This window comes from Oncorhynchus clarkii, chromosome 4 (assembly GCF_045791955.1).
Source record: "Oncorhynchus clarkii lewisi isolate Uvic-CL-2024 chromosome 4, UVic_Ocla_1.0, whole genome shotgun sequence".
Lineage (NCBI taxonomy): Eukaryota > Metazoa > Chordata > Actinopteri > Salmoniformes > Salmonidae > Oncorhynchus > Oncorhynchus clarkii.
In genome coordinates, this window is record NC_092150.1 from 42,165,398 (window position 1) to 42,237,486 (window position 72,089).

At 41.6% G+C, this 72,089-nt stretch overlaps 2 protein-coding genes across 2 annotated transcripts in view; one reads left to right on the top strand and one right to left on the bottom strand.

Moving 5' to 3' along the window:
• Nucleotides 1–2,374: 2,374 nt before the first annotated feature.
• LOC139407699 (cytosolic phospholipase A2-like) lies at nt 2,375–59,509 on the bottom strand. The gene is made up of 18 exons (XM_071151548.1): nt 59,109–59,509; nt 32,877–33,012; nt 31,890–31,971; nt 31,432–31,580; nt 31,190–31,306; nt 30,895–30,932; nt 28,799–28,943; nt 27,751–27,887; nt 27,310–27,532; nt 27,055–27,169; nt 24,917–25,054; nt 24,648–24,737; nt 23,804–23,869; nt 16,216–16,458; nt 8,257–8,441; nt 4,937–5,126; nt 3,435–3,592; nt 2,375–2,754 (listed from the first exon to the last, which is right to left on the bottom strand). Exons 2-18 carry the CDS (start codon nt 32,907–32,909, stop codon nt 2,617–2,619), a joined length of 2,247 nt encoding a protein of 748 aa, XP_071007649.1. The 5' UTR covers nt 32,910–33,012; nt 59,109–59,509; the 3' UTR covers nt 2,375–2,616.
• Nucleotides 59,510–67,216: 7,707 nt separating this feature from the next.
• LOC139407700 (prostaglandin G/H synthase 2-like) overlaps nt 67,217–72,089 on the top strand; it is an 8,573-nt gene continuing 3,700 nt past the window's right edge. Inside the window, exons 1-7 of the mRNA XM_071151550.1 lie at nt 67,217–67,298; nt 67,631–67,747; nt 67,849–67,992; nt 68,206–68,349; nt 68,722–68,903; nt 70,922–71,005; nt 71,114–71,360. Coding sequence (XP_071007651.1) covers nt 67,235–67,298; nt 67,631–67,747; nt 67,849–67,992; nt 68,206–68,349; nt 68,722–68,903; nt 70,922–71,005; nt 71,114–71,360 — 982 coding nt within the window. The 5' untranslated portion in view covers nt 67,217–67,234. The remainder of the gene's footprint in view (nt 67,299–67,630; nt 67,748–67,848; nt 67,993–68,205; nt 68,350–68,721; nt 68,904–70,921; nt 71,006–71,113; nt 71,361–72,089) is intronic.

Here is a 72,089-nt window from a genome sequence, read left to right on the forward strand (position 1 = left end):
ATGGGGGTGCCACAGGGTTCAATTCCCGGGCCGACTCTTTTCTCTGTATATATGAATGATGTTGCTCTTGCTGCGGGCAATTCCCTGATCCACCTCAACGCAGACGACACCATTCTGTATACTTCCGGCCCATCCTTGGACACTGTGCTATCTAACCTACAAACGAGCTTCAATGCCATACAACACTCCTTCCGTGACCTCCAACTGCTCTTAAACGCAAGTAAAAACATATGCATGCTTTTCAACCGTTCGCTGCCTGCACCCGCACGCCCGACTAGCATCACCACCCTGGATGGTTCCGACCTAGAATATGTGGACATCTATAAGTACCTAGGTGTCTGGCTAGACTGTAAACTCTCCTTCCAGACTCATATCAAACATCTCCAATCTAAAATCAAATCTAGAGTTGGCTTTCTATTCCGCAACAAAGCCTCCTTCACTCACTCACGCCGCCAAACTTACCCTAGTAAAACTGTCTATCCTACCGATCCTCGACTTCGGCGATGTCATCTACAAAATAGCTTCCAATACTCTACTCAGCAAACTGGATGCAGTTTATCACAGTGCCATCCGTTTTGTTACTAAAGCACCTTATACCACCCACCACTGCGACCTGTATGCTCTAGTCGGCTGGCCCTCGCTACATATTCGTCGCCAGACCCACTGGCTCCAGGTCATCTACAAGTCCATGCTATGCTAGGTAAAGCTCAGCCTTATCTCAGTTCACTGGTCACGATGGCAACACCCACCCGTAGCACGCGCTCCAGCAGGTGTTTCTCACTGATCATCCCTAAAGCCAACACCTCATTTGGCCGCCTTTCGTTCCAGTTCTCTGCTGCCTGTGACTGGAACGAATTGCAAAAATCGCTTAAGTTGGAGACTTTTATCTCCCTCACCAACTTTAAACATCTGCTATCTGAGCAGCTAACCGATCGCTGCAGCTGTACATAGTCTATCGGTAAATAGCCCACCCAATTTTACCTACCTCATCCCCATACTGTTTATATTTATTTACTTTTCTGCTTTTTTGCACACCAATATCTCTACCTGTACATGACCATCTGATCATGTATCACTCCAGTGTTAACCTCTCTGATCTCCCCATCCCGGATCCGGTATCAGGAATACAGACTCAAGCTCATTACCATAACGCAACGTTAACTATTCATGAAAATCGCAAATGAAATTAAATAAATATGCCATCTCTCAAGCTTAGCCTTTTGTAAACAACACTGTCATCTCAGATTTTCAAAATATGCTTCTCAACCATAGGAAAACAATAATTTGTGTAAAAGTAGCTAGCTAGCGTAGCATTTAGCGTTAGCATTAGCGTTAGCATCCAGCACGCAACATTTCAACAAAAACATAAAAGCCTTCAAATAAAATCATTTACCTTTGAAGAACTTCTGATGTTTTCAATGAGGATACTCTCAGTTAGATAGCAGATGCTCAGTTTTTCCAAAAAGATTCTTTGTGTATTAGAAATAGCTCCGTTTTATACATCACATTTGGCTACCAAAAAAAAACGAAAATTCAGTCCTCAAAACGCAAACTTTTTTCCAAATTAACTCCATAATATCGACTGAAAATATGGCAAACGTTGTTTAGAATCAATCCTCAAGGTGTTTTTCACATATCTCTTCATTGATATATCGTTCTTGGAAGCATGGTTTCTCCCCTCAATCAAATGGAAAAGTACAAGCAGCTGGCAATTGCGCACCGAATTCCACGCAGGACACCAGGCGGACACTTGGAAAATGTAGTCTCTTATGGTCAATCTTCCAATGATATGCCTACAAATACGTCACAATGCTGCTAAGACCTTGGGGTAACGACAGAAAGTGTAGGCTCATTCCTTGCGCAATCACAGCCATATAAGGAGACAATGGAAAACAGAGCTTCAGAAATTCTGCTAATTTCCTGGTTGACGCATCATCTTGGTTTCGCCTGTAGAATGAGTTCTGGGGCACTTACAGACAATATCTTTGCAGATTCTGAAACTTCAGTGTTTTCTTTCAAAAACTGTCAAGAATATGCATAGTCGAGCATCTTTTCGTGACAAAATATTGCGCTTAAAACGGGAACGTTTTTTATCCAAAAATGAAATAGCGCCCCTAGAGATCCAACAGGTTAATCTGCAAAATTGTAAATATTTGTCTACCTCCTCATGCCTTTTGCACACAATGTATATAGACTCTTTTTTTCTACTGTGTTATTGACTTGTTAATTGTTTACTCCATGTGTAACTCTGTTGTCTGTTCACACTGCTTTGCTTTATCTTGGCCAGGTCACAGTTGCAAATGAGAACTTGTTCTCAACTAGCCTACCTGGTTAAATAAAGGTTAAATAAAAAAATAAAAACAGTACACTTTAACTTGAAATAAATACTTTATGTCGAGAGCATGTCTGCCAAGCTGTCATCAAGGCAAAGGGTGGCTACTTTGAAGAATCTTAGATATATCTTCATTTGTTTAATACTTTTTATTGGTTGCTACATGATTCCATGTGTTATTTAGTAAAAAAAAAAATGTAGAAATAACTTTTGACTGGTTCTGTATGTCATTTCGCAAAGTCTTGTCTGATAGCTTGATGTTGCTTCTGCCAGCATTCCGGCTCTCACTTCCGGGCTTTCTCCCGCATCTCCCGCTTCAGGAACATTTTGTTCTGGATCTCGTTGAGTGAGAGGGACACAGAGCAGCGTGAGGGATTCTCCTTCCTGTACATAATGCTCTCCTTAATTGCCTCTTTTATCACCTAGAGAGGTGGATAGAGGATGTGGAATGGATTAAACACTGTATTAACCGACACATGTGGTTAGTCAATTGACCGTTAACAAACAATCATAATGAATTCAAATGTGGTTATAGGTTAGATTAAAACAAATAAAAAATCAGCATAGGCCTACACACAGGCGTTTGATGTCCAGGGGACCTATAATTTGTGATGGATAACTGGGCAAACGTTGATGTTGCTGGAATGTTTAACATACATTAAATCTGGCTGGTTGAACTGACATTTACGTTGTTGAAATATTGTTTTACAGACATTAGTTCTGGCTAACCGAACTCACCACTATGTGGAGGGTGGTTTGAACAGGAGTCAGGATGCACATTACCATCTACCACATTCAGTACTAATGTCATATTGGAAAACCACTTCATTCACTGGCATTTTAGTTCTGACCGACTGAACTGACTTTTTGATTCGTGGGATCTTTTTACACACCCACACACAGTGCTTAAGAATCAATTTGACCTGGATGTTAAAAGCACTTCACGATAACGCACCAACCACAGACAAAACTAGTATGGCTCCACATCAACATATTCCTGGCTCTTTAAAGAGCACTTAATTGTTCCAAAAACTGTCTGACCTAACATATTAGAGATGGCTGTACAGTAGGCAGTGGTGATGTTGTTGAAGGCTGAACATACCTCGATGTTGTTGAGCGTATTGAACTCCATGAGGTCGTGGAGTTGTGTGAAGGCCTGGTTTGAGTACTGGAAGTTAAACGTGGAGTACGGCGTCTCGGGGTCATCAAAGATGTCAAAGTCAGCCATCTTCTTCTCCTGTTCTGTTTCACGAGGCACTCCTTCAAACACACAGCAAAGGGATGATATTTATTTCAGGATGATAGGGACTATGACTAACTAATAAATGGTCATATACAGCTAATAATAGCCTATATCAAATGACTATTTCAGAACTACGTTTTTTTCTGCCCCAACTCCAGTGGATTACGCACTGTCAATCCATTTTAACAATGGCGAAGTTACGTGATGGTTAGTCATTTGTGACTCACCACTTGGATTCGGTCTTATGTAGCAAAATTTGAAATCATGTTTTTGACATGGAATACAAGTAGAGACTCAGAGCTACAAAATGGTATATTATACACTGCATTTTTGAGTAACAATGGGAAAGTAATTCTGCTTTGAAAGTTGATAAACTTGTAAACTCACTTTAGCGAAAATGGCCTTTGAATGTTTTGGTATCTAGTGTAGAGCTCTTCTTTGTTTACACCCATTCAGCATCATTCACACCCTCTTAAGCTTTAGCTGTACCCATCTCGTTTCCCTCTCTGAGCGTTCAGAGCACACACTTGACGCTCTGGCCAATGATTTGTTTACCTCTGGATAACATGAAAACAGCCTTACCAGCTATGCAGGCAACAATTTCATTCATGATACCGGCCATATTCAATGGGGGTTGTACACCTTAGCTTAAGGCATGTAGCTCAAGGCACCCTAGGAATGTAGCTTAAGGCACACTTTAGCTTAAAGCATCCTAAATGAGGGTACACTTGTCTTTGACTATACAGGGGATTAACAGACCAGTGATATAACCTACTCTCTCTCCTACACAGACATAAATATATCAGTGTATGACAACATGTGAGTGGCCCTCGTCATGAGGCCCTAAACACTATAATTCAGTGTGTGAGGCAGCGCAGAGGCCAGGCCAGTGTATATATGTGTTCCTATGGCTGATGATGTTTACCCTGTCTACACACATTGCTCTCCCAGCATAGTGAGAGATTCCCCCCATAGCACCTGGTCACAGATCTGCTCCTTATGGGTTCATAAATCACCCCACTAGGCAACTTGTAAAATACCAATCCCACACATAAACACACCACTATAAACCCTCAACATCCGTAGGGGAATATTCCCTATAGATAAACAGTCAGTAAGGGGCCTACTATTATGTATGGAATACATCGGAACAGACCAGACTTGATCGGAATACACTGGAATTGATCTAGGAACCAAAACCAAGATAGGGGAGACCAGTCACTAAAATAACATTAATTATAGCTAAACATAGCTTAATTGAAGAGGAAATCACTTTCAAACAGGGCTCACATATTTCACATGTACACAAACAACATGTACAGACATACATATGGCATACACTGTACATATACAGTACTTACCAGGGGCTTTGAACATCCTGAAGTTGATGTTGACCAGGACAAAATGGATGACAGTGGGGCAGTTCCGTTCCCCCTTTATTGGTTTGAAGATGTAGCACTCTTTCAGGCCCTCGCGGTCAAACACCTTGGGGTCGATCTTAGGGAATGGCAGCTTGTTCATCCGGGCCCACTTCTCAGCCAGCAGCAGCTCCTATATATATATATACCAAAGACAAGTCAAAAAGTTCACATCTCGATTACTACGGAATAGTAAAATGATTGTAACTTTTATCCTAACTCATAACTACTTAATCATCACACAAAATAATCTTCAATGATAAAATGAAATAAACATTTTAAAGCAAAGTACTGACAGGCAGAGCTTAGAAGTACAATGATCTAACCTGAAGGGTGACCACATTTAAAATACCTAATATATTAAAAATGCATCCTCCATTTGCAATGTACTGCCTATGACCACACTTATCGTCTAAAAAAAAAGTATACAAACACCAAGTTAGGCATACCTAATTTCAAAATAGGCCAACATCACTGACAATCGTGAATAATATTACATAAACTGCATCTGCATGCCAACCATTTGATCTCAATCAGTTTCATGGGAATATGCATTTAGATCCTCTTGAACTACTGTTCGTGCGCAAATTAGAACCGATGATGTTAACAAACTACAGTGGCTTGTGAAAGTATTCACCCTCCTTGGCATTTTTCCTATCTTGTTGCCTTACAACCTGGAATTCAAATAGTTTTGGGGGGTTTGTATCATTTGATTTACACAACATGCCTATCGCTTTGAAGATGCAAAATATTTTTTATTTGGAAACAAACAAGTAACAAGACAAAAAAAATGAGAACTTGAGCGTGCATAACTATTCACCCCCCCTAAGTTAATACTTTGTAGAGCCACCTTTTGCAGAAATTCCAGCTGCAAGTCTCTTGGGGTATGTCTCTATAATCTTGGCACATCTAGCCACTGGGATTTTGCCCATCTTCAAGGCAAAACTTGTCATTCAAGTTGGATGGGTTCCGCTGGTGTACAGCAATCTTTAAGTCATACCACAGATTCTCAAATGGATTGAGGTCGGGGCTTTGACTAGGCCATTCCAAGACATTTAAATGTTCCCCTTAAACCACTCGAGTGTCGCTTTAGCAGTGTGCTTAGGGTCATTGTCCTGCTGGAAGGTGAACCTCCATCCCAGCCTCAAATCTCTGGAAGACTGAAACAGATTTCCCTCAAGAATTTCCCTGTATTTAGCACCATCCATCATTCCTTCAATTCTGACCAGTTTCCCAGTCCCTACCGATGAAAAACATCCCCACAGCATGATGCTAGATGGATAGTGTTCTCGGGGTGATGAGAGGTGTTGGGTTTATGCCAGATATAGCGTTTTCCTTGATGGCCAAAAGCTAAATTTTTGTCACATCTGACCAGAGCACCTTCTTCCACATGCCTTTTGGCAAACACCAAATGTCTTTGCTTATTTTTTTCTTAAAGCAATGGCTTTTTTCTGGCCACTCTTCCATAAAGCCCATTTCTGTGGAGTGTACGGCTTAAAGGGGTCCTATGGACAGATGTTCCAATCTCCGCTGTGGAGCTCTGCAGCTCTTTCAGGGTTATCTTTAGTCTCTTTGTTGCCTCTGATTAATGCCCTCCTTGCCTGGTCTGTGAGTTTTGGTGGGCGGCCCTCTCTTGGCAGGTTTGTTGTGGTGCCATATCCTTTCAATTTTTTAATAATGGATTTAATGGTGCTCTGTGGGATGTTCAAAGTTTTTGATATATATTTTTTAACCCAACCCTGATCTGTACTTCACAACTTTGTCTCTGACCTGTTTGGCGAGCTCCTTGGTCTTCATGGTGCCGCGTGCTTGGTGGTGCCCCTTGCTTAGTGGTGTTGCAGACTCTGGGCCCTTTCAGAACACCCGAGATCATGTGACAGATCATTTGACACTTAAATATAGTCCACCTGTGTGCAATCTAACTAATTATGTGACTTTTGAAGGTGATTGGTTGCACCAGATATTATTTAGGGGCTTCATACAAAGGGGGTGAATACATATGCACTTTTCCGTTTTTGTTTTTTAGAATTTTTGGAAACATGTTATATTTTTCATTTCACTTCACTAATTTGGACCATTTTGTGTGTGTCCATTACATGAAATACAAATAAAAATCAATTTAATTTACAGGTTGTAATGCAACAAAACAAGAAAAATGCCAAGGGGGGTGAATACTTTTGCAAGGCACATACTGTAGCCTTCCTGTATCATTCTGCATGCTTTTGAGTTTTGGCCGCATTATTTTTTTTTTTTTTACTATTCAGCTGACCATCCTAAACTCTCATAACAAATTAGGTGGTGTTTTTGGTGTAACAGTAACGTTATTTCATGTGATTATATTTGGTTCTGTTATGTAGAGTACTAATTATTCATTATGTGATTTTCCTAGACATTGATTCAGCTTTTGATCTAACTTCACAATGCTCCGGCCACACCTGCTTCCGCTGCACTGAGCGAGCAAAGGGAATGTAACACAGTTAGGAAGGGAGACTTAAAACAGGATTGAGTGAAGTAGAAGCAAATATGTTGAATGAGAAACTAATGAGCATGGAGAGCCTCACAAGTTTGATGAAATGACCTTATATATCTTTGAGTTTAATACGTCTATTTACTTAAATTTGTAGCTCATCATCAGAAGTACACTTTTTACAAGTTGTTAGGCCTAATGCTTGATTTTTCGGCAGCTTTTCTGAAATTCTGCGATACATTTTGCAATGTTTTTATCACGTTAATTTTTAAATTGTTTTGCATGGTTGTTAGCTGTTATTGGATTGGGCCATTTTCCATGGTAACAGAGCAGTAATTAGTCAAAATTACAAAACCGCTTTTGATTGGACCCTTTAATGCGCCAAAAGTGCGGGAATTGTTCAAAATTGTACATAATATGCGCTGATTGGTTGATTTTGCAATCGCAGAATCCTGGAGGGACAGCCTAACTGTCCTCTCCAATTTTAGCTGGAATTTAACCCGAAAAGATTTGAGAGATATGATTGATTGACAATAGGCATATGCGTTGCGCAGAATATCAGATCTCAACAACGATTGGAGAAGTGTTTAACATCACCAGTACCACATTATTATGATATATATTTTTTCATAAGCACAACGTGACTGGAAGAGACAGGTTGAAATGTCTGACTGAAATATGGAACAAAACAACAATTAGTGATGTTTGAATTTGTTGATAAAATGTGGGACATGATTGGTTTCGGGACTCAGGACAAAGGTCCAAATTGTGGGACTGTCCTGCACAATCTACTGACCTTGAAGGGTGGGCTGGAGTCACTGGGGCGGGCTGAGAAGTCGAAGGAGATAATGAGGTCGACGCCACGCTGCGGGCGCAGGATGAGGGGGTACGGGAGGTTATAGGTCAGACCACTGTCCACTATGTGGATCTTCTTACTCTTCACGTCCAGTGGCTCATAGATACCAGCAAACTCATCTGGGTCTGAGAATGTTATGGAATACAATGCAGAATAAATACAGAAGGTGTTATAGTAGAAATGCGTAAGGGAACGGATGTGTGTGTTGATTGGGTGTGTGTGTGATGGTCATGTTATAACTGTTTCCATATATACACAGTAGATGTCGTCATGGATCCACCTGTACCCAAATACCTGAGATCCAATCTGAGATCCGGTCCGAGGCCCGAGAGGGTCCGGATCCATAATTCTAAATAATGTCAGGGGTCTGGGTCGGATGTCATATGATATGATTGTCAAGGGTCTCGGGTATGTGTAATTTTAACCGACTTGTCTGGAAGGGCCGATACAGATCCGAACGCCACTGTTGCAGTAGAGAGAGAAATTCTATAATTTTTGCCGCTGCTCTTGCTTTTCACTAGAGTGGACGTGGCGTGTGTAGCTTGTTGTTGTTGGCCAATCATAAGTCATCATTGCGGCAATAGGTTACAGTCATAGAGCCTCAGTGTGTGGCAAATGTTAGATGTCTAATCAATGGAAGATGGAATTAAAATTACGGAATTAAAAGTTAAAGGAGAAGGATAGGCTACTACCAAGCGCCAACAGCTTGCTTGACAAGTAACTCTCTGTTTTATGCAGTCGAGATCGATACTACGTAATCATATTTGATAAGTTAACCTAGCTATGGCAGCTATTAGACTACTAAAGCGCAAGTCGGCATGGTTGGTTGGTTGCTGTCTCTTATGTCTCCCTCCCTCCTGCTTGCCTTTTTCCCACGCTCACAGTATTGCCCCTCCCCCGCCTGCTAGAGCGGCACCTCAACCTCTCCCTCCTCTCCCGCTTTATCAGCTATGCTTAATAAAGTAGCTTTAAAAAACGACTTTTCTAGTGCTTCCCTCACCCGGTTTGGACCAAGACTGGATCCAACCAGGTCAATACAGAACAGATCTAGTTGTTCTCGGGTCTGTTCGGAACCGTTCTCTATTTCATGCATATCAGTTCCAACTTTTTGGACAAGTGAAGACCTCTAGTACTGTTGTTCCCAAACTGTGGGGGGAGCAAGGGGTGGGCAGGAGGGGGCGCACCCTACAATTGATTTTTTAAAGGACCCAGTCTGGCTTTATACTTACTCTTTAAAGTAGTAATAGTAGAATGCACAAGCTGACATTTCAAAATTGAGTAGTGCATCATCAGTTCCTCAAGGCATGTTCGTCTTTGCACACCTTAGAGAGCTATTTATAATTTGTCAGAAATGTCCTGATCAACTAGCCCATGTCAGCTAACGTAAAGAATTAGAACCTAACAGTTGGCACTGAGAGCAGGGTTCACCACGATTTGTAGTCAAACCAGAGAGTCCAGATCAGTGGAGCAGGAGCTGGCAATAAACAACGTACGCACAGTTCCCACACCTGTTATCCACTCATTTTGACATCTTGGGGAGATGAGAAAACGTAGACTGAACAATTATAGGATATGGACCTAGAGAGCCTGAGTTTATTCGTAGGCCCATTGTGTAACGACCGGTTGTAAATATCTGGTGGAGGGTAGGTTCCTTAAGGATAGGTCCCGAGTGGAGGTTTTTCTCTGCGAGATCCAGGTAAAAATCAGGTTTAGGATAGGTTCCTTAAGGATAGGTCACGAGTGGAAGTTTTCCTCTGCGAGATCCAGGTAAAAAAAATCAGGTTTAGGGTAGTATCCATAAGGATAGGTCCCGAGGGGAGGTTTTCCTCTGCGAGATCCAGGCTGATGTAACGTGTAGGGTGGGTTCCTTCAAGGATAGGTCCCGAGTAGAGGTTTTCCTCTGCAAGATCTAGGAGTGACAATACAGTGTAGGGTAGGTTCCGTATTAGGATAGGTCCCTAGTGGGGGTATTCCCCTGCGAGATCTGTAAAAGGGACAAAAGTCCCAGCTGCAGTGAGTTCTAGAACATAATGAGTTTTAGGAAGACGAGAGTTCTAGCAACTAGTGAGTTTTAGAAGAAGATGAGAGTTCTAGAAGCTAGTGAGTAATTTTTTTTAACAGGAAATAAGACATTCGGACACTGTTTGAGTTACATGCAGTAGCAATACATAGAGAGGTTGGTTTATGCCCAATGGGGAGGGGGAACCATGAAAGATTATGTGGAAATTAGGAAGACAAGGATGAATAATTTTGGTAACGTGTGTTATCAACAACAGTGATTTTTGTGGTGCAATATTGGAATCTGTATTCTCCAGTAATACATTTGCAGACGCTATAGTATTGGTACTAATAAGGTATTAAGTGCCATGATCAATTAATTAGGGACAAAAACCATAACTATTCTCCGGGGAAGTGGGTAGCGCTACCGTGGAAAATAGTTAATACATGTGTATTATAGATGGGAGTTAAGAAATCTAAAACACCCTAAACACAAATGGGAGAGGTTGGGGAATAATAACTATTGATATGGTGACAGACGGCCCCGATTCTCCAAGCGGAGCTAGAGGAGTTTAATAAAGCCATGGAGGCGCTGAAAGAAGCACACGAGCATTCTACCAATTCGGCTCAAATATGGGGAACTAATAGATGTAGTTAGCTACAAAATGACTGGGTACGTGAGTTCATTCATAGAATTTGTACTTTGGCTTTGATGGCAGGTTTGAAACCTGTGATCAAAACGGCAATTGCGGGGTTTGTGGATGAAATCGAGCAAGATGCTTTGAAAGTGGAATATAACTCTGCTTACTTCTCAGATGTGCGAGGAGTTAATACGGCCACAGTGAAAGTCACTAACAGTGGCTTCAATGGCCAAAGTAAGTCAAAGAAACGTAGCGAAAAAACAAAGCATAAGGAGATAGTCCCACATCTAAAACGGAGTTATCAGACTGGAAGAATTAGTGTAGGAATGGAACCTGCTGCATTCGGAGGGAATGCCGCTATGCAAGTGTTTATTCGGTTCAATCTATAGTGGTTCATGCAGTTTATGTGAAGGAAGACATATGAGATCAAGTCGTACCCAACTTTTTAATAGATGCCAGGATCAAATATCACGGACTCTTTATGAGAAATTGGCTAAATTTGCCACAGGAAAAAGTATTTTGGGTTGAAGAATCTAGGCGGAATGCCAGGGGAATGGATTCTAGAGGTAACAAATGTAAATTATCTGGCCAAATACTCAGAAAGCCTAGTTTTTTTTGATCTCATGAGACATTTTATGTGGTTCTATTATGAAATTGATTTATAGAATGTACAAAAGGGTGGTGGGGTAACGAGGAATTAGCAAAGGGGTTGAATTATTTTTTATTTTTTAGTTAGTTCATGAACATTGTGGTGCGGTGGTTATGGAGAATAGTACATGCTAAATAAAATATAAATAAATGATGGAGTAGGCCATAAACAGAGTTCCAGATAAGTGAGGCCTGTTCATGTGTGTTTTTGACCTATGGTTTACCACACACACACACACCAGCACACACACACAATTTACAGGTTATGAATTTGTGTTAGTGGTGTTGATACTGTGTGATTTATTTTGGATGGGGTCTTTTCAATTCAGTTTTAAATTGGGTATACAGAAGGATGGAAATGTTTGGAAGGTTTTGAAATGGTTTCTGAAGAACAGGGAAAGAAAAGGGAGAGGAAATATTTAATTGTGTCAAATGCACTGTATCCTGACTTTCCGGTGAGCCCTGATCAAACTCACTAGAAATGATAGAAACAGGTGGGCTTTAATTATAAAATGAATAAGAAACACCAGTTTCTACTCTATTTTACCAATACTTTATGAGATACTATTATTTCCTTATGGGGTTATCAAGTGTTGCAATTCTAAGTTGATTAGTTATTCAAATTTGTTTATTTTTGATTTAACTTCTTCGATAGTTTCTTAAATTTTTGGATGAAAAGCGTTCCCGTTTTAAACAAGATATGTCACGAAAAGATGCTCGACTATGCATATAATTGACAGCTTTGGAAAGAAAACACTGACGTTTCCAAAACTGCAAAGATATTGTCTGTGAGTGCCACAGAACTGATGTTACAGGCGAAACCCAGATAAAAATCCAATCAGGAAGTGCCACATTTTTTTAAACCGCCTCATGCCAATGACTCCTTATATGGCTGTGAAGGAGCTAGGAGTCAGCTTACGTTTTCCACAAGGTGTCTACAGCATTGTGACGTATTTGTAGGCATATCATTGGAAGATTGACCATAAGAGACTACATCTACCAGGTGGTCGCTTGGTGTCCTCCGTTGCAATTATTGCGTAATCTCCAGCTGCAGTATTTTTCAGTTTGCTTCTGATTAGAAGCCAACTGCCACCACTGATAGATTATCGAATAGATATGTGAAAAACACCTTGAGGATTGATTCTAAACAACGTTTGCCATGTTTCTGTCGATATTATGGAGCTAATTTGGAAAAAAGTTTGGCGTTGTAAGTGACTGCATTTTCCGGTCTTTTTCTTAGCCAAACGTGATGAACAAAACGGAGCTATTTCGTCTACACAAATAATCTTTTTGGAAAAAATGAACATTTGCTATCTAACTAAGAGTCTCGTCATTGAAAACATCCGAAGTTCTTCAAAGGTAAATTATTTTATTTGAATGCTTTTCTTGTTTTTGTGAAAATGTTGCCTGCTGAATGCTAGGCTTAATGCTATGCTAGGCTATCAATACTCTTACACAAATGCTTGTGTAGCTTTGGTTGAAAAGCATATTTTGAACATCTGAGATGACAGTGTTGTTAACAAAAGGCTAAGCTTGTGTTTGAATATATTTATTTCATTTCATTTGCGATTTTCATGAATAGGAAACATTGCGTTATGGTAATGAGCTTGAGGCTATGATTACGCTCCCGGATACGGGATTGCGCGACGCTAGAGGTTAACATGTTGTTTTTGAATCACGATGTGAATCGTGTTCAAAGGGAAAATTACCAGTTCCCTGGGGTCCCGGTCCTTGGGTAAATATACAAATGTACTTCGTTCAATCTGCATATAGAAGGAAAACTATGTTAAATAGGGATGACAGTTACTCCAAATGGATCGTGACATGTGTATTGCTGATTTCCATTTTGTCTTTGTTTCGATACAAATTTCACCAGATTGGGACTTATGGAGTGTGGGATTCCCCGATAGGTTAGGGTGCTAACTTCCTGATCTGATAACTCTTCCGAGAGGTTGCCAGTAAAATAAGGGAGTATGAACTAAATTGAAAATGGTTTTAACAGTAACAGTATGTTGCTATGCTCTTTGACATTTGTCGTAGAGATAATGTTATTAAAAACTTCTTAGGGCTAGGCGTTCCAGTGAAATTGGAGGGCGAGCAATTCAAATAAATAATCATAAAAATTATGGATATGAATGTTAATGTAATAATTTGTCATATAGTCAATGCTTGTCTGGATTTCCTGAAACAGATATGAATTGAACTAAACTGTTGTTCTGATCTGTCCTTTTTTGAGGTTATCATGGAAGGTGCCGTCAGATCGTGTATTAATGCATGGTAGGAATAATTTGACCACAAACAGTGAACCCGTGTGTGAACCTCAAAACCCCTCCCTAAATGGCTGAAGAAAGAGCGACAAAAACATTCAATGCGACAGTGACTTTTAACACTCCAATCTGAGTCCGAGCCAACCCGGAGTAAGGACAGCAGCAGGGCTGAGAGCCCATGTGGAGTGAGCGTGGAGAGAGATAACGGCTCAGGTGAGAGACTTATGTACATGAGAGAAACAGATGTATATATTAGGATATTGAAATCGGGACATTATCAAGGGCCAATCTAATGTGACAGGCAGGAGTTACATGTGCCGTTGGGAAGATGAACTGTAAATGCTATCTGAAGAAGACACGCTAGAATAATAAGTGCCGGTAGAAAGGGGGGGGGGATTGGTCTACACACTGCGAACAATTTAGACTAAGTATGCATTGAGATACATGGAACATAAGAGTGATATTTGTTCTAGAGGAGGGAATGATTTATAAGTAATTTCCAAGTTTATGTAATGTTGAACAGTATGGAGTTAAATGTTCAAAATGGGGGTCTGTTAGATTCTGGTTAAACTTGGTACGTTGTTACTCTAGAGACATGATACATTAGGAGTAATACTATAGTATCTGAGGAGTGATAGACACTGATTTTTACATCAGAAGTTAAATGGTTATCTGTAGGAGCCAGATGGCTTTGTGATGTGCTGGGTAGAGGGGAGGCAATTAAGGGAGGGCTATAGGTGATAAGGGTGGACCTTTGGATTAGGCATCATGGGGGTTGAGGTCAGGTCACCTTAACTTCTTGGTGACGGAGCAGTATTTTCACGTCCGGATGAAATGCATGCCCAAATTCAACTGCCTGCTACTCAACCCCAGAAGATAATATATGCATAGTATTAGTAGATTTGGATAGAAAACACTCTGAAGTTTCTAAAACTTTCTGAATCCTGTTTTTGAGTATAACAGAACTTATTTAGCAGGCGAAACCACGAGGACAAACCATTCAGATTTTATTTTTTTGAGGTCACTCTCTTTTCAATGGGTTTTCATTGGGAATCCAGATTTCTAAGGGACCTTCTTGCAGTTCCTACCGCTTCCACTGGATGTCACCAGTCTTTATAAATTGGTTGAGGTTTTTCCTTTGTGTAATGAAGTAGCCCTGTTCAAAACGAGGGTCACTTCAAGTGTACTGTTAGATAGAGGCGCGTGACCAGAAAGCTAGCTATAGTTTGTTATCATCCTGTATTGAACACAGATCATCCCGTCTTCAATTTTATTGATTATTTACGATAAAAAATACCTACAATACCTTGAAATGTTTTGGCAAAGTTTACAAAAGAAGGTCGTCAAAGGTAAGGCATGATTTATATTTTTTAATTCTACGTTTTGTGTCGCGCCTGCAGGGTTGAAAAATGCTTTCTCTTTTTGTTTACAGAGGTGCTACCCTCAGATAATAGCATTGTTTGCTTTCGCCGAAAAGCCTTTTTGAAATCTGACATGTTGGCTGGATTCACAACAAGTGAAACGAAAGTTAGATTTTTGGATTTGGCGCTCTGCATTTTCACTGGCTTTTGGCCAGGTGGGACGCTAGCGTCCCACATATCCCAGAGAGGTTAAGGGAGGAGGAACAGTTTATTACCCCATCACTTCGTCTTCCTGTCGAACCATAACATATGTCATGGTTGGAGATAAGGAGGAGTGCATCTAAATTGGAGTATATATATATATATACACTTGTGTTGGTGGAAACATGTTTTGTCTAATACAGCTGTATTGATCCTCTGGGAAGAATAAACTTGGTTTAAACTTCCATAGTGTCTGTTGAGTTTTTTACTCTGAGAATTAGAACCTAACAACCCCATGACAAAATGTGCAGAATTGCATGAAATAAGCTTTAAACCTGCTAAATTCTCTCCACCAACAAGAGGGGTGTGAACAGTTTTGTTATGAACAGTGCTTGTGCCCATAGAAATAGATGTGGCACGTGCACACGGGCACGGGATGTTCCCCAATACTGGAAGGGGGGCCCCCGAGTGAAAAAGTCTGAAAACCTTTGCTGCAGTGGAGAGGGTCAAAAGCTTCAAGTTCCTCGGCGTGCACATCACAGAGGATCTGACTTTTTATTACTACTTGTTATTTTTTTACTTTTGCTTTTGGCATTTGATTCTTGATGGATTGATCATTGTTGAGGAGAGTTAGCAAGTAAGCATTTCACTGTACTGTGCACCTGACAAATAACCTTTGATTTGATTTGCTTTAACTAGAATCTAACACCTGTCATATATCTGGATCTCGAATCTAGAATGTGTACATCTAGAACTCCTTGATCTCCAGATTTGACATCTGACCTGTGACAGCGTCAACCTCATCCTCGAAGGAGGCGCAGGAGTTCTGGTACATAAAGTCTCCGAAGGTAGAGGGCATGTTGGTGTTGAGGTTGAGGCCTAGCATGAAGTTATGAACCTTCCCCGCCCGCCCCTCTCGCGTGTTGAGCAAGGAGTCGCCGCTGAAGAGGGAGGTGATCATTCGCTGGACCCAGCTGTTCTGTGCGGTTCCGTACTCATCTTCCGCCCCTGGGTTCTCCTTGCCTCCTAGAGAGGGGAGAGATAGAGAAAAAGAAGGGAGGCAAGGGAGAGAGAAGGGGACAATGTTGATAAAGAGAGGCCACATGGGATGTACAGTAGGTTTACAGAATGCATTTGGTGGCTAGAGGTGCTTGATAGGACTTGATCTGAAGTGCACAGTTCCGAGGGTCACAGTTTAATTGATCAATCGTTTAGTCAACACGCCCAGGTATAAAAATATTATATACAGTGCATTCGGGAAGTATCAGACCCCTTGACTTTTTCCAGATTTTGTGAAATTACAGCCGTATTTTATAATGGATTAAATTGTATTTTTTCCTAATCAATCTAATCAACACAATACCCCATAATGACAAAGCAAAAACAGGTATTTCGAAATGTTTGCAAATGCATTAAAAATTAAAAACTGAAATATCACATTTACAAAAGTATTCAGACCCTTTATTCATTACTTTGTTGAAGCACAGCCTCAAGTCTTCTTGGGTATGACGCTACAAGCTTGGCACACCTGGATTTGGGGAGTTTCTCCCATTCTTCTCTGCAGATCCTCTCAAGCTCTGTCAGGTTAGACGGGGAGCGTCGCTGCATAGCTCTTCTCAGGTCTCTCCATAGATGTTCGATCCAGTTCAAGTCTGGCTGGGACACTCAAGGACAATCAGAAACTTGTCCCGAAGCCACTCCTGCATTGTCTTGGCTGTGTGCTTAGGATCGTTGTTCTGTTGGAAGGTGAACCTTCTCCCAAGTCTCAGGTCCTGAGCACTCTGGAGCAGGTTTTCATCAAGGATCTCTCTGTACTTTACGCAGTTAAACTTTCCCTCGATCCTGACTAAACTCCCAGTCCCTGCCTCTGAAGAATATCCCCACAGCATGATGCTGCTACCACCATGCTTCACTGTAGGGATGGTGCCATGTTTTCCCCAGCCGTGATGCTTGGCATTCAGGCCAAAGAGTTTCATCAGACCAGAGAATCTTGTTTCTCATGGTCTGAGAGTCCTTTAGATGCCTTTTGGCAAACTGTCATGTGTCTTTTACTGAAGAGTGGCTTCGGTCTGGCCATTCTACCACAAAGGCCTGATTAGTCAAGTGAGTTAATAGCACCGGAGGGGAGTTAATGGCATGTTGTTTGTAACACATTTGTTCACTTATTTGGTACATAATGTTGCTGCTGTTGTCTCTTATGACCAAAAATAACTTCTGTACATCAGAACAGCGATTATTCACCTCAAACTGGACAAAGATTATTATTTTTTTAACGAGTCTGACGTGAAGGATATACTGCTTTCTCGGGAATGGGCCCAAATCCCTGCCATTGTCAGGAAGAATGGACAGAGAAAAAGGGGGCGGCGGTCAGGCTTCATTCTGAGAATTCGTAGGCGCGTGAGTAAACTTCCACTACCATCCGTTCTATTGGCCATTGTGCAATCATTGGAAAACTAAATGGATGATATATGGTCAAGACTATCCTACAACGGGACATTAACAACGGTAATATCTTGGTCATTTGATAAGGAAATGTACTTTAGAATGGTGGCTGACTAAATACTTTTTTGCCCACTGTAGTTATGTTGTTTGACTGTCCTTAGTTACATTGCAATTATTAACAAATTCAACAGGATTGTTCTTTAAGTGCCCATGGACCCTTCCAACGGGTTGGAATACAGAAATATTGTTTCATTATTGAACCTTTTTATGTTAAAGTTTGGCCAAGTCTCTCTCTGTATTCCACAGTCACACATTCCACTCTAAATATGGCAGAGCCCAAAAGCAGAGTGTTTACGACCGGTCATCAAACTGGTGCGGGAGAGAGAGAGAGAGAGAGAGAGAGAGGGGTGGGAAGGGGAACCTGGCACCTATAATCCTCACCCAACAGGGCAAGTCATGATACTGTCTTCCCCACAGTGACCGTACGTACATATTCCAACCAGAAACCATGGATAACAGGCAACATCCGCATCGAGCTAAAGACTTGAGCTGCTGCTTTCAAGGAGTGGGACACTAATCCAGACATTTATAAGAAATTCTGCTACACCCTCAGTCGAACTATCAAACAGGCAAAGCATCAATAAAGAATTAAGATTGAATCCTACTACACCGGCTCTGACGGTCGTCAGATGTGGCAGGGCTTGAAAACTATTACGGACTACATAAGGGAAACCCAGCAGTTAGCTGCCCAGTGACGCAAGCCCACCAGACAAGCTAAATAACTTTTATGCTCGCTTCGTGGCAAGCAACACTGAAGCACGCATGAGAGCACCAGCTGTTTCGGATGACTGTGTGATAACGCTCTCGGTAGTCGATGTAAGCAAGACCTTTAAAAAAAGTTAACTTTCACCAAGCCGTGGGACCAGACGGATTACCAGAACGAGTATTCGAAGCATAAGTGGACCAACTGGCATGTGTCTTCACTGACATTTTCAACCTCCCCCTGACATAGTGTGTAATACCTACATGTTTCAAGCAGAACAAATCGCACTCCACACTGCCCTTTCCCACGTGGACAAATGGAACACCTATTGGAGAATGCTGTTCATTGACTACATTTTAGAATAAGGCCGTAAAGTAACAAAATGTGGAAAACGGGAAGGGGTCTGATAAATTTCCGAATGAACTGTACTGTACTGTATAGTAGGTATATTGTCTGATACTACAAGGAGAGAGCCGGGATTAAAGTAAAACACCAATTTTCTCAGATAAGACAGAAGCTTGAATGATGTAGAGGAGTCAGCATGTTCCTAATGCGGAGGACGAGCTCCCAACAACAACAAAAAAACAGCCCAGTTCGAACATGCTTCACCGAGTTGTAAGCAATGTAAGTAAAAAAAATGTCCCCAGAAGTGTTTTTCGGTTGTACAGTTATGTTGTTTAAGATTGCAAACATATGTAATTTTCTTAACCCATCTAATGAGACCGGATATGTTTCAAGTATCATGCTAGCTAGTCTTGGGTGCTCGCCTGGGAGAAGTTACAGGAGAGATGGGTGGGACAAATGTTAACTGATAACATGAAAAAAAAAAAAATAATGTTTAAGCACAGGCCATTTGGTCTCCTCTAGTTCATATTGATTTTATAATGTTAGCAAAATATCAACAAGTGACTGAATGTTTGAAAATGATATGACATCATTAGAATTATGTCTTAATTAATTGACTTGAAGCTTCTCACATAGTCATTTAGTGACAGGTTAGTGGTTAGAAATATACTGAACAAAAATATAAACGCAACATGCAACAATTTTTACAATTTTACTGAGTTACCGTTCATTTAAGGAATTCAGTCAATTGAAATAAATTCATTAGGCCCCGATCTATGGATTTCACATGACTGGGAAGGTGCGCAGCCATGGGTGGGCCTGGCTCCCCAGTGGTTGGGCCTATGCCCTTCCAGGCCCAGTCAATCAGAATGAGTTTTTCCCCACAAAAGGACTTTATTACAGACAGAAATACTCCTCAGTTTTATCAGCTGTCCAGGTGGCTGGTCTCAGACTTTCCCGCAGGTGAAGAAGCTGAATGTGGAGGTCGTGGGCTAGCGTGATTACATGTGGTTTGTAGTTGTGAGGCCGGTTGGACGTACTGCCAAATTCCTAAAACGACGTTGGAGGTGGCTTATGGTAGAGAAATTAATATAAAATTCTCTGGCAACAGCGCTGGTGGACATTGCTGCAGTCAGCATGCCAATTGCACGCTCCCTCAATTGCATGCTCTGTGGCATTGTGTTGTGGAAAAATGTCACATTTTAGAGTGGACTTTAATTGTGCCCAGCACAAGGTGCAGCTGTGTAATGACCATGCTGTTTAATCCGCTTCTTGATACGCCACACCTGTCAGGTGGATGTATTATCTTGGCAAAGGAGAAATGCTCAGTAACAGGGATGGAAACAAATTTGTGCACAAAATCTGAGAAAAATACGCTTTTGCTGCGGATGGAAAATTACAGGGATCTTTTATTTCAGCTCATGTCACATGTTGCGTTTATATTTTTGTTCAGTATATACAGTACCAGTCAAAAGTTTGGACACACCTACTCAGTCAAGGGTTCTTTATTTTAAAACATTTCTACATTGTGGAAAACTGAAGACATAAAAACTATGAAATAACACATATGGAATCATGTAGTAACCAAAAAAAAGTGTTAAATAAATATATATATTTATATTCTTCAAAGTAGCCACCCTTTGCCTTGATGACAGCTTTGCACACTCTTGGCATTCTCTCAACCATGAGATAGTCAACTGGAATGCATTTCAATTAACAGGTGTGCCTTGTTAAAAGTTTATTTGTGGAAAATCTTTTTTTTTTTTTTTCCGTTTCAGCCAATCAGTTGTGACAAGGTAGGGTTGGTATACAGAAGATAGCACTATTTGGTAACAGACCAAGTCCATATTATGGCAAGAACAGCTCAAATAAGCAAGGAGAAATGACAGTCCATCATTACTTTAAGACATGAAGGTCAGTCAATACAGAACATTTCAAGAAATTTGAACGTTTTGTGCAGTCGCAAACATCATTAAGAGTTATGATGAATGGCTCTCATGAGGACTGCCACAGGAAAGTAAGACCAAGAGTTACCTCTCCTGCAGAGGATAAGTTCATTAGAGTTAACTGCACCCTCAGATTGTGAAGCATTTATTTGGACTGCAGAGTTCAAATAAACACATCTCAACATTAACAGTTCAGAGGAGACTGCGTGAATCAGGCCTCCATGGTCGAATCACTGCAAAGTAACAACTACTAAAAGACACTAATAATAAGAAGAGAGTTGCTTGGGGAAAGAAACCCGAGCAATGGACATTAGACCGGTGGAAATCTGTCCTCTGGTCTGATGAGTCCAAATTAGCGATTTTTGGTTCTAACCGCCGTGTCTTTGTGAGATGCAGAGTAGGTGAATGGATGATTTCCGCATGTGTGGTTCCCACCTTGAAGCATGGAGGAGGAGGTGTGATGGTGTGGGGGTGTTTTGCTGGTGACACCGTCTGTGACTTATTTAGAATTCAAGGCACACTTAACCAGCATGGCTACCACAGCATTCTGCAGCAATATGCCATACCATCTGGTTTGCGCTTAGTGGGACTATCATTTGTTTTTCAACAGGACCATTATCCAAAACACACCTCCAGTCTGTGCAAGGGCTATTTGACCAAGAAGGAGAGTGACAGTGCTGCAACAGATGACCTGGCCTCCACAATCACCCAACCTGATTTAGGATGAGTTGGACCGCAGAGTAAAGGAAAAGAAGCCAACAAGTGCTCAGCATATGTGGGAACTCCTTCAAGACTGTCGGATGATCATTCCAGGTGAGCTGGTAGAGAATAACAAGGGTTTGCAAAGCTGTCATCAAGGCAAAGGGTGGCTACTTTGAAGAATTTTAAATATAAAATAGATTTTGATTTGTTTAACCATTTTGTTTGGTTACTACATGATTCCATATGTGTTATTTCATAGTTGTGATGTCTTCACTATTATTTTACGATATTGAAAATAAAGAAAAACCCTTGAATGAGTAGGTGTGTCCAAACCTTTGACTGTGTTAGGTTGAAAATTATCAGAGTAAGAATTCGACGGACACTACGAAAGCTTAAACCAAGTTTATTCTTCCCAAAGAATCGAACAGCTGAACCGACAAAAACATATTTACAATAGTGGTGGTATATGTATCCCACTTTGTTGGAGCCTCCTCCTTCTTGCTAAACATTGTATCTTTATTGCTAGGCAGGAAACTAAGTGATACGGCAATAAAGTTTTCCTTCTCCCTTAACGTGACCTGACCCTGGCCCCCTTCATCACTAATACATGACTCTCTCCCCTTATCAATGCCTAACACATATGATCGTTTTCCCAACACTCACTACATTCTAAGCTTAATTGCACCCACCATATACCTTCCTCCTACAGATAACCATTAAATCCACTTCAATCAGTGTAGATGAAGGGGAGGAAACAGATTAAATAAGGATTTTTAAGCCATAAAACAATTGAGACATGGATTGGGTATGTTTACCATTGAGAGGGTGAATTGGTAATACAAAATATTTAAGTGCCTTTGAATGGGGTATGGTAGTAGGTGCAAGGCACACCGGTTTGTGTCAAGAACTGCAATGCTACTGGGTTTTTCACACTCAACAGTTTCCCATGTGTATCAAGAATATGCCACCACCCAAAGGACACCCAGACAAATTTACACAACTGTGGGAAGCATTGGGCCAGCATCCCTGTGGAACGCTTTTGAGATCTTGCTTTGACGAATTGAGGCTGTTCTGAGGGCACAAAGGCAGAGGGGGGATGCAACTCGATATTAGGAAGATATCCTTAATGTTTTTAACACTCAGTGTATATAAGTTGTTTGTCATGAAAGATGGTCTCCCTAGTTCTATCGATCTTTGAGCGATTAGGAAAAATAAAAAATAAAAAAATAAATAAATTCCCCTACTTGCACATGGAAAAAAACAAAGTGTTACTTTTGTCTCAGTTCTTCCCTACATGCATGACTAGGGTTGGGCGATATTACCATAGCATCGTCTATCGACGATAATTGACTGCCGTCGCTGATGGTGACAACATTGTGATGTGACAGACAATGGTTTAGCCTATTTTAACTATATAGCCAACTATACAGAACCAGAGGAATAAAGAAAGAGAGGAATGCAAGAGAGGACTATAGGCCAGACAGAGCAGAGAATTCCACCAAAGCAGCACAATGTCCAGTCAGAAAATAGCCTATTGTTTCCCTCTTTGTCGGATGCATGGGCATTAGGCAAGAGCCTAAACCTAATTTTGTTTTATAATGGACACTCCTTTAACTATCTAGTGTCAAGCTGTTTAAAGTAATGTAGCCTATATTCCCTTCGATGGGCTATGAATATGACTGAAGGCTACACTTCATTGTTTTATGCATGGCTTTCTCCCAATCAAACAATAAATGGAACAGAGTTCCATCTCCAAAGGTTATTTGAATAGCCTAAAAACGTAAGGTATTCTAGCATGTCGTGATATTCAAAAATAACAAGAATGAAACTCTAGAGCCTAAGCCTAGGCATATGCTTTTCTCAAACACAGCTTTATGAGAGATAGAACAAACAATATGATTTATTTTATGAGGCAAATAAAGCAGTTATTATCCAGTTCTGAAGATGGTATACTGCTTCTATCCAGCCCATGATGTAGGCCTATAACCTAACTCACTATGTCGAGAGAGCCTGTTCCTCAGACAGTCACTGCTCCATCAATGCAGCATCAAGGCTGTGACTTCCCCTGAACAGTTTGATGTGTATGTGTTAAAATAATGTAGACCACACAATTATTCAGGTTTCTGTGTATTTCGTATGAATCATTATGCATCATGGATATTGTAGTTCTCACCTTTCCAAGGCCTCTCGTCATTATCTAGTCTGTCCTCCCCCACAATGTGTTGAGGCTTTAACTGTTCTGCAGGAAAAGACAAGGACATCTTCTTTAAATCACACTTTCACTCATATCCAAGTCTTCACTCCATCTCAAACACGTATCGCTTACATTAGGCTGTCCAATTAACTTTCAATTGTTTAGGCCCTACCTTTTTATAAACTCATTTGCAACAACGGCTTACATAGCAAACACAATAAAACAATTGGCATTTAACATAAACCAGTAAATTATTGGAATGGGTGTAGGTGTACCTGCTTGCAGCTGCAGTGAGTGCACATGTGCAACACACGCAAAAAGGTCAAATCAAACACCAACAGCCCATAAAACAAACTTAAAAAGCAGTTATAAATAATGACAGGAGGCTGAACATTATCTTTGTTTTGACCGAAAGGGAATCACACTCACATCTGTGAGCTGGCATCAGGTACTATGTCACATTCATCTGCGTTCACAAAGAGTCAGTACGTAATAAAAATAAACAGACTACAATGGGAGGTGCAGTTGGCTTGTGTCATGCAGAGCAGATCCAACACATTGGATTGGGACTATGGGCTAACACAACACATAGGAACTAAGCCTTTGGGCTAAGCACAGTCATTGTCTTCAGGTCTATATGCTGCAATGTATGAGCTTCACTGTGAGTAGATATAAGACAAGTGTGTGTGTGTTGTACTAACTGTAGAGGAGACCATGATGTGGTACTTTCTGTACAAGGTGCATGACTTCATTTGAGTCAGAGATCAGACCAGAGGTCAGGGTTAGGATTGGGGTTATAAGACAAGTGTGTGTGGTTTCTTACCGAGCTCTTCCTCCATGGTGCTCCCCCCGACAGTGTCTTTGACACCCAGCACTCTGTTGAAGAGGATGGAGAAGGCACTCCCCCAAACCCCTGGAGAGCGATAAACCCACTAGATCAACATCAATATCATGTGATGACTTATGAATATCATGTTTGATGATAGCTTATCATGTGAGGAATCTCTTCAGGAAGTCCTATGCAGAAGTGCCAGCAATATTCTGTTGTTTTTGTATGTATGTATGTGTGTGTCTATGTGTGGGGTTTCTTACCCATAAGGAAATGTAGTGGGTTCTCTTCATACTGCTTCACAGTGATTCCCATGAAGAACTTGCTTCCAAAAAGATCAGGGGTCATGAACGTTCCGTACTTTGCCATTCCAATCTCATACGGGCTGAACTCCACCCAGTCTGTCAAAAAAAAAAGGTTAAATAACAAAACATCCATTGATAAAAATCAATCCGTGTATGTAACTAACTAACTCTTTAATTAGGGGAGCACACTGTAAGTGCATTGTAATTGGGAAAATGTGTATATCCTGCAGTAAATATGTGTATGTTTTTGTCATGGAAAAAGGGTAGCCCAGGTTCACAGTAACGGTGCAGGCCAGAAGCAATTGTCATTATGACCTCCATTACTGGAACCAGGTGACAGGGGGTATATGCCCTACCTGACTCTAGTGACACAACAACACCCACACATATAATTGTAAGGCAAACACAACACACTGTTCACACATGATAAGTCTGACAAGAGTTCCTCACAATGACAATACACTATCACCTTTCAGCCTATCATTGGTCCTGGATTAAGGCGTATAATGTTACTACCGTACTGGAAGTTATGTGGTGTTATTTTTTGGCTTTCTCTGGAGTAGTTGTGACAGCGTTACCTTGTCACATCAGAGATAAAAGGTGGGGGATTTGCAGTAAAACAAAAAAGTAAATGACTGATTTAATATTCTATTCCAGCTAATCTGTAAAATACACTGGAACACCAACATTAATTTGCATGAATATTATTACAAATACGTTGGTCACAGTACCAATGACTCAGCATACAGTAATGGACTCAGTCACCCTAACACGGGATTGGTTTCCCCTAAGGACTGTTTTGAGGTCCGTTTTACATGCCATTATGAGTCAAGGTCAAATTTGAGAAAGATCCTAGATCAGGACTAGGGGCGTACCACAACCACATTGACACCTACATAACATTGCCCTTCCACATTGTACTACTTACTACACCTACTAGTGATGGGGGGGGGATCTATATAGTTACATATCGGGATTTTATTTTTGATGATATGTCATTTTGACAATATCACTATTATTTTTGAGCTAGTTGGCTGTACCTGCCCCTATTTCCTTCATAGCTTGTTCTCCATCTCCTTTTTAAATAGGCAGCCAATTTGTTTTTAGCACATTTATTTCCATGACTAATCAAAACATGTTTTCTCATGGCTCTCTCTTTTCCCTCTGCAGCAGACATATGGGGAGCCATATGTTTGGAACATCGAATTGCTAATAAAATCACAGTATCGAATCGCAATACATATAGAATTGTGAGAATCAGTATCTTGATAATATCGTGAGGTCCCTGGCAATTCCCAGCACTAACACTTACACATTGTTGATGTTCCTTCTCACACTACAGCACTATAACGACAAGAATGCCCGGGGTCAATATGTTGATAGCTTCATTCATTGTATTGGAATAACATTGTTTGCATAATCCTTTGTTCGTCAGTTTGCATGCGGGAGAGATTATCTGACCATCTCTGATTACTCATAATGCAAAAGGCATACACATATTCATTGTACTAGAGATCCAAAGACACACACACACACACAAACACACTTCAGAACTTGAATCGTCCATTCCAACTACATGCCCAATACTGCGGACACACTCACACTACGTGCATGACACAGGCGGCAGGTGGTATGTTAATTGGGGAGGACGGGCTCATTGTAATTGCTAGAACAGAATAATTGGAATGGTATCAAATACATCAGAGTTTGAGTTTGATACCTTTCCATTCACTCCATCCCAGCCATTATTATGAGCAGTCTTCCTCTCACCAGCCTCCTGTGGTACATGAACTCCTACTGAAATGATACGCTTCATTGAAAAACTGAGAACGGAGGAGAGCCTCGGAGCCACAAAGACCTTGTGATCTACAGTAATACACACAGACCCACACACACAAACAAATGTTAACACACAATTATGAATGTAAATCAGTAAGGTAAAGGCAATAACAGGGGCTCATCACTCTCTCCTCCCCCTCTTACGCAGGTCTACTCAAACTGACAACAGGGATTGTTGCGTAACCATTGTGTGAACAAACACAGACCACACACACAGACACACACACACACACACACACACACACACGCTCACTGACCTGCGAACATGAGCTCGGACACGTCTGGTTTGACGTGCAGACAGGTGAACAGAGGGAGAGGACACTGGCCCTCGTTCACCTTCTCCTGCAACTCACTCAGCTTTGTGTCCATCCTCTGATGAAAACAGAGAAAGACTGGGTTATAGTCAGTTTAGTTTCATCCTCTTGAAGACAGAGAGAAGACAGAGAGAGAGCGAAAGATGGGTGAAATAATGCAGTAACAACAAAAACAGGTGTGCGCGGTTCTCCTCTCACAGCAGGGATGAGTGTCTCTCCGATGAGCATGCCGAAGATGTCAGTGAAGGTGACGGGCTGTCCGTTGGCCTTCTTGCTCCACAGAGACTGGATGTAGTTGGTGATGTGCTGGGGCAATAGCAGTCTCAGAGGGTTACTGCTCACTCTTTTCATCAGCTCCGCGTTGATCTCCTTAGGACCCTTAGAGGGGAACTCTGGGTGAGAGAACAGGGTCGACATGTACCTGCAGGAGGGACGGAGATAAGGAGGGAGGGAGAGGGAAAGAGATAGTGAGGGAGGAAGGGAGGCATGAGAACACACAGGTAGAGTACATACAGTCCTCAATCTAAAAACGGGTTACATTTTGGTGCAGAGGTAGATGGGTAGATACTGTAGGAGAAAAGAGGAGTGGGAGGGAGGGAGGGAGAGAGCATGGTATAAACAGATGAATAGTTGACTGACCAGGTGGATCCAGAGAGGCCAGCAATGTAGGTGGCACAGTCCAGGACCCCAGACTCATACAGGCCCTTCATAACCCCAGAGAAGCCCACCATGGCCCTGAAGCCTCCCCCTGAACCCACTATGGCGATCACCGGCACCTGCACAGACAGACAATGACAGCCACAGACAGGAAGAGATTGGAAAGGATTCGGATGCCTGTCATAACATGAGATTCATAGCAGCTCAACTGTCAGTAAGCCCTACTTCCTGATGTTACGTTCGTCAGTCAGTCAGTCAGTCTACAGTAGATGACTGTTGTTGCCTCACTCTACTTGCTGATGTTCCTGGGTCTCTTTCCGCCTCTGCACTGACTTCTCTGAACTAGAACCACAGTCATTTCCCCAAAAAATATTATAACCCACTCTGACACAACAACTGCACTTCACGGAGTTGTGAAATGTTCTAGTATTTACTAGCCTCAATGGGAATGCGGTGTGGCAGCTCAGAAGTTCTGCAACAACACTTTTATGTGGTGGATTATTATCTCATTATGGCTGGTAGCTTCCGGATCATCCGAGAACACAGGCAGGCAGTGAGAGGTGCTGGATAGAGGCTACAACCAGGAGGACAGGGCCAAATGTCAGCTGCCTCTGAACCAGCCTTCAGAGCTTTCGGTGTGAGAGGACGTTAGGGCCTATAAAATGATCATGTTTGAATACTAAGAGACCTGTGGATGTGGTGTACGTGTTCTTGCATGTAAAAAGTGGTGCCGTTGGCTAATATTGTCTCGTCTATGAACTTGACCACTATGCTCAGTAATGCTGCAGAGTAAGCCCCTTTTCTATGGCAATAAATGCTTTATTTAGCTCATGTCTATTATATTGCCCGTTCATTTTGAAATGGTTACCATTCTATGACCCATTGACCCTGCAATGCATCCTAATACATGAGGTTTCACACGTAAAATACTGCATTTGACTATAAGTCAGAAACTGATTAAAAAAAGAACACTGCGGTTGGCAGTAGGCCGCTTTGCAAGCCTGGGCCCACAGTACTCAGGTATGCCCACCTCCCGAGGGGTGCTGGGGAGGAAGCGGGGCTTTTCCATGTCCAGCAGCTTCTTGATGCCCAGCATCACCCTCTCTCTGCGGGCCCGTCTGAATAGTTTCTCCTTGTCACACAGGGTCAGGCTGAACCGCAGGTCCAGGTTCGTACTGCATGGGGACACAGAGACAAGATAAGGTTATAACCCTGCATATGGTCATCATAAGCAAGACAAAATGTTTATCAAATAAATAGGTCCCACTTTATTTGGATAGTCCGGATTTTCATACTATGAATAAACTATTTGTTGATAAGCAACTGCTTGCTAAGGTTACGGTTAGGTTAAGAATACCCCTAACCATAACTAGGGTTAGAGTTTGTAGATAGTTGAAATGTTACTGATAGTATGTAGAGCATCTACAGACTATCCAAATAAAGTGTTACCAATAAATATTTGTCATATTGGACCAATGTAATAATTTACTATCAATTTAGATTGTTAGAGTGCTCAGTTGAATGTGTCCCACTAGCAAAAGCCTGTTTGTGGGGTCAGGGAGTTTAGGATGTGTGATGTTGAGTAAAATGAAGTAAGATTAGTTTAGAAGACCTACAATAATAAGCATAAAACGAAAGCAGACAAAACACATTCACACTTATGTCATTACATTTCGACAACTGCTTTAAAACATCACGTTTTCCCATATGGAGACAGACACACACATCTCTGTATTCTCTTTAGTCAGCCATGATGATTGATTTTATGTTCTGTAGGTTAGCCAGCCATGACTGAAGTTAACTTAGGCTCCAGATGTGATTAGATCTGGCTCCAAGTTGGTCTGTTCTGAGATAGACCTACAGAGACAAACACACCCAAGACCTCCCACCTCCGCATTACTGAGACTACAATCATGCCAAGCATGTCCTCCCCTTCACCTAAAATAACAGTCTGGTTAGAGCATTGGGGTTTGAATACCCATGCCGACAAGGTGAAAAATCTGTCTATGGGCCCTTGATCAAGGCATTTAACCCCGATTTGTTCCAGGGGCGATGTACTACTATCACTGACCCAGTAAAACAACACATTCCAGGGTATATGAAAATACAATATATATTTAAAAAATAATAATATTCAACAATCCAGTACATCTTAGCCATGTGTTTACTGAAAACAGTTACAGTTGTTAAAAAAGGAATAGAAAGAAATATGGTGGCTCCCATTGGAAGAAGTGGTGTTCATTGATCTCTCTCTTATTAAACAAACTACACTTAGGCCCAAACAATCTATTTAGCGCAAAATTGACAAACAACTCAACTGGGAAATGAAATGGCACCCCCAGCCTCCAATATGTAACAATAACGCCTTGCGATCTGGAGGATGGCCTTTCACATCGCCTCAATGGTCCAAGTGTGGTATCCGTACCCTTTGCGATATCATGGAGAGTAATGGTTTGAGGATATTCCAAGATCTGAAAGAAGCATTTATTTATACTACCACTTTTTTCTTCTTTATCTCCAACTTAGGTCAGCTGTTCTGGTTTACGGGGTTCCATGGGAAACCCAGCTGTCGATTCATCCAATGGACTAATCTCGGTAATATTTCAACAACTTTTGGAAAGCTCGCCATCAAAAAAAGTACCGCCCATAGATCTAAATGTAACTGAATCGTCCTTTTTACTGGACCAGAATATGGAAAAAATTACAATGAAGATGTGTGAAGAGGGGGGCTAGGAGGGATGGGAAACATGGGTTCCGGTAGGGGAGGGAGAATTCATACAGAATATTACTTAAAAACTGCTGATGCTGTTCTTTGTCTCTGTGTGCACTTCTCAGATTTCTTTGTTTGAGTGGTAGCCCACATGTACAGGAAGGTGGTACCTGTAAAGCCATTCTGAAAATGGACAACCTAAATAAAAAGCTGGTCATCAAAAAAAATTGAAAATAAATGTTAAAGAGTTTTGTACTAAAACACAATGGTGTCGTTCACATAGCTTGAGGTGAATTCCTGTGCTTTGTTAAAGCTGACCACAGTAAGAGTAGCTGCTGCTTCTGCAAAAGCTAAATGGGGATCAAAATAACTAAACAGACAGATGAGGAGGGGAGTGTTAATGGAAGTACACGTACCAGACCTCCAGGGCCATCTCTAAGTACACATTGGTTGCCTGTCAAAACAACACAAAAGACGCTGTGGTTATTGTAGAAGAGAAAAACATTGATTAATCTGTCAAGATAGAGGGTGAGAGAAGAGAAAGGAGAGGGATATTCAGTAAGAGGTAGGAGAAGAGTGGAAAACCTCACTGCCATAGATTAGTCAACATCACTCAACAGACAATTATATTTGTGTGAGCTAATGTCGTTCAGGCACACGCTTTCCTTCAGAATACTCTACAGACAGACAGTGTAAGTATAGAGGTCTTACTTTGCCGATGAGGAAAGGCACCGTCTCTGTGTGGCCAGTTTTCAACATCTTGGAGATGTTGTACGATGCAGACCCAAGCTTCTCGTCCATCACGTAATTGGCGTCCATTAATGTTATCTGATCGAGTACAGCACCAACCAACAAGCTTAAGGCTTCAGCTTCCACATCTTGGGAGTTCAGTTGATTTGACTTAAATTAAACTGTGCTGATCTGAGTTGAACTGACACGGTTCCATCACTCACCTCTAGAACATTGTCCTGGTTTGGGTCCAGTATGAAGTCAAAGGTCTCATTCCATTCTGGGTGGATGTTGTTGTCTATGTGCCTCGTTCGTTTCCTGCTCTCAGGGGTGGTGGGAATGAACAGCTCCACATAGGGGTCAGGAGTGTCCACTGCAGACACAAACACACAAATGCATGCGTTACATACAGTACACACATTTACAGTACACACATTAACATACAAGCTAACATAGAATATATTGTTATTACATAGCTATAAGAGCAAGTTAATATGAAGTGTTTGAATATTCTGCCAGGTCTTGAGTATTTGGAATAATTACATTTCACGACACAATATAAATTATTTGCTTTTACATACATAAATGACAACTCCCTGTGATATGTTTTTATGTTGGAGAATTTGTGAATGTTAACATGTGAACTAGGAGCATGTGGAATAACAGGGGTTGTCAGACTCACACAGGTCACCCAGTGCTCCCTTAGTGACATTCTTAGCTCGCACCACTGTGACTCTGAACTTGTGAGAGAACTGCTGCTCCACCTGCACACAAACATCAACGGAAACATAGCCTGTGAGCAAGGACACATTCACCACACATGCACAGATCTATCACACTTGAACGCCAACAACTGCCTAGAACTACTTAGGGACCGTGTGTACAATATTAACTGTGCTTTTTGTCTGAACCTAGGCTTAGATACAACCATGAGATACAAGGTGAGGTGTGAGTCCTATCCCTTTTCTTTAAGATTATCAGAGCTCCCTTACCCCAACTAAGGGGCAGCCGCTGGTCTTTTTTGTTACCTTGCTATTGTTTTGCAGTCATTTGTAAACATAAGGCATGATGACGTCATTTTGTCTTATCACCATTCCTCTTGTAGTGAATCTGTAGATCTGCTAGTCTTCACTACAGTGTAACAGTGATGAGTGAGGAGTGAACAGCAGGCACAGACTTTCACTGGGAACTAGACTGCCATGGTGGGGCTACAGAAAAGTGGCATATCTCCTAGTCAAGCCAGTTGGGCGCCTTCGTCATATAAAAATTGTTTTTATTTGTGTTCTCTTTATTGAAATAGAAAGGTCACAAATGAGAAGAGCAGACAGCTAGGTAGAGTAATAAATATATGGGTTTGAACCCATGCCCCACAAGGGACAATGTGTGGTCTTGAGTCAGCAGCACTACCACTAGACCAGACTCCAGCACCAGCTGGAGAAGACACTAAGTCTTCTTTATCCTACCATGATATATAGTATGCCTAGAGCTTCAATGACGAGAAATATGCAGTGCTGCCCACTAATGTGCTGACAGAAAACAGATAAGAGGTTTTCAACTGAAGTTATACTGCTGTTTATTTCCTCAACAGGGTCTGAGCTTACACACAAGCCAATGCAGTGGGTTCCCCCTGCCATAGACTTTGAATGCAAGTGGACATGTGTGTACTTACAATAATGTACTGGTAGGGGTCAATGGAAGACATTGTTGGCTGGTTGGTGTTACCCTCTTGTCCAGTCTCTGTCCAGTCTCCAGTGTCCTTGAACTCAGGAAGATCCTCCAGTGATACTGGGTACCATCTACAGACTCTGGGGACACACAGAGCATCATAATGTAAGGCAGGGGTACTCAACTACTATTTGAGAAGGTCCAGTGACACATATATACTACGTGGCAAAGTTCCGGATGGATATCGTCCTTTATTGGTGCTGTGGTACAGGATAGTAACAAACCTGGTCGTCTACGACTTAGGAAACATGTTGCCATCTAAAACGTACATTAAATACATTAAATGAGACTAAGAATTTGAATTCATTAGAACTTATTTCAAATGTAAACATGTGCAACATCCAATTTCTTCTGGAAGGTCCGGACTGCTGCTATGATAATCGCACACTGTTTTGTCCCATCCTTGCAGCTTAACATTCAGTTGATTAAGGTGTGATGCAATGTCTGTCAAAAATGCAACTGTTTCCATCTTCTCCTCATCTTCCAAAAACTCTGAAAATTGAGTTGCCTTGTCACTCTTTTGCTCTGATTAGAAAGCTTTGATTTCCTCCTAAACGGCCCAAAAGCATTCCAAAACCCTGCCTTTGCTGAGCCCTCTGACATTGGTGTGCAGTAGTAAGTCACCAAAACTGGTATTGGCCTTTGTCAGAATGCCTCGTAGCAGGCGGTGTTGTAGGGATAATGTTGCTCAGTTTCATTATTGTTGTCATGACCTCAGAATACTATTGTCCCAGACTGGCACACAGGACAGATTGATGGATTATGCAGTGATATGATGTCAGGTCAGGGTTGTCCTCTGTCAAACGTGCAACCAGTCCCCTCCCTCTTCAAATCATGGCTGGAGCTCCATCTGTGGTGATGGAGAACACTGACTTCAGATCTATCCCCCTTTTTGTCAGCATCTCGTTGATGGCCTCAGGTACAGTACCAGTCAAAGGTTTGGACACTCATTCCTACTCATTCCAGGGATTTTCTTTATTTTTAACTACATTGTAGAATAATAGTGAATACATAAAAACTATGAAATAACACATACGGAATCATGTAGTAACCAAAAAAAGTGTTAAAAAAAAATCTGAATATATTTTATATTTCAGATTTTTCAAATTAGCCATCCTTTGCCTTGATGACAGCTTTGCACACTTAACATTCTCTCATCCAGCTTAATGAGTAAAATACCAAGTCCATATTATGGCAAGAACAGCTCAAATAAGCAAAGAGAAACGACATCATATCATTACTTTTAAGACATGAATGTCAGTCAATGCGGAACATTTCATGAACTTTGAAAGTTTATTCAAGTGCAGTCGCAAAAACCATCAAGCGCTATGATGAAACTGCCTCTCATGAGGACCGCCACAAGAAAGGGAGACCCAGAGTTACCTCTGCTGCAGAGGATAAGTTCATAAGAAGAGACTTGCTTCGGCCAAGAAACCCAAGCAATGGACATTAGACCGGTGGAAATCTGTCCTTTGGTCTGATGAGTCCAAATTTGAGATTTTTGTTTTCCGACTGCCGTGTCTTTGTGAAATGCAGAGTAGGTGAACGGATGATCCCCGCATATGTGGTTCCCACCGTGGAGGAGGAGGTGTGATGGTGTGGGGGTGCTTTGCTGGTGACACAATCAGTGATTTATTTAGAATTCAAGGCACATTTAAACAGCATGGTTATCACAGCATTCTGCAGTGATACGTCATCCCATCTGGTTTGCGCTTAGTGGGGCTATCATTTGTTTTTCAACAGGACAATGACCCAACACACCTCCAGGCTGTGTAAGGACTATTTGACTAAGAAGGAGAGTGATGGAGTGCTGCATCAGATGACCTGGCCTCCACAATCACCCAACCTCAACCCAATTGAAATGGTTTGGGATGAGTTGGACCGCAGAGTAAAGGAAAAGCAGCCAACAAGTGCACAGCATATGTGGGAACTCCTTCAAGACTGTTGGAAAATCATTCCAGGTGAAGCTGGTTGAGAGAATGAAAAGAGTGTGCAAAGCGGTCATCAAGGCAAAGGGTGGCTACTTGAAGCATCTCAAATATAAAATATATTTAATTTGTTTAACACTTTTTTGGTTACTACATGGTTCCATGTGTTATTTTATAGTTGTGACGTCTTCACTATAATTCTCCTATGTAGAAAATAGTACAAAATAAAGAAAAACCCTTGAATGAGTAGGTGTGTCCAAACCTTTGACTGGTACTGCATATCTTCTTCCCGTGTGTGTGCTTCTAAATTTGTTAAGCCCAACAGCTCCTCACAGAATTCCTCTTTGTTTCGTTATCAAATTTGACAAACACAAGAAGCTGGGCATTATCAGTGTTATTTGTTGATTCACCCAGAACTAATGAACTGCAAGGTGCATACTGAATGGCCTCATCAAGTTTTGAAGTTAAATATTCAGCTAATATTTCAGTTCTCCTCATTGCTGTAGAATCATTGCTGACACCAAGCAAGGTGTCAGCAAGTTCACACATTCATTCTTTACCATCTCAGTGTCTGAATTTTGTATTTTCTTCCTCCAAAACCGAAGCTATACTCAGTGAACACTCCATTGCAAGTTCTTGGGCTTTCAGGGATTGACAAGGACTTTGTTGGACCTCTCATATTGAGATTTGAGTTGGTTAACCTTGTTTGTTCTCACTTCCGTGTTCAGGGGATACATCTGATCAAATTTACTATGCCTGGTGTCATAATGGCGCTTAACATTGACACTTTTCATGAGAGCTTTGGACTCACTGCATATCAGGCACATTGGTTTTGTGCTAGTTGCGGCAGAATGAATAAATACTGTTCCGTCCACTCAACTTTGAGTTGAGTGGACGGTTTTCAGAGTCAACTCACTTTTTTTTTAAACAAGCCATTTTAACAAAATACTGGTAACTAAGCTCCTTTAATCTGTGATATTTACAGTTGAACTGCGGTCTAATCTTTCTGTTTCTTTCTGCCTGCTTGTCCCAAGGTTCAACGGAGGATATTTGGATTAATGTGATTGGGTAAGACGCGGCCTCTTGTATTTGCATATAACCACGCGATTGGATTAGACTGGCACTAGTAGCAGTGGGCGTTGCTTCGAGAGAGAGCGAGAACAAGAGGCCGCTGAGCCAGGTAGTTTTTTTTTTAAAGATGTCTAAAAAAATTATGTATTCACTTTTATATAACAAAATGCGACCCGGATTGACCCGTCTCTGAGTCCGGAACCCTGACCGCGGTCCGCAAGTTGAGTTTGGCTGATGTAAGGGATGCTGTGGTAGCATCGAGACTGGTGACGCACAGAGAATCATCATGTAAGGCAGTATTCAAACTTTTTCTGTGGGGACCCATTCTTTTCACAATAATTTATTGCGACCCCACCCCAGTAAATTTATATTTTTACATCAACAAGTAACCAAATAATCTCTTATCAAAATAAAAATAAAACAGTAAATAAATATACTCAATAAAATTGTAAATTTCAAATAATCTTTCTCAAAAATGTTTGCATATTATTCCATACAATAATCTGTACTCATTTATACATTTTTGTAAATATATATATATATATATATATATATATATTTTTTAAATGCTTGTATTTACTTTTACTTTGGTGACCCCACTGCAGTTCCACCAAAACCCCAAATTTGTATAGCACTGATGTAAGGGATGGTGTGGTAGCATCTACAGACTGGCAGTTAGTGAAAAAAGTTATTTGTGCTGGTGTGTGAAACGGTTTATTTTTACTTAACCTTTATTTAACTAGGCAAGTCAGTTAAGAACAAATTCTTATTTACAATGACGGCCTACACTGGCCAAAGCTGGGCCAATTGTGCACCGCCCTATGGGACTCCCAATCACAGCCGGTTGTGGGACCTCACGATACACCTCTAGCACTGAGATGCAGTGCCTTAGACCGCTGCGCTACTCGGGAGCCGGTCAGGTTTACTGCAACAGTGATGATGCAAATACTAAAATAATGCCTTGAAATAACTGTGTAACTGGTTAGCAACTACTGTAGTGAGTGTAGGACCGGGGAGAGAGGAAGTAAAGCTAAAGCCACAGGACTGAGATAGGCGCGTGTGTGTGTGTATGTGTGTGTGTGTGTGAGAGAGGCCTATGTGATGCAGCGAAGTAAAAGATGCTACCACAGTTTAATAATGTTGTGTGTGTGTGTGTGTGTGTGTGCGCGTGCGAGAGAGGCCTATGTGATGCAGCGAAGTACAAGATGCTACCACAGTTTAATAATGTTGTGTGTGTGTGTGTGTGTGTGTGTGTGTTACCTCACGTGTGTGTCTCACAAGCTCAGTGTGGCTAAAAGGCTTTCCTCAGTTCTCACTTGTTCAATAAAGCGTAGCATTTCTGTGAGCAGTTCATGCACGTATTGTGGGTGTGTGTGTTCGCAGTGCTGGTCACGTAGTTGGAATGGATGGTCCAAGTTTTGAATGAGCTTGTTCGGTCTGCGACGTGGTGACCTGCATATGCACCATATTTCTGAATGATACACAAAGCAATAAGAGCTGAGTAGATTGGACAGGAACACAGACACAGCAGGGCCTGACACACTGCCACTAAAGAAAGCAGTGCCAATGTACTTAATAACTACCGCCATCATTATTGGAATGGAATAACAATAATGGTTGACAACATTTAAATGAGAATATCATGACTGCATTTTTATGTTCCTAAGCACAAAGCCATGGTCAGAGAATGTAGACTCTATTTCGCTCTATTTTAACATATTCCAAACTCCTTTCACAGACATACCAGTAACTAACATGCAGTAATATGCCATGTTGGAACACTTGTGTTATGTTAAGGTATCACTCTGCTCATAGAGATTGGCGGGACACAATAGCATTTAACTAACCTAAATGCCCTGACTTTGATCCAAATGAAAGTCAATGACAAAAATGAAGATAAAATAATAACATTTTACATGGCCAGTAGAGCAGAGAATTACCAGGGACATCAAGTTACGATATTATCACAATACTTTGCTGCCGATACGATATGTACTGCGATTCTCACGATTCTATATTTATTGCGATTCGATGTTCCAAACCTATTGCTCACCATATGTCTGCTAGAGGGAAAAGAGAGTTTTGATCAGTCATGGAAATAAGAGCTGAAAACAAATTGCTTCCCTATGTAAAAAGAAGATGGACAACAAGCTAGGAAGGAAAAGTGCTGGAGTTTTGGTGGAGGTACAGCCAACTAGCTCTGAAATAATATTTAGATATTGTAAAAAAAAAAAAAAAATCCTGATATGTAACCGTATCGAGCTTCAACTTTCAAATAATTTCTGAGGAGTTTTCTGGACCTCACTAAAACTCAAACTCTGGTTACGGCCCTGAACTTAACATGCAGTCCACAGAGTTTCTGTCTTCTAGCACTCATTGCTAGGTTAGCCATGTCCCACTGGGCACACCACGTAATTTCAAAGTGGACATTTTGTTTATATTTGGATGAGACGTTGATCAATGAGATTATTCACCCACTGAAAAAGTGGGCTAGCCTTGAGCTAGGCCCATCTGCCGGCTAGCCGAAGAGGTATACCCGCTAATTCGTGGGCTACAATACCTCTTTTGCCAATTGGCCTGGACCCTTTATTGCCGACACGGAGCACTGCCAATCCATCATGACTGGTCTGCTGACGTAATCGTCCGATGTGGTTTCAACAGGCTTTTCCGTTGCGATGTCGCCGAAGATCCATCTTCTAGCCCCGGCTCGCTAGCTTTCTGAACGCTGTGCCTCCCGCTCACCTAGCATAATAGCGACGACCAAACGACACCCTGACTCACCTATTGCTGCTCATTGGACCCTATGTTCACTCGGCTCCACATGCCTCTCTCTAATATCAATATGTCTTGTCTACCTCTGTTTCGGTTATTATTGTTTTATTTCACTGTAGAGCCCCTAGTCCAGGTCAACATGCCTTAGATAACTCTTTTGTCACACACCCCACACATGGGGAGACCTCACCTGGCTTAGCTATTGTCTCCAGAGATGCAAGCTCTCTCATCGACACTCAATGCCTAGGTTTACCCCAGTGTACTCACATCCTACCATACCCTTGTCTGTACATTATTCCCTGAAACTATTCTACCACGCCCAGAAATCTGCTCCTTTTATTCTCTGTTCCCAACACACTAGACGACCAGTTCTTATAGCCTTTAGCCGTACCCTTATTCTACTCTTTCTACGGTGATGTAGATGTTAACCCAGGTCCTGGAGCCCCAGCATTACACCTATTCCCCAGGCACTCTCATTTATTGACTACTGTAACCGTAAAAGCCTTGGCTTCATGCATATTAACATCAGAAGCCTCCTCCCTAAATGTGTTTTATTCACTGCTTTAGCACACTCCACCAACCCTGATGTCCTAGCCGTGTCTGAATCCTGGCTTAGGAAGGCCACCAAAAATTCTGAAATTTCCATCCCAAACTACAACATCTTCCATCAAGATAGAACTGCCAAGGGGGGCGGAGTTGCAATCTACTGCAGAGATAATTTGACAGAACTCTGAAGGCTATCCAAAATCAAATCAAATCAATTTTGTAAATGACATTGCCGAAGTCAAGGATCGGTAGGATAGCTAGTTTTACGAGGGTATGTTTGGCAGCATGAGTGAAGGAGGTTTTGTTGCGAAATAGGAAGCCGATTCTAGATATATAATTTTGGATTTGATTAGTTAGTGAGGGAGCCATCAAAACCTCCTTCACTCATGCTGCCAAACATACCCTCGTAAAACTGGCTATATCTCCCTCACTAACTTTAAGCATCAGCTGTCAGAGCAGCTGTACTTGTACACAGCCCATCTGTAAATAGCACACCCAACTACCTCATCCCCATATTGATATTTATTTTTTGCTCTTTTGCACCCCAGTATCTCCACTTTCACATCATCATCTGCACATCTATCACTCCAGTGTTAATGCTAAATTGTAATTATTTCACCACTATGGCCTATTTATTGCCTTACCTCCCTAATCTTACTACATTTGCACACACTGTACATAGATGTTTCTATTGTGTTATTGACCATATGTTTGTTTATCCCATGTGTAACTCTATGTTGTTGTTTTTGGTCGCACTGTTTGCTTTATTCTGGCCAGGTCGCAGTTGTAAATGATAACTTGTTCTCAACTGGCCTACCTGGTTAAATAAAAATTAAAGAAAGAAATGTTGAAAATTGGTTACAGTGATGACATATTCCTGTGGTTGAAAGTTCACCGTCAAAACAACAGTCTACATTGATTACTTTTTCAAATCCAATGTATTTTCCACGTAGATTCCTTGTCACAATACGTTGACAAATGATGTTCCTCCAAGTTGGGTAAGATGAACCTCTCCCGCTTCACTGCTTTGTTGAGTCGTTTTAGGTCCATGCACTTTGACAATTCTTCTTCATCACCAGCACCATGTGAGCACACCAAGCAGTAGGCTCGGTGACATCCTCAATGATGTAATTTCTTTCTAATCTGTCCAATTCTTCCACCACTTTTGGAACTAGTGTAAAAGGAATTCTGAGTGGCGAAGTCAGAGAATAGGGGACTGCATCCGGTCTAAATCAATCTTAACTGGTTCACAGTTCAGTAACACATCTGCATTGATCTCCTCTTGAGGATCAAACCCATCTGGCATGCAACAGTTCTGCTTGTATATGGTCACAAAGATCCAGCATTTGTACTTTTATTATGTTTTGCTCAGTTGTGGTTTGGATTTTTCCCACTCAATCAATCTGCCACCTGGGCTGCAGAAGCCTTGTTCAGTGTTGACCAGCTGAGGGCACTGTGGCAAGCTCTATTACTTGCTCGAAGACATCACTGTAATATCTGTGTCAACTTTACGTGTGCCATTCACTGGGAGCTCAACATGACTCTTCATCAGAATCAGACGGCCTTGTAATTGACCCTAAAATAATGTCATTTGCTTTTCTTCTTCATTTTCTTCCGTTATTTCATCGACCATTTTTGTTTTGCATGTAATCTCACAGTGCCCCATTTTATTACACTACCAGCATCTTTTATTGCGCGCTGGACAATGTTTACTGTCATCATGGCTGCGTTTACAACGTGAGCAATTTCCCTATTTTGACTCTTTTGCTTGAACTGTTTGCCCTGGCCGCCTGTATTATTTTTAGAATGTTTGTAACGCTGTGGTTTGTGTCTCATCTCGTCAACTTCATTATGGGCTCCGGCGCACATGTCTGTGTGTTGCTTCTTTATTTGCTCTGACTGGCATGCAATTTCAATCGCCTTCTCCAGTGTCAGGCTCCAGTTGTAGCTTTTGTGAAACATCACTGTCCATAATGCCAATCACAATCCTGTCCCTTATTTGTTAGTCCTTTGTAATGCCAAACTCGCAGTGTTCAGGTAGCTCATATAGATTCCTCACAAAACAGCCTCTCCCCCTTTTTTAATCCGCGTAAGGCCCGCATGGACTGTGTGATTTTAGAAGTGATTTTAAAATGTCCACGTTGTTGGCGAATTCTAAAGTTGGAAACAATCTTTGGACGTCTTGGCCAGGGACAGATTGGACCATTTATGTTGGGTGGGCTGGTAAAAATTAACACCCACAAAAACATCTTGTTTAAATAAAGTACCAGTCAAAGGTTTGGACACGCCTACTCATTGAAGTTTAATTATTTAAAAAACTAACTATTTTCTACATTATAGAATAATAGTGAATACATCAAACATATGAAATACCATATATGGAATCATGTAGTAACCAAAAATAAGTGTTAAACAAATAAAAATATATTTTATACTTGAGATTCTTCAAAGCAGCCACCTTTTGCACACTTTTCATTGTCTCAACCAGCTTCACCTGGAATGCTTTTCCAACAGTCTTGAAGAAGTTCCCACATATGCTGAGCACTTGTTGGCTGCTTTTCTTTTGTTCTGCAGTCCAACTCATCCCAACTGGGTTGTGGTCAGGTGATTGTGGCGGCCAGGTCATCTGATGCAGAACTCCATCACTCTCCTTCTTGGTCAAATAGCCCTTGCACAGCCTAGAGGCGTGTTTTGGGTCATTGTCCTATTGAAAAACAAACGATAGTCCTACTAAGCACAAACCTGATGGAATGACGTATCGCTGCAGAATGCTGAGGTAGCCATGCTGGTTAAGTGTACATTGACTTCTAAATAAATTACCCATAGTGTCACCAGCAAAGCACCCACACCATAACACCTCCTCCTCCATGATTCACGGTGGGAGCCACACATGCGGAGATCATCCGTTCACCTACTCAGCATCTCACAAAGACAGTGGTTGGAACAAAAAATCTCATATTTGGACTCATCAGATCAAAAGGACAGATTTCCACCGGTCTAATGTCCATTGCTCATATTTCTTGGCCCAAGCAAGTCTCTTCTTATTATTGGTGTCCTTTAGTAGTGGTTACTCTGCAGCAATTCAACCATGAAGGCCTGATTCACGCAGTCTCCTCTGAACAGTTGATGTTGAGATGTGTCTGTTACTTGAACTCTGCCTGGCTTAGGTGTAGTTAAACTAATGACGGACTGTCGGATCTCTTTGCTTATTTGAGCCGTTCTTGCCATAATATGGATTTGGTATTTTACTAAATAGGGCTATCTTCTGTATACCACCCCTACCTTGTCACAACACAACTGACACATTAAACAACTGACGCATCAAACGCATGAACCTTTTCACATGCGAGTTCCAAATATCTCTAACAGTCGCCCCAGCGAGAGTTGTTTTATGCACTCACTGTTCCAAAATGTGATTATTACACAGCAGGACAGTTAACATGTCAACAAACAGCAAATTCATATTGTAGTTTCTGTCAGCCGAGAGTTATAAACATATGGCCGCTTGTGTTACTTCAATCTTTCTTCAGTTAGTTCTAGGATAAATGTAGCCTACATTTTCCGGTTTGGATGATTGTGTTATGCTGTAGCTACTTCTGTGAATGTCTGAACATTGCATTCAAAAATAAACTGGTCACATTCTGGAAATAACTTTGTAAGGACCATGTTTGTGTAAAATGTTTGTGAAAAAGTGTTGCCGGCTCAAATGCTGATTGTTGCGTCAATCGAAAATGGATGTTCTAAATAAGCGTTCTAATCATACCGGTTTGATCTTACACAACAGGGACCGATATAGAATGACCACACCCATTTGTTGGTATGTGTGAAAAGGTTAAGAAGCAAAGACAATCCCCAAATTAACTGTTAATTGGAAATGCATTCATGAAGTTGGTTGAGAGAATGTCAAGTGTGCAAAGCTGTCATCAAGGCAAAAGGTGGCTTACTTATGCACATCTGTAAGCATAGCAGCAAAGGCTGGACAAAATAATCCATCTCTTTTGTTTTAATATGTTAAAATGCTATATACAGCATCTTATGTACATAAATGGACATTATAAAAAGGGCTATATTTTTTTTCTAATAAAACAATTATTATACAATTAAAACAGTATGGGCCGTTTGGGTATGGGTAGCTAGCTATGCTGAACTTGAATGATTGTTATCCGCACCCTTATTCTACTCCTCCTATGTTCCTCTGGCGATGTAGAGGTGAATCCAGGCCCTGCAGTGCCTAGCTCCACTCCTATTCCCCAGGCGCTCTCTTTTGACGACTTCTGTAACCGTAATAGCCTTGGTTTCATGCATGTTAACATTAGAAGCCTCCTCCCTAAGTTTGTTCTATTCACTGCTTTAGCACACTCTGCCAACCCGGATGTTCTAGCTGTGTCTGAATCCTGGCTTAGGAAGACTACCAAAAATTCAGACATTTTTATTCCAAACTACAACATTTTCAGACAAGATAGAACTGCCACTGGGGGCGGTGTTGCAATCTACTGCAAAGATAGCCTGCAGAGTTCTGTCCTACTATCCAGGTCTGTACCCAAACAATTTGAACTTCTACTTTTAAAAATCCACCTCTCTAAAAACAAGTCTCTCACCGTTGCCGCCTGCTATAGACCACCCTCTGCCCCCAGCTGTGCTCTGGACACCATATGTGAACTGATTGCCCCCCATCTATCTTCAGAGCTCGTGCTGCTAGGCGACCTAAACTGGAACATGCTTAACACCCCAGCCATCCTACAATCTAAACTTGATGCCCTCAATCTCACACAAATTATCAATGACGCTACCAGGTACCTCCCCAAAGCCTTAAACACGGGCACCCTCATAGATATCATCCTAACCAACTTGCCCTCTAAATACACCTCTGCTGTCTTCAACCAAGATCTCAGCGATCACTGCCTCATTGCCTGCATCCGTAATGGGTCAGCGGTCAAACGACCTCCACTCATCACTGTAAAACGCTCCCTGAAACACTTCAGCGAGCAGGCCTTTCTAATCGACCTGGCCGGGGTATCCTGGAAGGATATTGATCTCATCCCGTCAGTAGAGGATGCCTGGATATTTTTTTTTAAATGCCTTCCTAACCATCTTAAATAAACATGCCCCATTCAAGAAATTTAGAACCAGGAACAGATATAGCCCTTGGTTCTCAACAGATTTGACTGCCCTTAACCAACACAAAAACATCCTATAGCGTTCTGCATTAGCATCGAACAGCCCCCGTGATATGCAGCTGTTCAGGGAAGCTAGAAACCATTATACACAGGCAGTTAGAAAAGCCAAGGCTAGCTTTTTCAAGCAGAAATTTGCTTCCTGCAACACTAACTCAAAAAAGTTCTGGGACACTGTAAAGTCCATGGAGAATAAGAACACCTCCTCCCAGCTGCCCACTGCACTGAAGATAGGAAACACTGTCACCACTGATAAATCCACCATAATTGAGAATTTCAATAAGCATTTTTCTACGGCTGGCCATGCTTTCCACCTGGCTACTCCTACCCCGGTCAACAGCACTGCACCCCTCACAGCAACTCGCCCAAGCCTTCCCCATTTCTCCTTCTCCCAAATCCGTTCAGCTGATGTTCTGAAAGAGCTGCAAAATCTGGACCCCTACAAATCAGCCGGGCTAGACAATCTGGACCCTTTCTTTCTAAAATTATCTGCCGAAATTGTTGCCACCCCTATTACTAACCTGTTCAACCTCTCTTTCGTGTCGTCTGAGATTCCCAAGGATTGGAAAGCAGCTGCGGTCATCCCCCTCTTCAAAGGGGGGGACACTCTTGACCCAAACTGCTACAGACCTATATCTATCCTACCATGCCTTTCTAAGGTCTTCGAAAGCCAAGTCAACAAACAGATTACCAACCATTTCGAATCTCACCATACCTTCTCTGGTATGCAATCTGGTTTCAGAGCTGGTCATGGGTGCACCTCAGCCACGCTCAAGGTCCTAAACGATATCTTAACTGCCATTGATAAGAAACATTACTGTGCAGCCGTATTCATTGATCTGGCCAAGGCTTTCGACTCTGTCAATCACCACATCCTCATCGGCAGACTCGACAGCCTTGGTTTCTCAAATGATTGCCTCGCCTGGTTCACCAACTACTTCTCTGATAGAGTTCAGTGTGTCAAATCGGAGGGTCTGCTGTCTTGACCTCTGGCAGTCTCTATGGGGGTGCCACAGGGTTAAATTATTGGACCGACTCTCTTCTCTGTATACATCAATGAGGTCGCTCTTGCTGCTGGTGAGTCTCTGATCCACCTCTACGCAGACGACATCATTCTGTATACTTCTGGCCCTTCTTTGGACACTGTGTTAACAACCCTCCAGGCAAGCTTCAATGCCATACAACTCTCCTTCCATGGCCTCCAATTGCTCTTAAATACAAGTAAAACTAAATGCATGCTCTTCAACCGATATCTACCTGCACCTGCCTGTCCAACATCACTACTCTGGACAGCTCTGACTTAGAGTACGTGGACAACTACAAATACTTAGGTGTCTGGTTAGACTGTAAACTCTCCTTCCAGACCCATATCAAACATCTCCAATCCAAAGTTAAATCTAGAATTGGCTTCCTATTTCGCAACAAAGCATCCTTCACTCATGCTGCCAAACATACCCTTGTAAAACTGACCATCCTACCAATCCTCGACTTTGGCGATGTCATTTACAAAATAGCCTCCAATACCCTACTCAACAAATTGGATGCAGTCTATCACAGTGCAATCCGTTTTGTCACCAAAGCCCCATATATTACCCACCATTGTGATCTGTACGCTGTCGTTGGCTGGCCCTCGCTTCATACTCGTCGCCAAACCCACTGGCTCCATGTCATCTACAAGACCCTGCTAGGTAAAGTCCCCCCTTATCTCAGCTCGCTGGTCACCATAGCATCTCCCACCTGTAGCACACGCTCCAGCAGGTATATCTCTCTAGTCACCCCCAAAACCAATTCTTTCTTTGGCTGCCTCTCCTTCCAGTTCTCTGCTGCCAATGACTGGAACGAACTACAAAAATCTCTGAAACTGGAAACACTTATCTCCCTAGCTTTAAGCACAAACTGTCAGAGCAGCTCACAGATTACTGCACCTGTACATAGCCCACCTATAATTTAGCACAAACAACTACCTCTTTCCCTACTGTATTTAATTTATTTATTTATTTTGCTCCTTTGCACCCCATTATTTTTATTTCTACTTTGCACATTCTTCCATTGCAAATCTACCATTCCAGTGTTTTATTTGCTATATTGTATTTACTTTGCCACCATGGCCTTTTTTGCCTTTACCTCCCTTCTCACCTCATTTGCTCACATCGTATATAGACTTGTTTATACTGTATTATTGACTGTATGTTTGTTTTACTCCATGTGTAACTCTGTCGTTGTATCTGTCGAACTGCTTTGCTTTATCTTGACCAGGTCGCAATTGTAAATGAGAACTTGTTCTCAACTTGCCTACCTGGTTAAATAAAGGTGAAATAAATCAATAAAAAAAATCCAATGTTAGCATTTATTTTTGTTGTCAATCAAATGTATTTGGCAGGCAGACAGGCAAGTTCCCATTCAATTGTCAAAATGTGGGTTGGGACAAGCATGCATGGGAAGGCAAGCCGCATAAGGACGAGCAGGCTTCTATTCTCCATTGTTTATTAATGCAATTTTGAAGGCCAATTGGCTGAAAACATTTGAGAGCGTTTATCTAGTGTTCCCTCATTACATTTTAGCTCATCTCGCTCTGGCTAGCATTAGTTTTTGATCTTGTTGTTGTGGATGTGCATAGGAAACGGAGGGAGAGAGCCTGCCTTTTCATGGTTGTTTGATCAATAGATCTGAATTTCCTAAATGAAAGAGGACTTCAGTGGTATTTACATATTTGCAGAAATCCATTCAGGTGTATTTTGAGGCTTTTGGCGAAAGCGTTCTAATTATCTAAAGTCATGGTGGTGCTACTGCCTGTAAACACAGCCCAGTTCAAAGTGAATGATGGCAGGCCCCTGTGATAAATGTCTTATTTGCATACTGTAGCTCTGATTGGCTATGGCCCACCGGTCTTCGTAGACACCGGTCCTGGACAAGAGATGTTTTTATTAGGTTTTATTTACTTCAGTGTCTATTAATTGTCCAAACACACGGACGTTTTCCCACTCTACAGTATTGTTATAGAATTTCCACAAATGCATTAGCATAAATCTTTCCAAAACATTCTATGAATTTATGGTCATGGGAAAATGACCATATCTAAGTGCTCGCTTGTCAGAAAAACAAGAAAAAAAGGTGTCATATTCTTCCTGGGGGTGTATATGAACAGATTTCAATAATATTTCAGGTTGCTAAAACACTGTCAGTTCCACTTTAAGCAGACAGGCAGCGAACAAGAATAAGCACAGAGTGAAGGCAAACAAAATGGCTAGAGCTATAGTAATAATAATAACAATAATAATTGTAAATGTAACAAGATAAGCTGTCATCTTGAATTGCTTTTTCAATTATTTTTCACTCCAGTATGAACATATGTTCATATATACACTGTACAAAAATATAAAACACAACATGTTAAGTGTTGGTCCCATATTTCATGAGCTGAAATAGAGGATCCCAGAAATTATCCATATGCACAAAAAATATATTTCTCTCAAATGTTATGCACATTACATGCCTGTTAGTGAGCATTTCTCCTTTGCCAAGATAATAAATCCACCTGACAGGTGTGGCTTATCAAGAAGCTGATTAAACAGCATGATCATTACACAGGTGCACCTTGGCTGGGGACAATAAAAGGCCACTAAAATGTGCAGTTTCTTCATAAAACAAAATGCCACAGTTGGCTCAAGTTTTGAGGGAGGGTGCAAATGGCTGACTGCAGGAAACAGCTCTACCAAAGCTGTTGCCAGAGAATTTAATGTTAATGTTAATTTCTCAGCGTCATTTTAGAGAATTTGGGAGTACCTCCAACCAGCCTCACAACCGCAGACCACATGTATGGCGTCGTGTGGGCGAGCAGTTTGCTGATGTCAATGTTGTGAACAGAGTGTTCCATGGTGACGGTAAGCTTATAGTATGGGCAGGCATAAGCTACGGACAACGAACACAATTGCATTGTATCGATGGCAATTTGAATGCACAGAGTCCATTGACGAGATCCTGAGGCCCATTGTCATGCCCTTCATCTGCCGCCATCACCTCATGTTTCAGCATGGTAATGCACGGGCCCGTGTCGCAAGGATCTGTACACAATTCCTGGAAGCTGAAAATGTCCCAGTTTTTCCATGACCTGCATACTCACCAGACATGTCATGCATTGAGAATGTTTGGGATGTTCTTGATCGACGTGTATGACAGCGTGTTCCAGTTCCCACCAATGTCCAGCAACTTTGCACAGCCATTGAAAAGGAGTGGGACAACATTCCACAGGCCACAATCCACAGCCTTATCAACTTTGCGAAGAAGATGTGCCACACTGTATGTGGCAAATGATGGTCACACCAGATACTGACATGTTTTATGACCCATTCCCCTACCTTTTTTAAGGTATCTGTGACCAACAGATGCCCATGTAACTCGTTTCAGGAAGCTAGACGTATGTCGCGTGTCACTTCTTCACAGGAGAGACATTTGAACAAAGTTTTTTTTTAAATCAAAATGCGATTTTGGGCAGAAATGCCTTCTGGAACATGTGAACTTTTATGTGCCTTAATAAAAAACTTGTATGCCATCTGTAAATACGAATACAATTGTTAAATTACCAGCCTAGTTGGTTTTGCCACAGAAAGGCAGCAACCTTCCCTCTAGCCATGATTGGCTGAGATAATGAGGGGGCTGGACATGCTGAGAGATGAAGTCGGATTGGTCTGCCATGTAGCACGCTTCTGTCTATATTATGAGCTGGTCAGTATGTGTAGGTAATCCTTTTTAACACGGCTTTTTGAAAGATATCACCTAGTAGAAGTGCTTAAGTGTTGCTCTCCACTTTCTGGAGGACCGAGTTTTGAAATCAGTGGAATTTGAGTATGATAGCTAAGGAGATGGAGAAAATTCTGCCGTTTGATTGCAAATATGCAGACCGAATCAAAAAGAAAACACACAGAAGGCCATTGTAAAACACCTGCCTCTGGATTACATCTTCAAACTAAGGGCAACCATGGCATCCGTGACAGTAAGGGGGAAGCGTCCATCCATGTAAGAGACTAGCTAGCTACATTTTCAGATATTATACGTTTTTAATTTTGTTAGAAAGTAATTTTAATTTCAAGTTGAAGTGTACTGTTGTTAGCTAGCTAGCTAACTAACGTTAGCTGGCTGGCTTGCTAGCTAACGCCACGTGTATGATCTGTGTAATAATATTATTTGTATCTCAGAAGCATTTGCATTGCTAGTTAGAGCCTAATGTTAGCTAGCTAAAATTGAACATGGTTGGTTAGCTACCTGCAGATACATGCAGGGTAGTAAATGTTATGAGTTGGGATAATGGTTCATTGTTTAGCTAGCTAGCTACATGTCTAAACAAAAGACTCTGCTATGCAAGTCACTATTTCAACACAAGGTTTATGATGTCACTGCGACAACTGCCGATAGACATAGCTGGTAAATTCACTTTGGCTATCTATTCCAATTTCAGAGCACTCTCATCTGAGTGTGCCAGAGCGCAGAATAACTGATGAATTTACAAACTTTCAACACCTTTTGAATATGGCCGGTGTCAGTAAACGTTGGCAAAAAAAATGTAATTAAAACTTCCGGCGCCGACAGAGATGGCCGCCTCGCTTCGCGTTCCTAGGAAACTATGCAGTGTTTTGTTTTTTTACGTGTTATTTCTTACATTAGTACCCCAGGTCATCTTAGGTTTCATTACATACAGTCGAGAAGAACTACTGAATATAAGATCAGCGTCAACTCACCATCAGTACGACCAAGAATATGTTTTTCGCGACGCGGATCCTGTGTTCTGCCTTTCACCCAGGACAACGGAATGGATCCCATGCAGCGACCCAAAAAAACGACTCTGAAAAAGAGGGAAACGAGGCGGTCTTCTGGTCAGACTCCGGAGACGGGCACATCGTGCACCACTCCCTAGCATCCTTCTCGCCAATGTCCAGTCTCTTGACAACAAGGTTGATGAAATCCGAGCAAGGGAAGCATTCCAGAGGGACATCAGAGACTGTAACGTTCTTTGCTTCACGGAAACATGGCTCACTGGAGAGACGCTATCGGGGGCGGTGCAGCCAGCGGGTTTCTCCACGCATTGCGCCGACAGAAACAAATTGTTTCCAGCAGCACAGTTGCAGTCACCAACGCTCTGGATAACCAGCTCTGCTAGGGCGAGTAAAATGGTAGCTAGCAAACGTTAACCAGTTAGCTTGGGCGTTTGACTGCTGTTGTTAGATCAGAACGCTCGGATCAACCTTACTTTTCGGCCAGAGCGCACACTGGACGCTCTGGCCGGAAAGTAAGGTTGTTCCGAGTGTTCTGACCTAACAACGCTCCAAGAGCGAAACACTCTGAATTTACAAATGGACAATCTGACAACGCTCTGAGTTTACAAACATCCAGACAACACTCTGGCACTCCAGATGAAATTTACAAACACACCTGTAGTATAAGCCAACCTTTAGTCTTGAAATCTTTGGTTGTTTAGTACATAGCCTCATGTGAATCCTGAAAGAGATTGGTGGAGCTAAAACTTAAAATGGTGTAAACGATTCTGAATGGGTGTAGACAAAGAAGAGCTCTCCAGTAGGTCAAAATATTCAAGGTCCATTTGCTCAAAAGTGAGGTTAAAAGTTTATCAACTTACTTTCCCATTGTTCCTCAACTGTAGTGTATGATATACACTGCTCAAAAAAATAAAGGGAACACTAAAATAACACATGCTAGATCTGAATGAAAGATTATTATTATATACTTTTTTCTTTACATAGTTGAATGTGCTGACAACAAAATCACACAAAAATTATCAATGGAAATCAAATTTATCAACCCATGGAGGTCTGGATTTGGAGCCACACTCAAAATTAAAGTGGAAAACCACACTACAGGCTGATCCAACTTTGATGCAATGTCCTTAAAACAAGTCAAAATGAGGCTCAGTACTGTGTGTGGCCTCCACGTGCCTGTATGACCTCCCTACAACGCCTGGGCATGCTCCTGATGAGGTGGTGGATGGTCTCCTGAGGGATCTCCTCCCAGACCTGGACTAAAGCATCCGCCAACTCCTGGACAGTCTGTGGTGCAACGTGGCGTTGGTGGATGGAGCGAGACATGACGTTCCAGATGTGCTCAATTGGATTCAGGTCTGGGGAACGGGCGGGCCAGTCCATAGCATCAATGTCTTCCTCTTGCAGGAACTGCTGACACACTCCAGCCAAATGAGGTCTAGTATTGTCTTTCATTAGGAGGAACCCAGGGCCAACCGCACCAGCATATGGTCTCACAAGGGGTCTGAGGATCTCATCTCGGTACCTAATGGCAGTCAGGCTACCTCTGGCGAGCACATGGAGGGCTGTGCGGCCCCCCAAAGAAATGCCACCCCACACCATGACTGACCCACCGCCAAACCGGTCACGCTGGAGGATGTTGCAGGCAGCAGAACGTTCTCCACGGCGTCTCCAGACTCTGTCACGTCTGTCACATGCTCAGTGTGAACCTGCTTTCATCTGTGAAGAGCACAGGGCGCCAGTGGCAAATTTGCCAATCTTGGTATTCTCTGGCAAATGCAAAACGTCCTGCACGGTGTTGGGCTGTAAGCACAACCCCCACCTGTGGACGTCGGGCACTCATACCACCCTCATGGAGTCTGTTTCTGACCATTTGAGCAGGCACATGCACATTTGTGGCCTGCTGGATGTCATTTTGCAGGGCTCTGGCAGTGCTCCTCCTTGCACAAAGGCGGAGGTAGCGGTCCTGCTGCTGGGTTGTTGCCCTCCTACGGCCTCCTCCACGTCTCCTGATGTACTGGCCTGTCTCCTGGTAGCGCCTCCATGCTCTGGACACTACTCTGACAGACACAGCAAACCTTCTTGCCACAGCTCGCAATGATGTGCCATCCTGGGTGAGCTGCACTACCTGAGCCACTTGTGTGGGTTGTAGACTCAGTCTCATGCTACCACTAGAGTGAAAGCACTGCCAGCATTCAAAAGTGACCAAAACATCAGCCAGGAAGCATAGGAACTGAGAAGTGGTCTGTGGTCCCCACCTGAAGAACCACTCCTTTATTGGGGGTGTCTTGCTAAATGCCTATAATTTCCACCTGTTGTCTATTCCATTTGCACAACAGCATGTGCAATTTATTGTCAATCAGTGTTGCTTCCTAAGTGGACAGTTTGATTTCACAGAAGTGTGATTGACTTGGAGTTACATTGTGTTGTTTAAGTGTTCCCTTTATTTTTTTGAGCAGTGTACCATTTTCTAGCTCTGAGTCTCTACTTTTATCCAATGTAAAAAACACAATTTCAACTTTTGCTACATTCGACGGAATCATGTGAAGCCCATAGTGTCACGTTGTATAAATTATTGGCGACAGGCACAGGAATAAGTAAAGGGTGGGGGGGGGGGGGGGGGGGGTTAATACTCCACCCAAAATTACAACATGCCATGAAAGGCTCGGGACGAAGCCCAAAACAAACACAAAAACACAGGGATGTAACCCAAACAAAAGAGGGAGGTTAAATCTCTAATAAATACACGGGACAAGACCCGTAATAACGAGTACACAATACACTCAGCACGGAAGCCAAAACAACAAAGCACAGGTACTCACGAGACCAACGGAAATGGGAACAATAAATGACAAAACAATTGTGAACAGAGGACACATATATACAATTACTTAACAGGGGGAAAGGAAACCTGATGTGTGTAATGAAACAGTTCAGTGACGCCTAGAGGCCAGTGACATAGACCTCCAGAGCTGGTGCACGGAATGAGCAGCAATACCGGGGGAATCCGTGACACAGAGTTGGGCCTAATTAATTTATTTCAATTGACTGATTTCTTTATATGAACTGAACTCAGCAAAATTGTTGCATGTTGAGTTTATATTTTGTTCAGTATATGTATGTGTGCCTATATAGACATGATTATTTGTTGTAGCATCTTATAGGCCATGTGGGATGGCCATCCTAATGATGCATGACACTATAATAATAAAATAAATCAACTCAAATTGTATTTGTTTTAAACATGAGGTGGTTAAAAAATATGAGACGGACCATGTCTCGCCAGTCAGTGGCAGGGTCTACAGACAATTACGGACTACAAAAGGAAAACCAACCACGTCACGGAAACCGACGTCTTGCTTCCGGGCAAGCTAAACACCTTCTTCACCCTCTTTGAGGATAACACAGTGCCAAAGACGAGGGACCGCTACCAAGGACTGTGGGCTCTCCTTCTCTGTGGCCAACGTGAGTAAGACATTTAAGTGTGTTAACCCTCGCAAGGCTGCCGGCCCAGGCGGCATCCCGAGCCGCATCCTCAGAGCATGCGCAGACCAGCTGGCTGGTTGTTCCTTTACCCAAGAAAGCAAAGGTAACTGAACCGTAGCCCCGTAGCACTCACTTCTGTCATCATGAAGTGCTTTGAGAGACTAGTCAAGGATCATATCACCTCTACCTTACCTCACACCGTAGAACCACTTCAATTTGCTTACGGCCCCAATAGATCCACAGACGATGTAATCGTCATAACACTGCCCACTGCCCTATTCCATCTGGACAATAGGAATACCTATGTTAGAATGCTGTTCATTGACTATAGCTCAGCATTTATCACCATAGTACCCTACAAGCTCATAATTAAGCTTGAGGCCCTGGGTCTGAATCCCACCCTATGCAACTGGGTCCTGGATTTTCTGACGGGCCATCCCCAGGTGGTGAAGGTAGGAAAAAACACCTCCACTTTCCTGATACTCAACACAGGGTCCCCACGAAGATGCGTGCTCAGCCCCCTCTTGTACTCCCTGTTCACCCATGACTGCGTGGCCACACACGCCTCCAACTCAATCATCAAGTTTGCAGATGACACAACAGTAGTAGGCCTGATTATCAACAATGATGAAGACAGCCTACAGAAGGAGGTGAGGGCCCTGGGAGTGTGGTGCCAGGAAAATAACCTCTCACCCAAAGTCAACAAAACAAAGGAGCCGATTGTGGACGTCAGGAAACAGCAGAGGGACCACCCCCCTATCCATTGGAACCTAAAACCCTCAAACTTTTACAGATGTACTGGGTGAGATTACTGGGTAAATTAGTACCACGTGCAGTGATGTAGGCTTGTGTGGATAAATAGGAAGGGACGAATTCTTGTCCCAGTCCGGCCCTGGTCTTTGGGTTGTTCAGTGTTCAGTGCCGCTTAAGTACCACTAGGTGTGGTCATAGGCTCCAACAAAGTTCTGTCATTGTCAAAAATGTAGCCTTTATCATGTAGTGTGGCTGGTGTTATGAGCCGATCCCAGTGACTGACCAATAGGAACACGGCCGGCACTGATTATGCAGTCAGATTAATATAATGGTTTGATTTAAACCAGATGATTTCCTAATAATCCTGTTTACATGTCATTTCTGAAATCAGGCTACCTGGTGGGTTTTTGATAAAGGAATAAAAACATCAATCAAAATAAACATTCTACCAATGCGACCATGTTCGTTTTGGGAATCCTATTTGATTCTTAGTTCGGATTCATAAAGTTTGTATGCGACACTATTTCTAAAATGGATACTTTTCCAAATTCACTTCACACCTGCATATTGTAAGAGGGATGCTGGTGTTGGCACATGTGCAGATCAAACATAATGCTGCAGCTGACATAGCCTAGATCGGCTGACGTAGCCTCGCAAGCCAATGTGACGACAAACTGAAGTAAATTGTACAATCAGGCCAGGTTGAAATCAAGATTTTAATTTTGTAAAGCTATACGACTTTCAAAATCCTAACATTGTTGAGCCTCTCACATTAAACAATTCCTCACATTAAACAACTCCTGTAGTTTTTTGTCTTGCCAACGTAGGGGTGCGCACACTAAATTATGTGGCCGCGACGGGGTCACACACTACAAGATTCTTCACTTGGCCGTGAGGATTCTCAATACCACTCAGGTAACCTAATAAAGGATTAATTATGGCTCAAAGCAGGCTCAAAAAACTTTTTCAGTCAGACATTCACGCATGCCATGTACACAGGTGAAATATCTAGCCAATACATTTTGAATTGAATAACACTGTATTAGGGATGACCATGGAGGCAATGAAAAACACTGAGATAGGGTGCAAACAAGTAGGGGTTTTATTCTTAATTTTCAAAAATACAAATAATTACAAGAGGAAATAAACCAAAACGTGCTTTAAAAATAGACAAAAATGGATAACTGAACTGAAATGAAAAACCAGACTGTCCTATAAATTCTTAACTTAAAAATGAACTGACATCTAAGGTACAGGAACAAAACGTACATAAATCATAATTCAACTGACAAGAAAGGGGTTGACACAGAGAATACACTACATTACCAAAAGTATGTGGACATCTGCCGTGACTTGCTTCCATTCAGCCATAAGAGCATTAGTGAGGTCGGGCACTGATTTTGGGCGATTAGGCCTGGCTCGCAGACTGCGTTCCAATTCATCCCAAAGGTGTTCGATGAGATTGAGGTCACGGCTCTGTGCAGGCCAGTCAAGTTCTTCCACATTGATCTTGACAAAACTATTTCTGTATGGACCTCGGTTTGTGCACAGGGGCATTCTCATGCAGAAACAGGAAAGCGCCTACCACAAACTCTTGCCTCATAGTTGGAAGCACAGAATTGTCTAGAATGTCATTGTATGCTGTATTGTTAAGATGTCACTTCATTGGAACTAAAGGGCCTAGCCCGAACAATGAAAAACAGCCTCAGACCATTATTCCTCCTCTATCAAACTTTACAGTTGGCACTATGCATTCGGGCAGATAGCGTTTGCTTGGCATCCGCCAGACCCAGATTTGTCTGTCGGACTGCCAGATGGTGAAGCGTGATTCATCACTCCAGAGAACGCGTTTCCACTGCTCCAGAGTCTAATGGAGGTGAGCTTTACACCACTCCAGCCGACGCTTGGCATTGCGCATGGTGATCTTAGGCTTGTGTGTGGCTGCTCGGCCATGGAAACCCATTTCATGAAGCTCCTGACAAATAGTTTGTGTGCTGACGTTTCAACCGAGGACAGATGATTTTTACGAGCTACACGCTTCTGCGGTCCCGTTCTGTGAGCTTGTGTGACCTACCACTTCGCAGCTCAGCCGTTGTTGCTCCTAGACATTTCCACTTTACAATAACAGCACTTACAGTTGACCGGGGCAGCCCACCATTGCCCCCCCAGCAAAATCATATTTTTTAACCAAACTATGTTGAGGTAAAAATGTATTGGGGTTAACATCTATACAAGCATTATAATCACATGTTCATGTCATCAATCAATTGCATTACAGTTAAAAACTACTTGAACTACCACCACCAATTTCTGTATGCTATCTATGTTACAAGCGTATACGAATGGCAGTTAGCATTTAGCAGTTTTGCTGAAAAGTGTCTTCTAAATGTTACCCAGTGAAAAAAGCCAAATATGTCGAAATCAGATTTTCCACTTTGTGGGCCTGTTATAATGAATCAATCATAATGAATTTGACAAATATCCACTTATTTGGACAGATTTGTTGAAGTGCGCCAATCCATGTGCACCAATCGCATCTATTCCGTTTACCTCCCCGATCTCTTTCCAGGAGTTCAAAAAAAAATGTGTGTCTTTGAAATCCCTACGAGGTATCAAAAATATGCTTTTGATTTGTGAACTTTTGTCAAAGTTCTCCATGTTTGTTGTCAAGGAAGTGTGATCCAGCAATGGTGGTGGCAGCATCATGCGGCAGGGACTGGGAGACTAGTCAGGATCGAGGGAAAGATGAACAGATCTTTGATGAAAACCTGCTCCAAAGCGCTCAGGACCTCAGACTGGGTCGAAGGTTCACCTTCCAAAAGGACAACGACCCTAAGCACACAGCCAAGGCAACACAGGAGTGGCTTCGGGACAAGTCTCTGAATGTCCTTAAGTGACCCAGCTAGAACCTGGATTTGAACCCAATCGAACATCTCTGGAGAGATCTGAAAATAGCTGTGCAGCGACGCTCCCCATCCAACCTGACAGAGCTTGAGAGGATCTGCAGAGAAGAATGGGACAAACCCCAAATACATGTGTGCCAAGCTTGTAGAGTCATACCCAAGAAGACTTGAGGCTGTAATCGATGCCAAATGTGCTGCAATAAAGTATAAAGTAAAGGGTCTGAATACTTACGTAAATGTGAAATTTCTGTCGTTTTTTTTACATTTGCTAACATTTCTAAAAACCTTTTTTTTTTTGCTTTGTCATTATTGGATATTGATTAGGGGAAAAATGCAATTTAATCAATTTTAGAGTAAGGTTGTAACAAAATAAAATGTGAAAAATGTCAAGGGGTCTGAATACTTTCCGTATGAAGTGTGTGTATATATATATATATATATATATATATATATATATATATATATGAGATCAATCTGGTCTTGAATTAAAAAAACAATAGCCCAGGCCAATGAAGCGACACACAGATTGATATAGCCTCCTAATATGGTACAATCTGTGTGTCGCTTCATTGGCCTGGGCTATTTTTTCTTTGAATTCAAGACCAGATTGATCTCAGTTTGTCAAAGTAGTCACTATTTCAGTCATTTGTGTGCTATTGAAAAACATTCAGCTGATGTCTTCTATCATGTATATGACATAACATTTGATGAAATGCGTTTTGAAAGGCAATTAACAAATGTTCCCCATGTGTGGAAATCGTAAAAATGCTTCTGATCAAGTGGAGTCTATGCCACATTGCAAAAGTTATTATGCCTTTATTATCATAGGGATTTTTCTTCAATAGTAAATGTACCACACATCGAATTGCATCGTGGTGCACGGATTTGCATCTTGGTGCACGGATTTGTTTACATGAAATTATAATTTGCACGGAAAACCCCCCCTCACGGCCTATGATTTCTTAACCAGGCCCTGTTCAGAGCGTTCAAGCAATGCATTCCGCCAAGACTTGTTTACAATCTAGTCAGGTTGCGGTTACAACTAGAACTCGTTTCAAATGTATCAAGAAATAGTAGCATTTGTATGCCTAGCAATCAACCAATGTACTGTTTTTACAGCACACACAAGTCTCATTCACACAGACTCTTTAGATAGTTCAGTTCATCGTTCGCGGGTAGAGGTACTGCATGCTCTGGGCATTACAGACACAAATGAACGAAATGAGTCGAAAGATTTGTTATTTTTACTGAACGAGTCGAAAAGATCCGAGACAGTAAAAAGAGCCTAACTTCTCATCACTAATAGCCTACTCATCGCTAGGTAAATCATGTTATCCGAATCTGCTAGATTGGAATCATCCGATTAAGGTTGCTGTGCATAATCAATCCCAGATAGATCAGACATCACTATTTGCCAAATATCTTCAGTGGTTGATCATTTTATGAATCGCATAAAGGTAATTCAAAGGAGTGTATCATTCCTTGCTGATTTGAAGAAAATTAACAAAATGATAAGGAGATAAGGTATTTCAAGTTATGATCGATTTGGCTAACAATGGAATTAAATCGTGGTCTAATAAATATATTATCTTTGACTTGCCAATTCCATAAAGATCATGAAGTCAATACAATTGACACACCACTGCGCACAGCAATATTGCAAAGGGCAACGTGTCAAAATTGTTAAATAGGCTATGTCCTACATAATAGGCCTAATGTGTTTGTATTGTAACAAACATGCAACATAGAGGAATGCCAGTTATTGTTCCACTTACCTTGAGAACAGTATCAGCTCATAAATCCAGGAAAATATGTCATCCTATGCAGAAGTACTGTTCCACTGTATACGAGGAGCAGGAGGTGCTAAAAACGTACTCACCCCTGTAGCGCAACTCAACTTCCAGCTGTAATAATTAAGGAAGTCAGAACTTTTGGGGGGGACAAATCGAAACCTGAAATGTGGCGCATGGGTTGTATTAGAGAAATTGTTATAGGCTAGCCTAACGTTACTTATCTGGCCACAAATGCGTCCCATGGGAGAAAGCGACATAAATTGCAGAGAAACCCCGATAGAGAAGTAACCTGCAGATATTTAAATTCCTTTGGTAAACTTGGTACGCCGCTACATCCGTAGGCTACGCCGCTACATACTTTTTCCAAAAGTGCGCCCCTGCTTCAATCTTGGTTCCACCAGCAGCGCAAACGACGACGTCACTCTGTATGGTAACGAGGAAACCTTTCAAATAAAAGCCTGCATTTAAAAATGTCAATGTCGATAACTAATTCAAAAGATATTACATTTTAATCAATGGCCTTTTTATTGTGCTTATTCCGCAAGAAGGGATTTATGAAAACAACGAGAAATTTTAATTTTAAAAAATCAATTGGGTACTTTTTAAAACTGTTTTAAAGTCACCATTGGCCTCATGGTAAAATCCCTGTAATTGCAGCCAAAGGTGCTTCTACAAAGTATTGACTCAGGGGTGTGAATACTTACGGTATATAAATGAGATATTTCTGAATTTCATGTTCAATACATTTGCAAAGGTTTCTAAAAACATTTTTTCACTTTGTCATTATGGGGTATTGTGTTTAGATGGGTGAGAGAAAAAAAATGTAATCCCTTTTGAATTCAGGCTGTAACACAACAAAATGTGTTATTTGATAACTGGTTGACCCTCCTTTGGCAGCTATAACCTCAACCAAACATTTTCTGTAGTTGCGGATCAGACCTGAACAACGGTCAGAAAGAATTTTGGACCATTCCACTTTACAAAACTGTTTCAGTTCAGCAATGTTTTTGCGATGTCTGAGTTAGACATGGAATAAACAAACATACAGTCAATAATACAGTAGAAAAAAGTCTATATACAGTGTGTGAAAATGAGGTAAGGAAATAAATAGGACATGGTGGCAAAGTAATTCCAATATAGCAATTAAACACTGGAATAGTAGATGTGCAGAAGATGAATGTGCAAGTAGAGATACTGGGGTGCAAAGGAGAAAGATAAATAAATAAATAAATACAGTATGGGGATGAGGTAGTTGGATGGGCTATGTACAGGTGCAGTGATCTGTGAGCTGCTCTGACAGCTGGTGCTTAAAGCTAGTGAGGGAGATATGTGTCTCCAGCTTCAGTGATATTTGCAGTTCGTTCCAGTCATTGGCAGCAGAGAACTGGAAGGAAAGGTGGCCAAAGGAGGAATTGGCTTTGGGGGTGACCAGTGAGCTGAGATAAGGTGGGGCTTTACCTAGCAAAGACTTGTAGATGACCTGGAGCCAGTGGGTTTGGCGACGAGTATGAAGCGAGGGCCAGCCAACGAGAGCGTATAGGTTGCAGTGGTGGGTAGTATATGGGGCTTTGGTGATAAAATGGATGGCAATGTGATATAAGTGAAGGATGCTTTGTTGCGAAATAGGAAGCCGATTCTAGATTTAATTTTGGACTGGAGATGCTAAATGTGAGTCTGGAAGGAGAGTTTACAGTCTAACCAGACACCTAGGTATTTGTAGTTGTCCACATATTCTAAGTCAGAACCATCCAGAGTAGTGATGGTGGACGGGCGGGCAGGTGCGGGCAGCGATCGGTTGAAGAGCATGCATTTAGTTTTACTTGCATTTAAGAGCAGTTGGAGGCCACGGAAGGAGAGTTGTATGGCATTGAAGCTTGTCTGGAAATTTGTTAACACAGTGTCCACGGAAGGGCCAGAAGTATACCGAATGGTGTTGTCTGAGTAGAGGTGTATCAGAGAATCACCAGCAGCAAGAGCGACATCATTGATGTATACAGAGAAGAGAGTCGGCCTGAGAATTGAACCCTGTGGCACCCTCATAGAGACTGCCAGAGGTCCGGACAACAGGCCCTCTGATTTGATACACTGAACTTAATCAGAGAAGTAGTTGGTGAACCAGGCGAGGCAATCATTTGAGAGACCAAGGCTGTTGAGTCTCCCGATAAGAATGTGGTGATTGACAGAGTCGAAAGTCTTGGCCAGGTCGATGAAGACGGCTGCACAGTATTGTCTCTTATCGATGGGGGTTATGATATCGTTTAGGACCTTGAGCGTGGCTGAGGTGCACCCATGACCAGCTCTGAAACCAGATTGCAGAGCGGAGAAGGTACAGTGTGATTCGAAATGGTCTGTGATCTGTTTGTTAACTTGGCTTTCAAAGACTTAGAAAGGCAGGGTATGATAGATATAGGTCTGTAGCAGTTTGGATCTAGAGTGTCTCCCCCTTTGAAGAGGGGAATGACTGCGGAAGCTTTCCAATCTTTGGGAATCTCAGACATTATGAAAGAGAGGTTGATCAGGCTAGTAATAGGTTGTTGCAACAATTTCTGCAGCTAATTTTAGAAAGAGAGGGTCCAGATTGTCTAGCCCGGCTGATTTGTATGGGTCCAGATTTTGCAGCTCTTTCAGATCATCAGCTATCTGGATTTGGGTGAGGGAGAAATGGGGAGGCTTGGTCGGGTAGCCAGGTGGAAAGCATGGCCAGCAGTAGAAAAATGCTTATTGAAATTCTCAATTATATTGGATTTATCGGTGGTGACAGTGTTTCCTAGCCTCAGTGCAGTGGGCAGCTGAGAGGAGGTGCTCTTGTTCTCCATGGACTTTAGTGTCCAAGAACCTTTTTGAGTTTGTGCTACATTATGCAAATTTCTGCTTGATAAAGCTAGCCTTAGATTTCCTAACTTCCTGTGTATATTGGTTCCTAACTTCCCTGAAAAGTTGCATATCACGGGGGCTATTTGATGCTAATACAGAACGCCAGGATGTTTTTGTGCTGGTCAAGGTCTGAAGAGAACCAAGGGCTATATCTGTTCCTGGTTCTACATTTTTTGAATGGGGCATGCTTATTTAAGATGGTGCGGAAAGCACTTTCGAAGAATAACCAGGCATCCCCTCAGTCGTGATGAATTAGTAGGGTTCTGTGTGGTAACGGGGACCAGTCCAATTGCCAGAATAGCTTTAGTGGCCCAAGAAATTGTCCGATGGACCTATTCAGCTAACAGCCGATATGCTCTAGACAGCTAGCGGTCCGTGGTTAGCAGGCTAGCAGATGGGCATTCAGGGCATGTCGCGACGGAGGGGCCAGTTGAATAACTCCCTCAGGCAGATTACATTGGTAGTCTAGTCGTGAAGGACCAGCGGGGATCCGCACCGACAGTAAAATGGGTCCAGGCCAATTGGCAAAATAGGTATAGTAGCCCAGGAGTGGCTGATGGAACTCTTCAGCTAGCCGGGAGATGGGCCTAACATGGGCTAGCTCTATTTTCTTCTGTTGAAGCCATTCTGTTGTTGATTTACTTCTGTGTTTTGGGTCGTTGAGCTTCATTTGGCGGACAGATAGCCTAACGTTCTCATACAAAATGTCTTGATAAACCTGGGAATTCATTTTTCCGTTGATGATAGAATGCTGTCTAGGCCCTGAGGCAGAAAAACAGCCCCAAACCATGATGATACCTCCACCATAGTTTACAGTTGGGATGAGGTTTTGATGTTGGTGTGCTGTGCCTTTTTTTTCTCCACACATAGTGTTGTGTGTTCCTTCCAAATAACTAAACTGTAGTTTCATCTGTCCACAGAATATTTTGCCAGTAGCGCTGTGGAACATCCAGGTGCACTTTTGCAAACTTCAGATGTTTTTTTGGACAGTGGTGACTTCTTCAGTAGTGTCCTCACATGAACAGCATTCTTGTTTAGTGTTTTACAGTGGGGAGAAAAAGTATTTGATACACTGCCGATTTTGCAGGTTTTCCTACTTACAAAGCATGTAGAGGTCTGTCATTTTTTATCATAGGTACACTTCAACTGTGAGAGGCGGAATCTAAAACAGAAATCCAGAAAATCACATTGTATGATTTTTAAGTTATGTATTTGCATTTTACTGCATGACATAAGTATTTGATACATCAGAAAAGCAGAACTTAATATTTGGTACAGAAACCTTTGTTTGCAATTACAGAGATCATACGTTTCCTGTAGTTCTTGACCAGGTTTGCACACACTGCAGCAGGGATTTTGGCCCACTCCTCCATACAGACCTTCTCCAGATCCTTCAGGTTTCTGGGCTGTCACTGGGCAATAAGGACTTTCAGCTCCCTCCAAAGATTTTCTATTGGGTTCAGGTCTGGACCTTGAGATGCTTCTTGTGTATCTGCAGTGTATCAAATACTTGTTCTCCCCACTGCACTGTATTGTAAACTTGTCAACAAAGATGTTAGCATGTTCCAGAGATTCCAGAGATTTCTGTAATTCCTTAGCTGACACTCTAGGATTCTTCTTAACCTCACTGAGCTTTCTGCGCTGTGCTCTTGCAGTCATCTTTGCAGGACGGCCACTACTAAGGATTGTAGCAACAGTGCTGAACTGATGAACATCAAGGCTTTTAGAGATACTTTGTAACCCTTTCCAGCTTTATGCAAGTCAACAAATCTTAATCATAGGTCTTCTGAGATCTCTTTTGTTCAAGGCATTTGGTTCACATCGATCAATTCTTCTTGTGAATAGCAAACTCACATTTTGTGAGTGTCTTTTATAGGGCAAGGCAGTGCTAACCAACATCTCCAATCTCGTCTCATTGATTGGACTCCATGTTTGCTGACTCCTGATTCCAATTAGCCTTTGGAAAAGTCATTAGCCTAGGGGTTCACATACTTTTTCCAACCTACACTGTGAATGTTAAATGAAAAATACAATATTTTTTTGTGTTATTAGTTTAAGCACACTATGTTTGTCTATTGTTGTGACTTAGATGAAGATCAGATCAAATTTGATGACCAATTTATGCAGAAATCCAGATAATTCCAAAGGGTTCACACAACATTTCTTGCCAATGTAGATTCCAAAGACCATACTAAGTACTTTCAACCTTACCTCGGCATAAATTAAGAAAATGAGTCGAAAGATTTGTGCTTTTGACTGAACGAGTTGAAAAGATCCGAGACAGTAAAAAGAGCCTAACTTCCCATCACTAGTAGCCTACTCATCGCTAGGTTAGTCATGTTAGCCTAATCTGCTAGATTGGAATCATCCAGTTAAGGATGCTGAGCATAATCAATCCCAGATCGATCAGATATCACTATTTGCCAAATATCTTCAGTGGTTGATCATTTTATGAATAAAGGTATAAAGGTAATTCAAAGGAGGGTTTCTCATTCCTTGCTGAGTTTTAGAAAATGTAAGATTTCAAGTTATGATAGAATTGGCTAACAATGGAATTAAATAGTGGTCTAATAAGGCAAATATAATATGTTTGACTTGCCAAATCCATTACGATCAGGAAGTCAATACACTTGCTATAGGCTAGCCTACCTATCTGACCTCAAAGGCGTCCCATGAGAGTCAGTAATGTAAAGTACTTAAGTAAAAATACTTGAAAGTACTACTTAAGTAGTTTTTTGGGGTATCTGTACTTTACTTTTAATATTTTTTATTGACAACTTTATACTTTACTACACCACTGCACACAACAATCTCGCAAGGGCAGCATGTCAAAATGGTTAAATAGGCTATGTCCTACATAATAGGCCTAAGGTGTTTGTATTGTAACAAACATGCAACATAGAGGAATGCCTGTTATTTTCCCACTTACCTTGAGAACAGTATCATCTCATAAATCCTAGAACATATGTAATCATATGCAGAAGTATGGTTCCATTGTGTACTATGAGCAGGAGGTGTAAACACGGTCTCTCAAAAACTACGCACCCCTGTAGTGCAATTTAACTACTAGCTTTGATAGTGTAGGAAGTCCGAAATTTTGGGGGGACAAATCGAAACCTGAAATGTGGCGCATGGGTTGTATTAGAGATATTGCTATAGGCTAGCCTACCTATCTGACCTCAAAGGCGTCCCATGAGAGTCAGTGATGTAAAGTACTTAAGTTAAAATACTTGAAAGTACTACTTAAGTAGTTTTTTGGGGTATCTGTACTTTACTTTTAATATTTTTTATTGACAACTTTATACTTTACTACATTACTAAAGTAAACAATGTACTTTTTTCTCCATACATTTTCCCTGACACCCAAAAGTACTCGTTACATTTTGAATGCTTATCAGGACAGGAAAATGGTCTAATTCACACAATTATCAAGAGTAAGGTCATCCCCTGCCTCTGATCTTGCGCACTCACTAAATACATGCTTAGTTTGTAAATTATGTCTGAGGGTTGCAGCATGCCTCTGGCTATCAGTAAATTTAAAAAATAAGAAATTGGTGCCGTATTTGAAATTATTCATACTTTAACTTTTACGTTTGATAACTCAGTATATTTTAGCAATTACATTTACTTTTGATACTTAAGTATATTTAAAACCAAATACTTTTAGACTTTTACTGGGTGACTTCCACTTTTACTTGAGTCATTTTCTATTAAGGTATCTTTACTTTTACTCAAGTATGACAATTGGGTACTTTTTCCACCACTGGTCACAGTAGGCGAGATAAATTGCAGATAAACCCCAGAGAAAAGTAACCAGCAGATATTTCAATTCCTTTGGAACGCTTTATGCATATGCAGTAGGTACGCTACATGTTAGGTACGCCCATTTCCAAAAGTGCCGCCCTGCTTCCATCTTGGTTCTTCAAGCAGCACAAACGACGACGTTATTTACGTATGGTAATGAAGAAACCTTCAAAATAAAAACCCACAACACTCCACATTCCCTAGTCCCCCATGAAATGACAGATACAGATTCTACAGACCCTACTAAGTACTTCCAACCCCACTTTTACCTATTTTACCTGTTTCTCTATAATGCAGTATGTATTTCATAAACAGTGTATAGCATTGGTGGCAATAGAAAGGAAAGTGCAAAGTGCTGCTGGATATTTACGACACAGTTCCCCTCAAAAATAAAACATAGTTGGTTAGCAGAGACCTTACTGAATAATTTCCACCCCCTCTAGCTGAGACATGTAGTATGCCCAATATATATTTTATATAGCCTACAATTAATTGCATTGCTGTGAATGGAGTGGGTGGACTAAGGAGTCACCAGTACTCTGTATTACACCAGTTGCCCAGCACAAGAGACTAGATGTAAATTCTTAGACTCCAATAATTCCAATAACATATATTTTTGTATGTTATTAAAAGTGTATTATGTTAAATACACAATAGCTTTCCAAGTACCAGTATTTGTGTAAGCTTTAATCCATTTCCCATTATGCTCTGTGATTGGTGTGTGTAAAATGTCTCCACTCGAGGGCGCGCAAAGACTAGGTTGTTTGTTGATTCTCAAACTGGACATTTGCGAGATTTTGTGGCTGGTGGTCTGAAAAAACTGAGGTGGATTTTTTTAAACATTTAAATATCACCTATTTGTGGCCTATAATACAAGCTATGAATTACATTTCCACCAAGCAACCATACCAAATAGGATTTGAAAAGTCTGGCAATGTAATATAATACACGTTAAATGTGGACATTATTCGTTGACCAGTACTATTAAATTGATTGAGATTCAGTCATTATCAAGTAAGATTAACATTAGCAACATAATATGGATTTGTTAAATGAATTAATAGCAAATTCAGCAGTCACATTACTGCATTATCTATAGCCTATCCTGTATCTTCTTGAAACCTGAATAACATTTTTAAAATAGTGTGTTTCCTATAGCTTAATTAATATTCGCTTGATTGAGATGGCTCATTGTGATCAAAGTCATCATCACAAATATTTCCACTGGTCAATCCATTTTTAATCTATCGATAAGCATAACGCTTCGATGGGTCGACGACACCACTTGGTGAGCGAATAATTTAGGTTCTCACGCTCAAGCCCACACCCAGTAGGCCTACTATAAAAGGTGTCCTCGCTGCAGACAGCTTCATTCACAGCCTTAAACTGGAAAGAAAAACAGAGGCGCGCTATTGGTAAAAGGCATTGGAATGAACAGAAGCATATCGGCGCTTTTATTTCTGTCTCTAGGCATAATATTTGTCTGCGAAGGAGGTAAAAACATGATGGGAGAGTAATTATGAAGCGTTGGTGCTGTCTAAATGTGTTTGTTTTCTATCATCGTATTTGCAATGTGTTAACAAAATGTTTCACTCTTTTTACATTTTATTTTAGTTCATCTAATTACTTTTCTATCAGCTATCGAACATTATGAGCGTTTTCTTTAGGGCTATATAAATTGATAGCCTTTGCTATATTTGTTTATATAGCCAATCTATGTGAATTATTTGATATGTAGGCCTGATATGTACATCGAAACAATCAGATAATTCCATGTTTATGTGATCATCATTTTTTACACTTTGTCTAAAAATGTTTTTATGCAGGCAACCCTTGCTGCTCACAGCCATGCCAGAACCGTGGCGTTTGTACGGCCATGGGCGCCGACGACTATGAGTGCGATTGCACACGCACGGGATTTTATGGCCACAACTGCACACAACGTAAGTTATATCCTATATAAACAAATCAACATTTTTAAAAAATCCTTTATTTTTGTTCTCCCTAGACACCTTCTTAATATGCTTTTTTCTTGATTTAACAGCTAAATTATTCACGTGGATTAAAGTGTCTCTGAAGCCAACCCCGAACACAGTGCATTACCTCCTCACCCACTACAAGGGGCTCTGGAACATCATCAACAGCATATCATTCCTCAGGGATGCTATCATGAGATATGTTCTGACATGTGAGTTGAGTTCAATAGCATCATACAGTAGTCTTGATGAGGTTTTCTCTCCTGCCATTTGATCATGTCAAAACTAGTGATGTTTTGACATGATGATTTTGCTTAGTCAAAACTAGGCCATTCAATAAGTAGGGCTACTAATACAATAACATACAAAGTCATCACAGTTTATTTGGAATTCATGTTCATGACTTGAGCTCTCTCTGTCTCCAGCTCGCTCTCATCTGATTGACAGCCCCCCGACTTTCAATACAGACTATGATTATAAAAGCTGGGAAGCCTACTCAAATCTCTCCTACTACACACGCACGCTCCCTCCTCTGCCCAAGGATTGCCCAACTCCTATGGGAGTCGTAGGTAATCAAACTCTCTCTTTCTCTCTCTCTCTCTCTATCCGAACCTGTTCTCTCAGATTTTTGAACGATGCCTCACCTCCATAGCTTCATTACATCATGCACATGCCTGACAGTCCCTGTAGAGTAGAGCTGGCTACTTGCCTGAGGTTTACTGTGAAGGAAAGTCATACTCACTGAGCCACACCAAAATCCGTGTGGCATTCCCATGCATGCTTTTGGTTTGGTGGATATAGGATCAGGTTATTCTATTGTATTGGCAATATATTTCATTTAATGATAAAAACAAGCACAATCTCCTGTATCTTATAAAACTACAACATTTTAAAAAGCAAACCTCTAAATGAAACCAATCTCTCTGCTTTCCTCCATCCAGGTAAGAAGGAGCTGCCTAATGTGGAGATGCTGGCAAAGAAGCTCCTGATCAGGAGGAAGTTTATCCCAGACCCTCAGGGCTCCAGTCTGATGTTTGCCTTCTTTGCCCAACACTTCACCCACCAGTTCTTCAAATCCGACCAGAAGATGGGGCCGGCCTTCACTAAAGCCAAGGGCCACGGCGTGAGTACCAATGCTGGACAGCACCAGCACAATAACAGCACATAATAGACCAGCACTGAACATTACAACATGGTTTTGCCCAGGGATCAAATGACAGGGGGGCTAGTGGGGTCTTGGCAACCCTGGTCTCACCGTAGAGATTGAGTTAACTGAAAGAAGACATCTATGTATGTAGGTCTACGTACTGTGCATTTGGAAAGTATTCAGACCCCTTGACTTTTTGGTACATTACAGCGTTATTATAAAATCGATTACATTATTTATTTTTCTCATCAATCTACACACAATACCCCATAATGACAAAGCAAAAACGTTTTTTTTTTTAAATTTTTTTTAGAAATGTTTGAAAATGTATATAAACAGAAATACCTTATTTACATAAGTATTCAGATAGGAGACTTTCTATGAGACTCGAAATTGAGCTCAGGTGCGTCCTGCTTCCATTGATCATCTTTGAGATGTTACTACAACTTGGAGTCCACCTGTGGTAAATTTAAATTGATTGGACATGATTTGGAAAGGCACACACCTGTGAATGTAAGGTCCAACAGTTGACAGTAAATGTCAGATTAAAAACCAAGCCATGAGGTCAAAGGAATTGTCCGTAGAGCTCCGAGTCAGGATTTTGTCATGGCAAAGATCGAGGGAAGGGTACCATTTCTGCAGCATTGAAGGTCTCCAAGAACACAATGTCCTCCATCATTCTTAAATTGAAAAAGTTTGGAACCACCAAGACTCTTCCTAGAGCTGGTCACCCAACCAAACTGAGCAATCGTGAGAGAAGGGCATTGGTCAAGGAAGTGACCAAGAACCTGATGATCACTCTGACAGAAATCCAGAGTTCCTCTGTGGAGATGGGAGAACCTTCCAGAAGGACAACAATCTCTGCAGCACTCCACAAATCAGGCCTTTATGGTAAAATGGCCAGACGGAAGCCACTCCTCAGTAAAAGGCACATGACAGCCCGTTTGGAGATGGCCAAAAGGCACCTAAAGGACTCAGACCATGAGAAACAAGATTCTCTGGTCTGATGAAAGCAAGATGGAACTCTTTGACCTGGAGGAAACCTAGCACCATCCATATGGTGAAGCATGGTTGTGGCAGCTTCATGCTGTCGGGAGGTTTTTCAACAGCAGGGACTGTGAGACTAGTCAGCAGAGGGGAAAGATGAACGGAGTTAAGTAAAGAGAGATCCTTGATGAAAACCTGCTCCAGAGTGCTCAGGACCTCAGACTGGGGTGAAGGTTCACCTTCCAACAGGACAATGACCCTAAGCACACAGTCAAGACAATGCAGGAGTGGCTTCGGAGCAAGTCTCTGAATGTCCTTGAGTGGTCCAGCTAAGCCAGGACGAACCCAATCGAGCATCTCTGGAGAGACCTGGAAATAGCTGTGCAGCGACACTCCCCATCCAACCTGACAGAGCTTGAGAGGATCTGTAGAGAAGAATGGGAGAAACTCCCTAAATACTGGCGTGCCAAGTTTGTAGCGTTACACACAAGACTCGAGGCTATAATTGCTGCCAAAGGTGCTTCACCAAAGTACTGAGTACTGATATTTAATGTTTTAATTCATTTGCAAACATTTATAAAAACCAGTTTTTGCTTTGTCATTATGGGGTATCGTGTGTAGATTGAGGGAATAATTATTTTAAAATCAATTTTAGAAGGCTGTAACATAACAAAATGTGGAAAAAGTCAAGGGGTCTGAATACTTTCAGAATACACTGTATGTAGGATCTTAAATTGATCACCCTGTTGCAGGAGAGCTTTCCTGCAATGTAGGAAATGTAAACTTTGTAGTATATTTGAGGTTTAAAAAAGCTTCTGAAGTTTAATTTCCATTTTGAAAACTCAGACTTTATTTTCCCTTACTAAAAATGTATCAACCCTTACAAAAATATACATTAATTATAATCCACATAATAATTCACTTTTCCTGTTGCTGCAGGATTATTTTCCTGCTGTAGCAAACTTACTCAAATTAAAATCCTACGTCTGTATGTGCTTGATTTCCAGGTGGACCTGGGTCACATTTACGGTGATAACCTTGAGAGGCAACACAATCTGCGGCTCTTCAAGGATGGCAAGCTGAAGTTTCAGGTACTGGACAGATCTTGTCAACTATAAATAACCTTGAACATCACTGAACAGATTCTGTTTGTCATATTCCCAGCTGACTGTCTCTTCTCTTACCTTTACTCTCTATAGGTCTTGGAGGGAGAGGTGTACCCACCTACAGTGAAGGAGGTAGGGGTGGATATGCACTACCCTCCCCATGTCCCTGAGTCTCACCGCTTCGCTGTGGGCCATGAGGCATTCGGCCTGGTGCCTGGTCTTATGATGTATGCTACCATCTGGCTGAGAGAACACAACCGAGTCTGTGATGTCCTGAAGGAGGTACATCCGGACTGGGATGATGATAGGCTCTTCCAGACATCTCGCCTCATTCTCATTGGTAAGCAGTCTAATCGAGCAGTATGTGAAGAGAGATGTATAGGACTTGCTGCTTATTATCACAAGGAAGCCATGTGGTCAGATCCTGCAGATCTTACATTGTCTATTGTAGCTTGTGCCCATCAAATATTGCATTTATTTGCAAATAGCTATTATATTGTATGCAGACCCAATGTTCTACAAAATTCTATCCAGACCGAAAATTCTATTGTATTTCGACCTAATGAACCAAAGTGTGGACCCATATTTACAGCAGTGCTCATTGTTTTCACTTCCTCTCTATGGGTCTGACCACAGGAAGTGGCCTTCTCCTTTTACATGAAGTCCTTGATAATAAATCAAATCAAACTTTATTTGTCACATGCGCCAAATACAAGAAATGTAGACTTTACCGTGAAATGCTTACTTTACAAGCCCTTAACCAACAGTGCAGTTCAAGAAGAAGAAAATATTTACCAAGTACACTAAAATAAAAAGTAATAATAAAAAGTAACACAATAACAATAACGAGGCTATATACAGGGGGCACCGGTACCGAGTCAATGTGTGGGGGTACAGGCTAGTTGAGGTAATCTGTACATGTAGGTGGGGGCGAAGTGACTATGCATAAGTAACAAACAAACAGTGAGTAGCAGCAGTGTACCAAAGGGAGGGGTGTCAACGTAATTTGTTGATATTATTGTCGATTTTATGAATTGTTCAGCAGTCTTATGGCTTGGGGGTAGAAGCT

What these genes read in the sequence shown, in the direction of transcription:
- LOC139407699 (XM_071151548.1), bottom strand. Translation starts at nt 32,909, where the DNA reads ATGTCTTCCATTGACCCCTACCAGTACATTATT. An exon ending in CCCACTACATTTCCTTATGG is followed by an intron (nt 24,738 to 24,916) that starts GTAAGAAACCCC and finishes ATCGCTCTCCAG; the next exon opens with GGGTTTGGGGGAGTGCCTTC. An exon ending in TGACGAGAGGCCTTGGAAAG is followed by an intron (nt 16,459 to 23,803) that starts GTGAGAACTACA and finishes TCCCCTCTCTAG; the next exon opens with GAGGCAAGGAGAACCCAGGG.